At 34.4% G+C, this 72,089-nt stretch overlaps 2 protein-coding genes and 1 non-coding gene across 3 annotated transcripts; 1 reads left to right on the top strand and 2 right to left on the bottom strand.

Annotated features, from left to right (window-relative positions):
• Positions 1-11,587: 11,587 nt before the first annotated feature.
• Positions 11,588-11,694, bottom strand: LOC121204211 (small nucleolar RNA R71). The gene has a single exon (XR_005899140.1). It is a non-coding gene; the product is annotated as a small nucleolar RNA R71 (small nucleolar RNA).
• Positions 11,695-28,570: 16,876 nt separating this feature from the next.
• LOC107956847 (ethylene-response factor C3) lies at positions 28,571-29,611 on the bottom strand. Its single transcript, XM_016892345.2, has one exon. It carries the CDS (start codon positions 29,475-29,477, stop codon positions 28,791-28,793), a length of 687 nt encoding a protein of 228 aa, XP_016747834.1. The 5' UTR covers positions 29,478-29,611; the 3' UTR covers positions 28,571-28,790.
• Positions 29,612-36,595: 6,984 nt separating this feature from the next.
• Positions 36,596-56,451, top strand: LOC121203710 (uncharacterized). Its single transcript, XM_041074150.1, has 13 exons — positions 36,596-36,611; positions 36,694-36,824; positions 36,880-36,897; positions 38,173-38,270; positions 38,747-38,830; positions 38,943-39,014; positions 39,126-39,197; positions 39,310-39,381; positions 39,493-39,564; positions 39,676-39,747; positions 39,830-39,898; positions 56,036-56,176; positions 56,267-56,451. Exons 1-12 carry the CDS (start codon positions 36,596-36,598, stop codon positions 56,046-56,048), a joined length of 789 nt encoding a protein of 262 aa, XP_040930084.1. The 3' UTR covers positions 56,049-56,176; positions 56,267-56,451.
• The last annotated feature ends 15,638 nt before the right edge of the window (positions 56,452-72,089 follow it).

The raw sequence follows: 72,089 nt of genomic DNA, 5'->3' as shown, positions 1-72,089 counted from the left end.
TGATACAGATAGTATGTAGCTAGGTCACATGTATGGTGTTGAGTGCACATCATGTGTACAAGAGAGCTACAAGACATTATGATGTAGCTAGGTCGTATGGGTGATACTATGTGTACACCATGTAGACAAGAGAGCTACGGGATATATGTAGCTAGGTCGCATGCGTGGTTCCAGGTGAAAGACACCATATAGACAAGAGAGCTATGAGATAAATTGGCTAGGTCACATGGGTGGTACTAAGTGTTCACCATGTGTACAAGAGAGCCGAACTATATGATGGGTGGAGCTATGTGCTGAAACCACCAAGTATCGAGGATTGATCCGAAGTGTTCAACGGGAGACTCTATGTATTGCTTTCTGAGTTTTGTGATGAATAAGTGCAGGAACTTGATTATGTGAATGATGTGTTCATTAAGTGACCAGGATGTGGTGAGGTTATAAACAAGTAAGTTATACATGAGGATGATTTTATGGTGACCTTGTGATCATGGGCCTATACTTGTAATGTATGAAATGTGGTGAAAATGATTTGTGATATGTATGTTAAAATGAGGTTAATACAAAGAAAGTGTGAAAGAGTGAATTAGCAATAAAACTTTTTTGGGCAGTAGCAGTGACGTTACTTTTAAAAATCACCAAAAATAATAGAAATTGAATCAGAGACTAAATGAGATATAAAATTAAAGCTTTGTGAGTCTATTTTCATTTAAAAGAAACAGAGAAAGAAAAGGAGTTTATATTCTGAGATATTTATGTTTTTGTGATACTGGTTCAGAATGATTACGTGATCCCCTGTTCTGACTTTGGAAAATTACAAAATTTTGGATAAAAATAATTAGAGGCTTAAACTTATATTTTTAAAATCCCTAATGAGTATATTTTCAAGATAAATCAATAAGAACATTATCCGAGTTCTGTACTATGATATAATTAATTTTTAGTGAAGAGATGTCAGAACTGTCAGAAAGTGAAACGGGGGAAAGTTTAATAAATAAACTGTACTAATTGGCTAAACTAAAAATTATGAAAATTTTATGGTGGAAATATATGTGAGTTTAGTTTTAGCTAAAATTTACGGATCTTAATTTGGAGCTCTGTAGCTCAAATTATAAATAAGTAAGTGACTATGACTCATGTGGACAGTTTGATGTGAGCATTTATTAGTAAATTATGAAATTGTACTTACAAGAATGCTATATACATTAAGGATGTGCAATGGAGAGGAGGAGGAGGAAAATAAATATATGTGGAATACATGGAAACTATGGTATATGAAATATTGATATAATGAAATAAATGATATGTGTTTATAAGAAAACAGAAAGAGAATGATATGTATCATGACATGTATATATATATGACTAGTCTCAATGTAATGCTTGTTGGGTATGGAGTTGAATTGAAATGTTTCAGGCAAACATGTTATTTTGCGTATCTGAATTGTGGTATTTTATAAAGATATGACCTAGTTTTAAATATGAATGCTTGATGATTAAGCTGAAGATATTTTGTAAGATGATAATCTTGGTATAAATGTATAAATGGTACTATAATAAACAAGGCAAAATGAGTATGAGAGACACATGTATGATGACATACAAATGATATGTTTGCAGTTTAATTCACAATATTTAATTATTAAATGAATGCCATGTTATATGCTTTTGATTTTGTATAAGTGTGTAAAAGATTAAGGTTGACCAAAGCTTAGAAAATAGCCTAGGTATATTCCACACAGGTAGAGACACGACCATGTGTCTCAGCCGTGTTTGAACACGACTTTGGGACACGGGCGTGTAGAGCCTTAAAGCATGAAATTTCTAAGATTTTTGTAAGTTCTCGGTTTAGTCCTGAACCCTTTCTAAAGTATGTTTTGGGCTTCGTAGACTCAACTAAGGGACTATGTGTAAGTGAATGAACGTTTTGAAATATGAATGAAATTTTATGGCCCGTATTTTAGTTTAATGTTTGTATGTTTGTCAGGTAATGCCTCGTACCTTATCCCGGCCTCGAGTACGGGTAAGGGGTGTTACACGGACCAAGTCAACTTTGTGTAACTTTTTCTCACTGAGTTCTATCCAATACAATGGAGTTCTACATTTGCGACCATTCAAGGCTTCATACGGTGCCATTTTAATACTAAACTGATAACTGTTATTATAAGAAAAATTCAACCAAAGGCAAATACTTTTCCCAGTTACCTTCAAACTCAAGAATACAACATCGAAACATATCTTCCAAGATCTGTATTACCTGTTCAGATTGACCATTTGTCTGGGGATGAAATGCAATACTAAAGTGTAACTGAGTACCCAGAGCTTTTTGCAATTTGCTCCAGAATTGAGAAGTAAACTGAGGATCTCTATATGAAATAATGGAGACAGGCACTCCATGCAATCTGACAATCTCAAAAATGTATAATTCAGCCAATTTATCCAAGGAATAATCCATACATATCGGAATAAAGTGTGCAGACTTTGTCAACCGATCAATGATTACCCAAATGGCATTTTTCTTCTTTGGAGACAGGGGTAATCCTGTTACAAATTCCATGGTAATTCTTTCCCATGTCCATTCTGGTATCGTAACCGGCTGTAATAGTCCAAAAGGCAACTGATGATCAACTTTTACTTGTTGACATATCAAACACTTGGATACAAACTCAGAAATATGTCGTTTCATTCTCAGCCACCAGTACATCTTTTTCAGATCATTATACATTTTATTACTACTAGGATGTATAGACATGTTACCATTGTGAGCTTCATTCAAAATCTTCTGTACTAGTTCTAAACCTTTCGGTACACATACTCTGCCTCTAAATAACAAACAATCATCAGTCCCGATCTGAAATTCTGAGTTAGGAGTCGATTCACTTTGTACCGTTTTATTTGTAAGTTACTATCAATTTTTTGAGCTTCAGAGATCTGTTGCAAAAACGTTGGGCTAGCTTTTAACTCAGCTATGACAGAACCATCATCAGACAATAATAACCGAGTATTCATAGCTCACAAGGAAGATAGGGATTTTCTTCTCAAAGCATCCGCCACTACGTTGGCCTTTCCCAGATAGTAGTCAATAACAAGATCATAATCTTTCAATAATTCAAGCCATCTGCGCTATCTCAAATTCAAATCTTTTTGTGACATTAAGTATTTCAGACTTTTATGATCGGTGAATATGTGACATTTTTCACGAAATAAGTAATGCTGCCAAATTTTCAATGCAAACACTATGGCTGCCAATTCAACATCATGTGTCGGGTAGTTCTTTTCAAGTGGCTTCAACTGTCATAAAGCATAGGCTAATACTTTACCTTCTTGCAACAAGACACAGCCTAAACCATTCAATAATGCATCACTATAAACTATAAATTCCTTATCGGATTCTGGCTGAACTAACACTAGAGCTTCTGTCAATAAAGCTTTTAATATATCAAAACTCTGCTGGCATTTGTCAGTCCACTCAGGTTTTACATCTTTTTGCAGTAAACAAGTCATCGAAGAAGTTATCATTGAAAATTTTTTTACAAACCTCCAATAATAACCAGCAAGTCCCAGAAAACTTCGAACTTCAGACACATTCTTTGGTGGCTTCCAATTAACAATGGCTAAAATTTTATTTGGGTCTACTTTGAAACCTTCAGCAGATACTATATGCCTAAGAAAACTAACTTCCCGTAGCCAAAATTCACATTTACTGAATTTAGCGTACAGTTATTTTTCTTGCAGACTTTGTAACACTATTCTTAAATGCTCAACATGCTTATTTCAATCTCGAGAGTAAACCAAAATATCATCTACAAGTACCGCCACAAACCTGTCCAAATACAGGCTAAAAAATTTGTTTATCAAATCCATAAACACTGCAGGTGCATTAGTCAAGGCGAATGGCATCACAAGAAACTCATAGTGTCCATACCTGGTTCAAAAAGTTATCTTTGGAAAATCTGAATCTTTTGCCCATAGTTGATAATAACTAGAACAAAGATTGATCTTTGAAAATACAATAGCACACTTTAATTGGTTAAACAAGTCATCAATTTGAGGCAATGGGTACTAGTTCTTTATTGTAACTTTGTTGAGTTGTCTGTAATCAATACACAACCTCAACAATCCATGTAACAACCTGATTTTGGGCCTAGTTGGAATAGTGGTTTTGGGACCACAAATTTGGAGTGAGAGAAATCTTTTTATTATAATTTTGGTTATATAGCATGATTATATAAGTGCATGAAAATTTTGGTGAAATAATTTTAGTGATTGTGAGCTCAATTACGAAAAAGGACTAAATCGCATAAAGGGAAAAAGTTTTGTTTTACTAGCTAGGTGTGTTAAATAGCTAGAGAACCATAATTTGCAGTCTTTAAATTTCAATGAGAGCCTTTTAAAAAAGGTGGCCAGGCATAAAGGACAAAGAGAGTCATGTTGACTAGGTTAGGTGGACATTTGGTGACTTATTTGACTAAAATAAAAATAAAGAAAAGATAGGCTATAGTGTCATCTTCTCCACCAATTTTTCAAAAACTAAGGGGGTTTAGAGATCTAAAAATATCATCCATTTTTATCTCTTGCAAGTAAGTCATTTAGAAGGTTATTCTTGATGATTTTTGTATTTTTGAACCCCTTGTAGCATGAGCTTTCTAATAAGGGGACTATTTTGCAAAATGGATGAAAGTCTAGGGTTTTGCCATGAAAGAATTTATGTTGTTAGCTGAAATTTTATGGAAGAAAATGAATCTTGGTTGTTAAATAAACAACTTTTGTGAAACGGGTTTCATGAAAACACCTAAATGGGCTATTTTGTAAAGCCTGTAAAATAGGTGGTAATTTTGTGAAATGTTTGAAATTGTGAGTTGCTATAGGTATAAAAAGAGTTCGGCTAGGCTTGGTTAATGAGGAAACACTATAAAAATTAATTTATGAGCCTAGGGCCAAAATTGTAGTTTTTTTGTAAAATCTAAGGGCAAAACGCTCATTTTACTGAATTATGAATTGCAGTATGTTTTTGTTAATGTGATGATTAAATAAGTGAAATATTATTATTATAGATCAAGAAATACACAATCTGACCTAGATCGAGGAAAAGCCAAGCAAGCGAATTAAATACAATTAGTCGCCTACATTTTGTGTACTGAGGTAAGTTGTACGTAAATAATGTAACTTGTCTGTATTTATGTATTGTATAACTAATATGGAATAAATTGTGGACTATTGATGTGAATTTCCATGATGAGAATTGATGTAGTAGAGACTCCCAGTTGAACCTTAGGAATAATTTGGATATCCATGCCATGACATTTGGGTGATGTGTGTGCTAGTGTAAGACCTTTCTGAGACATGGCATCGGCACCGATAGATGAGAGCCAGTGTAAGACCTGTCTAGGACATGGCATCAGCCTCAAGATATGCAAGCTAGTGTAAGACCTATCTGGGACATGGCATCAGCTTGAGGTGTGTTAGAGTAAGACCTGTTTGGGACATGGCATCGACACAGATAAGTGAGGGCCAGTGTAAGACCTATCTGGGACATGGCATCAGCCTCGATATATGGAAGCTAGTGTAAAACCTGTCTGGGACATGGCATTGACTTAGATGTGAGAGCCAGTGTAAGACCATGTTTGGAACATGGCGTCGGCATCGTACCTTATGTTTGAGACTTAGTGATTATCCTGTAGTATTCCAAAATGGTTCAACGGGAAATTTACAATTTATGTCAAAATGATAGCGCTTATGACCATATTATGAGTGGTACAGGTACTTATATGAAATTGATGATATGTGAACTCTATTCTTGTTGTATGAATAACGAGGAATGAACATGAGTAAGTTATGATATGAACATTTACTCTTTGTGCGAGTTATGATATATTGAGGGTATGATCTCATGTGGTAACATGGTTTTTATTCGATATTTTACATGCAACTTACTAAGCTTTGTGCTTACCCTTTTCCTTTCGATTTTCTTGTAGTGTAGCCAAATTAGCCCATGGATCAAAGAACATCGGAGGCATCACTCAGACTATCACTTGAAATTTTTTGTATAGTTAGTTTTATTATCTTGAGTATGGCATGTATAGGGATTGAATCTTTTTGTTATGTGTCATATTGTTAAGTTAGCCAATTGTGTTGGCTGGGATGAAAACCTTCTCTTTTTTTAGGCCATGGTTGATGGCTAATATTCATTATTGATAATTGTAAATGATGATGCTTCCATGGATGAACAAAATGTATGAATGATCAAATACATGTTTGGTTTGTTAGAATGTCATGTTGTTGTTGTTTTAGTCTTATATTACTATGTGGATTGGAGATATTTGTTGTTGTGTAGGTTGATGCAAGTAAGGGCAGGAAAAAGGCTTGGTAGATAGCCTTTTATTTGTCCACATGGGTACACACAAGGGGGTATGTCTAGGTCGTGTACGACACACGGTCAGCCCCTTGGGCGTGTTGTCCGGACGTGTGTCCGTTGCACCTTAAAATTTTAAGTCAGTATGCATGGTAGTAAACACACGGGTAAAGACACGGTCATGTGTCTCAGCCATGTGGAGGACATGTCCACTGGGCATGGGCGTGTGCCCAAGCCGTGTGAAGTCTGCACCTTAAATGTGGAATTAAATTCACCACACGGCCTAGCACATGGGCGTGTGCCTTGGCCGTGTGCCCCTAAATGGTTACTGATGTCAGAAATAGAATGTCAAGGTTGTTGGACACTAGCTGAGATACGAGCGTGTCATGGCTGTGTGAGGGACACGGGCCATGGACATGGGCATGTGCCAAGTCATGTGAAAACCCCTATAGGTTCGAATTAGGAATTAATTCCACACGGGTTAGGGACCCGAGCGTGTCCCAATGTGTTTAGGCCGTGTGAGCTGCACGGGCCTTCAACATGGCCATATCTAGAAGGCCACACGGGCGTGTCACCCCTTCCACAGCGTGTGCCCTTGTTTCAAGAGTCATTTTCCAGAGTTCTTTAAAGGACCCGGTTTGGTTTCGAATCCTCTTTAAAGCTTGTTTTGGGCCTCGTAGGTCCATAATAAGGAATTCTAGCCAAGGTTTGAAAAGTTTTAAGTTTGATCAAGTTTTTATGATTTGTAAATGTTAGAATGCATGTGTTTAAGTTTACTAATGCCTCATACTCAGTCCCGGCCTCGGACTCGGGTAAAGGGTGTTACACTCCATCCTTCTTCTTTACAATTAGAACCAGCGCACCCCATGGTGAGAAACTAGGTCGAGCGAAACCTCTGTCAATCAACTCCTATAATTGTACTTTCAGCTCTTTCAATTCAGTAGGAGCCATTCTATAAGGTGCTATGGATATTGGTATTGTACTTGGAACAAGATCTATAGAGAATTCCACCACTCTTTTCGGTGGTAAACCAGGTAATTCTTCTAGGAATACATAAGGAAATTTACATACAATCGGCACTGACTGATTCTTTGACTCAGATACTTTAGTATCCAGCACATATACAAGGTAAGCATCATAACCCTTTCGGACATATTTCTGTGTTGATATTGCTGAAATAACATTAGGTAATCCATCCAATTTATCATATTCAACATGAAGCAATTCACCATTTTGACATTTCAATACAATATACATCTGTTTACAATTAACCACTGTATCATATCGGGTTAACCAATTCATTCCCAAAATCACATCAAATTTATCAAATGGCAATAACATCAAGTCAGCCGAAAAACAATAACCTTTTACCATCAATGGACAGTTCTTACAGACTTTATCCACCATAACTCACTGGCCCAGGGAGTTTGAAAGTTTAACCACAAATTCAGTGAATTCAATAGGTAAATTGTTAACAGAAGGTCGTGCATATGTATGAATGTGTGGCACCAGGATCAATCAATGCAGTAATATCAGTATAAAGTAGAGAAAATGTACTAGTAATGATGTCTAGTGCAAAGGCATCCTCTTTGGCACGAATATCATCTGTTCTTGCAGGTTCTCGTGCCTCAGATCTAACTGTTGTATCCTTGGTAGTACATTGACTACCACTAACATTTCCGGGGTGACGAGATGGTCTGCCTCTTGCAACAGGATTACTAGGCTTTGGAGATGGTTCTATTTCTTTTTCAACTCTTTCGGGACAATCCCTGAGAAAATAGCTCCACTTCTAGATCGACATTCCCCATGATGAAATTTTTTACAATGTTTACATTTCAGTTTGAGATTATCGACACTACCCGCACTGGTCACAGATGGAGAAGAAAACCTCAGGTTAGAAGGCTGAGAGCCCCGTTCTCTTCCAGAATATCCCGTAGAGGTGGTTACTCGATCATAATACTTCTTTAGTTTCTTAGAACCAAACCATTGTGATTTATTCATAGTTTTTTTCTAGAAAACCGAGCCTCTCTTTCAGCTTGCCTCTTTTCCTTACTTAATTCCTCAGCTTTGTGGGCTCGACCAGCTAACACTGCAAATTCCTTTATTTCAAGAGTTTCAATCAATAACTTTATATCCTCATTTAAACCCTCTTCAAAGTGTTTACACATCTCAGCCTCAGTCAGAACCCATTCTCTGGCATATTTACTCAGTCAAACAAATTCCCGTTCATTTTCAGATACAGCCATGTTTCCCTGTTTGAGTTATATAAATTCTTTCTTTTTCTTATCCATAAACCTTTGACTCACATACCTCTTTCTAAACTCAACCTGGAAGAATTCCTATGTAATATTCTCTCCCGGTACCATGGAAGTTATGGTATTCCACCAATGATAAGCTGTATCTTTCAATAGGGATACTGCACATTTCAGACATTCAGCAGATGTGCAGGATATTTCATTTAAAACCTGGATAGCATTTTCTAGCCAAAACTCAGCCCTTTTCGGATTATCATCCGCGGTAGCTCTAAATTTTTTCGCCCATGCTTGTGGATTTAATCTATCGGAGGTTTACCAATTCTAACAGGTTCAGCACCCTATGGTACCTCAGGAACTAGTTGAGGAGCAAGTGGGGGAGGTCTTTGTACAGCAAGATTTGTTCTCAGGTATTGTGTAAAACATTCATTCATCATTTGAAAGAAGTCTTGTTTTGCCTCCTCACTTTGACCCTCAGACACGGGCCTTTCACTACCAGACGCAGACGCAACCCTTTGAACTGAAGCTGAAGCATTGCACTCAACTTCCTCGGATTCAACTCTAACTCGGTTGGATGACATCACTATATGAAAAACACATTTAAAATGATTAGGAGTCATTACACTATCACAAGTTATATAATGGCATGTATAGCTAAACTCGTGTTTGCTACGTCAAATCTGAAAACCGGCTAAACAGTAGCTCTGGTACCACTAAATATAGCACCCCTAACCGTATCCGCCCTCGAAACAGGATTTTGGAGCATTACCGAAACTTTCAAAACATTTTACAGATAATTCTTATAATTTACTATTCATTTACCAAGATCATTAAAAATTTCCCATAATTAGACCCTCGAGGTCCAATACGAGCATTAGTGATAAACTTATTTGATAAACCGTAATTTATATATATATTTACCCAATGTTAAATACATTTTATGGATGATTTCCCATTAGAATTGGTGAATTCGGTGCTCCTAAATGCTTTAATTTCATGTTTTAAACTTAAGAGATATAGGAGAGCGAAAGCAACGAGAAACAGGCCAAAAATGGAGAAAATGGGCCAAAGTACGAAATCAACATGGCCTGGACTTCCTCACACAGGCAGCCCACACGGCCGTGTTAATTTGGCAGAATTGAAGCACGACTCACATGGGTAGAACACACGCCCGTGCCATTCTAACAGGCTCAAACACAGCCTAAAATAATCGCACACGGGCGTGTCCCTGCCGAGCCCAAGTTGAGTCCAATTCAGAAAAGGCTAATTTTGAGGGCTCTTAGGCATTCTAAAGCCTATAAATAAACCCTAGAGGAGGAAGAAAAGGGACACACAGAATAGGGAGTAAGGAATTACTCCAAGGAAGCAGATTGATCCATCTCAGAAGCCGGATTCATCATCAAGACTGAAGATCTCTCCTCAATTTCCCCTTCAAGAGTTTTGGGTTTTCTTTATGTTTTGTATTCTTTATTATTCTAAGATGTTTTCTTATTTATTTATGAACTAAATCCCCTAAATACCTAAGGGTAATGAAACCTAAGACGAATCTTGTTATTATTTTCTGAATTGTATGATAAATATTTAACTTGTTCTTAATTATCTGTTCTTAATTCTTATTTTGATATCCGAGGATACTAATTCAAGATAAGCTCTTATTTAGAGGAGGAATAGACCCTGTCTAAGAGTACGTTTTTCATAATTAAGTGGAGTTGTTTGCGCACCTAGACATAGGGTGACAAGATTTTACCGGATTATGGTGAAACCTAATAAGGGGATCCATAGATCGAGTTAATGCAACCCTAGGGTGTTAATTAGACAAAGGTCTCAATTATTCAATTTAGGGATTAGACGTTATTAGTCTTGAATAAGGATAATAACATAACTTAGGGATCTCTACGAAACAAGATAAATGAATAAATTGTCCGATTCGGAGCCAAGATAACAAGTGCAATCTAGGTGGATTTTTCCTTAGGTATTGTCTTCATTCAATCGATTTTCCCAAAAGCAATTCCCCAATTCTATTCTCTGTGAGTTCTTAGTTTAGATAATTAGTTAGTTAAAATAAAACCTATTTATTCCTAGGCTAGATAATAAAAAGACAGTCATTACTAGTACTTTTAGTTCTTTTGGATTCGACAATCCAGTCTTGCTAAAACTTTACCACTGTTCGATAGGTACACTTGCCTACATCGCGATAATAGTTAGTTTCAAGAACGATTAATTATAAATATTTAAAACCTATCACGAAATCACAAGATCAATTTTTTGGCCCCATTGCCAGGGAACTAAAATATTAGGAACACTCAATTTTTATTACTTTAGCCATTTATTTTTCTTGCAATCTAATTTTATTTTTAATTTTATTCTAATTTACTAATTTTCTTTTTCTTTCTTCTGGCAGGTTTTTTATAGTTTATGACTAGAAGAAACCCGTTAGGACCACTACTTTTTGACGAAGAAATCGATCGCACAGTTCGCAGAAACCAAAGAGAAATAAGACGAAGCCTAAGATACACAGAGAACGAGCAAGAAGATGATACTCAACCCCCAACCGAAGAGATGGCTGAAAACCAAGACAATCAGCTACCTCCTGCAATAACGGCTAATCAAAATCCTGCTCCACGCACTATGTATGATTATGCTAAACCTTCTTTAACAGGAACTAAATCAAGTATAGTTAGACCTGCTGTAGCTGCAAATACTTTTGAACTAAAACCTAACACAATTCAAATGAGACAACAGTTTGTTCAGTTTCATGGTTTGCAGGATGAAGATCCCAACGCTCACTTAGCAAACTTTTTGGAACTATGTGATACATTTAAAATTAATGGCGTTTCTAATGATGCCATTCATCTCCAGTTATTCACTTTCTCATTGAGGAACAAAGCTAAACAATGGTTGAACTCGTACCACGAGGGTCAATTACTACTTGGGAACAAATGACCGAAAAATTTTTACTAAAATATTTTCTGCCAGCTAAAACTGCTAAATTACGTAATGATATCTCTTCTTTTGTGCAGATGGATTTAGAAACACTCTACGATGCATGAGAGAGATACAAGGATCTTTTGATAAGGTGCCCTCACCATGGGTTACCGCTTTAGCTTCAAGTTCAAACATTCCACAATGGCCTAAACCCTTCGACTCGGAAAATGGTTGACGCAACTGCCGGCGGAACCATCAATAATAAAACACCTGAAGATGCTTATGAGTTCATAGAGGAGATGTCATTGAATAACTATCAGTGGCAAGTCATGAGGACAAAGCCAACGAAAATAGCCAGTGTTTATAACATCGATTCGGTCACCATGCTCTCAATCAGGTAGAACTCTTGAATAAGAAAATTGATGGTTTTCTTAGTTCTTCACAGGTTCACCCAGTAATGCAATGCGAAGCAAGTGGAGGTGGAACAAGCCATTCGGAATACCAACCTTATGGACACAACATGGATAATGAGCAATTAAATTACATGGGTAATAATCCTCGACCTCAAAACAATCTATATAGTAACACTTATAATGTAGGTTGGAGGAACCACCCAAATTTCTCATTGGCAGGCCAAGGAAATCAGCGACCACCTCCGGGCTACCAACAGCCACCCTATCAACAGGAAAAGAAACTGAACCTTAAAGAGATGCTCACAAAGTTTATCTCGGTATCAAAAACCCATTTTTAGAACACCAAAACGGAACTTAAAAATCAACAAGCGTCAATCCAAGGGCTCGAAACTCAGATAGGCTAGCTTTCTAAACTAATCTCCGAACGACCACAAGGTAGCTTGCCAAGTAATACTGAACCTAACCCAAGGGAACAACTCAACGTGATTAATGTTCAAAATAAAGAAGGATTTGTTAAGCCTGAGCTAGAACCGAGGCAAGAAACGATGGTAAGCAAAGGTAAAAGTGAGGTAGATTATAATAAAAACAAACCAGTGACTGTCGAATATAAATCTCGTGTGCCATACCCCAACACGACAAGAAAAGACCGCTCATATGAACAATTTGGTAAATTCTTTAAACTCTTAAAAAAATTACATATTAACTTACCGTTTATTGAAGCTCTATCGCAGATGCCAAATGCAATGAAATTTTAAAGGAGCTTTTAGCAAATAAGCGGAAGTTGGATGAGGCGTCGCATGTGGAGCTAACCGCAGTTTGCTTAACTATTCTACAGAATAAACTACCCAACAAACTAAAAGGTCGAGGGAGTTTTAAATTCCTTGCTTAATTGGTAGTTTAGATGTTAATAATGCATTAGCTGATTTAAGGGCTAGTATTAACGTCATCCCCTACAAAATGTTCAAACAATTAGGTCTTGGGAAACCCAAACAGACTAGGATGAGCATTCAATTAACTGATAAAACTATAAGATTTCCTAGGGGTATTATTGAAGATGTGCTAGTTAAAATCGATAAATTTATATTTCTCGTTGACTTCATTGTTCTAGACATAGAGGAGGATAGTAACACTCCTTTGATTTTAGGACGGCCCTTTTTAGCAACTGCTAAAATGATTATTGATGTTGGCACAGGTGAGCTCACACTCCGTGTGGACCATTCAAGCACGTAATTCTGGCAACACATCGAAAATTGAAGGTGATCATCTAAACCATTCCACTAAAACTGACAATATGGTTCAACCTACTTTGCAAGAAATGAGTCTGAAGGAAGTACATGAGTCATTCCCAAGCAGTAGTAGAGGACCTATACATGAAGATCGAAGGCTACAAATCGAGGAACTAGATGAATGGCGGACGTATAAGCCAAGAACACATGACAGACAAAAACTACGCCAGAACGAGCTCAACACCTTCTCATATCAGTTTAAGGTTGGAGATAGAGTCTTATTAGATGCCGCAGATCCCCACATTGTCACTACCATACCGGATGAAGAAATCCCTCTTACGGTACCCAGTATTTTTCCATCCGGTACAAAGTAAACAACACCCGTTTAAAACCTTATTTTGATAAGATTGATAGCAGGAATGAGGAGTATAAACTCCTCGAACCACCATGACCATTCAATGGAGAGGTAAGTCAAGCTTAGACTATAAATAAGTGCTTCTCGGGAGGCAACCCGAGCACTAACAATATTAATTTCTTTAAATTTTAGTATTTAACACCTAACTTACTAATAGAGATCTTGAATACAGGTTTTTCCACAAAGACACGGCCAAGAACATGGGCGTGCTTAGGGCCGTGTGAAAATAGGGCAAAAGATTTACCCAACACGGGCTACTATAAAACGCCACGGCCGTGCGACATGCCGTGGTCAAACCTGCCAAAACAACATGGGCGTGCGACACGCCTGTGTGGAAGAACTGTGGGTGAACTTGTTAAAACAACACAGGCGTGCGACACACTCGTGTCTAGTACCCGTGGTCAAACCTGTTAAATTAACACGGACGTGGACCTTGCATACACGGGCGTGGGAGAAGCGAACAAAGCTAGACACGGTCGTTCGACACGACCGTGTGCACCCACACACCCAAGGAACACGGTCGTGTACTAAATGTCAGACGCGCCCAAATTCAAAATTCGCGAATCACACGAGCTGAAATTGGGGAACACAGGCGTGTTACCTGGCCGTGTGCCCCAAAATCTATAAAAACTTTGCACTATTCATTGTCTTCCCCACCCAAAAACCCTAACCCTAGCCGCTGCAAGTCCACACGACCTCCCCGCCACGCCATGCACCGTATCCAACTCCATTTTTTCCGCTCATTCTCCCTTTTCTAGCGTTTGTTTATTTTTTCCCCTTTTAATTGCACTCATTTTTCATGTTAGTTATCATAGAACTATGCATTTTTCATGATTATTTTCATCTTTCTATCACTCACATTTTATTCATAGAACAAGCTATTATCTTTTTCATGTTCAAATTCTTAATCTTTATATGATTTGTCTACTTTATTTGATTAGTTAGAAGTAAATATTCATGATTAGAACAATATACATACTCATTCCTTTAGTGTTAACATTTTTCATCAGTCACACATGTTGCATTCCATGAAATTCATTGCCATTTTCACGCCATACAATTAATTGCTTTGATTAACTTGTTAGTCTTAGTAGTTGTTGAAATTATGATTGTTATTTACAATTTGTCTTCATTTTACTTTGATCATTCCTCAAGATGAATTAATGGTTTTGATTGCAGGTACCATGTCGTCTTCACGAGGAAAGAAAATCACCGTACCTGCTTCCAAGAAACGGAAGGGAGCGTCATCTTCCGCAGGTCCAACTACAAAAATTCGTCACCCTCTCCTACAGTTCCCCTGAGGGCCCCAAGAAGAACTTTTCCAAATCCTTCGGGCCCGACCTTTAATTGTGGGCCGCTATATCGACTGGGCTACTGTAGAACAAGTTCAGTTGGCTGATGCGATTTGAGCCCTCCTAACCACCGACCCTTGGGAGCTATTCTTTGGGATCATCGAGCCAACATACCTCGAGCTCACGATGGAACTATACTCAATGTTCATCATGCTCATCATCAGTCTTAAATTAAACCAAAATATCGTTGATGAAGACCATGACAAACTAATCCAGGTATTGCTGAAAGACTCAGTTTATCAGATCTATGAATGCAGCTAGAGCATTCGTCAGACCAAAAGGCATAACTAGGAACTCGTAATGTCCATAACGAGTCCTAAATGCAGTCTTATGAACATCCAGCTTATTAACTCTAAGCTGATGATACCCAGAATGGAGATCAATTTTCGAAAACACTTAAGCCCCTCGAAACTGATCAAACAGATCATTGATCCTCGAAAGTGGATACTTATTCTTCACAGTTAGTTTATTCAGTTACCGATAATCAATACACATTCTCATGGTCTCATCCTTTTTCTTAAGAAACAAAACCGGTGCACCCCACAAAGACACACTAGGATGGATAAAATCACGATCCAAAAGCTCTTGAAGTTGAGCCTTAAGCTCTGTAAGCTCCTTCGGTGCCATATGGTATAGAGCGATGGACACCAGATCTGTACCCAATAGAAGCTTAATGTCGAACTCAACTTCTCGATTCAAAGGCAAACCCAGTAACTCCTCAGGAAAGAGATCCAGAAAATCCCTTATTATTTTGATTTCCCCAATAGAAGAGTCCCCAGGAATAGAAACACTGATGTAAGCTAAATATGCCTCACACCCTTTCCGAAACAGTTTCTCAGCCACAAGAGCAAAGATCACATTGGATAAATAATCTCAAATTTTACCAATCACAACCACCTCCTTATCATCCTCAATCCTCAGAACAACCCTCTTAGATGCGCAATCAAAACTAACTCGGTGCTCAACCAACTAATCAATACCTAGAATCAATTTGAACTCCCTAAATGGTAACTCCATCAAATTTTCCAAAAGTATAGCCCCTTGCACCTCTAGTGGAACATCCCTATAGAGTTTACTAACCCCGACAGACTGCCCCAACAAACTCAGTACAGTGATCTCACTCAAAGTGATCTTAACAAAAATCTCAAGTTCTCAGAAACAGAACTAGCTGCATAGTAGTGTGTAGAACTTACGTCTATCAAAGCAGTATAAGGTACATCAAAAATAAAAAATATACCTGTGATAACGTCAGGAGCAACTCTATCCTCTCGACGTCGAGCAGCATAAACCAATGCAGACTATCTCGCCTCAGTCAAACTAGCACCTCTGTCTAGTGCTCTCTGTCCTTGGCCCATACCGTTACCACCCCTAGCCGGTCCACAATCTCTCGATGGCTGCTGAACTACCCTCTAATACTGTGCAGAACTAGGTCTCGAAGCTTGCATTTGATCAGTCTACTGTGGACATTCCCTAATACGATGCTTCAAAGACCCACACCTCAAACAAGCCCTTATCCTCCTCCAACACTCGTTCGGATGGCACCTACCACAATCACCACATGGCTGCATCCCAGTACGATCCATAAGAACCCCCACTCTAATCGGGCCATCAGGTTTGGCCTTTTTCTTAGGCCTCTGGATAAAACTAGAGAGCCCTGACTCCCTCTTATTCTTGCCTCTCTCATGATCCCTATTTTGGTGCTTCACATGCTTAACCTCTTCGACCATCTTTGCCTTATCCACCAGAACCACAAACTCTCGTTCCCTCTGTGGAGCAATTAGTACCCTCAAATTATCCATCAAACCATTCTCAAAGTGAACGCACTTCTCATACTCAGACACCACCATGCCTCGAGCGTAGCGAATCAACCTTAGAAACTCGACCTCATACTCAGCCACAAATCTATCACCTTGTGTGAGATTCATGACCTCATGCCTATGAGCATCTACATATCTCGCACCCATATACTTTTCCTAAAAGGCAGTCTTGAAGAAATCCCAATTCAGACGATTAGGTTGAGTACCCTCCTCAACCGATAACCACTACTGATATGCCTCGTCGCAAAGCAAAGAGACTGCACCCTTAAGTTTCTACTTAGGTGTACAGTCTATATCATTCATGATCCTTTCGGTGGCCTCCAACCAATACTCAGCCACAATAGGGGCTACTCTAATGACACTCCTAAATAGTTCAGCACCATTGGACCGAAGTTGTTCAGTTATCGACCCATGACCCCTAGATCTAAAATGGGGTCCAGCAACCCTCTCCAATACCCTCAACATAGCTTGGGATAGTGTGTCGTCCCCAGCCAAATGGCTCTGGGACCCAGTCTCAATAGCAAGTGAAATCGGTGTCTCACTCATGTCTAAACTTGGCATACTGCCTAAAGAGGAAGACTCAGCTCGAGCTCCCTACGGCCTTTACCACGACCACGAAAACCACGTCCATGAGTTCCTAGTGCGCTCATTGTATAATTAAAAATTTATCTATATTATAAAATTTTATGTATCAGTTCTTGTATTTATTAGCAGAAATTTTAAGCAAAAGTTATCAGAAATTCAAAAATGTTTTCAAAGGTTTCAGCCTTTAACTAGTTCAGTATAGTTTCCAGAAAGTACTAACTACAGTATTTTCAGAAAGTTCTATCTAAATTCATAAGTACTTACATGATCGATACCAAAGACTCGGTGTACCACATACATATTGTTTGAAAATCAATTTTTTTAAAACACCATTTTGGAACCCAAAATTCAATGCCTGATTTTGTAATCTAGCTCTGATACCACTAAATGTAACACCTCAGGCCCGACCTAGGTGTTATTGCCGAATCTGAAATGTCACAAGGAATGGGTTTTAAAAACTGAGTTATTTTGATAAACCGTTCAACTTTTATAACTCATTTTTATTCATGATTATTACTGAAAACATCATTTATTTAGTTCATTTGCTAAAACACATATTATAGTGAAGGTTTAATAAAATCAATACATTCTGGAAATTCAGTTTGTATTTTTAGAAAAACCATTATTTGCGTAAAATCATCGTTTTCATAAAACATTTTATCGAAGCATGCAAATTATCAAACAAACCAAAAATGAACAGTTAAAAACCATACAATCTAGAGAGTCCCAGACATTACAAACTCTAAAATGAATGCAGAATTTTAACTAAACCATAAATTACTAAGTTTAAACAGTTTACAGTCGAGTGGTCACCGCTGAGTCTTCGCCGCACCGACCCACCTAAGTTGTGGATTACCTTAACAGAACAAACAAATAGATGTGAGTTTTAATAAACTCAGTGTGTAACCCAATAGAAATAGACATACAATTAATGCAAAAATCACATAAACATTCAAATTTAGATTGGACCTAAGTCCTTTACAGAAATAGATATCAGAACCATATATGCAAAATCCTACCCCCATCCTCTACACACCACTTCTAACCATCCCAACACACCATGTGGGGTTAAAAACACTCACCCATGCCTACACACCATATTGTGTCACTACGACACGTATCAGATAATATGCAACCTAGCTGCCAAAATACAGAGGGCCGTATTTCAGAACACTTCCACCATATATACAATTCCACCCTAAAGACAGATACAAATATAGATATAACATGCTTATCATACTTATGTACTAATATCAGATATCCATATATCAGAATAGTCAGACATGTATAAAAGTGTCCTACTGATAGTATACTAACAGAATATCAAATCACACAATCTAGGGTTTGGTTAGCCCTTACCGGCCCAATGGTAGGCCCACAGTCGAACTGAACGACCCGTGCGACCCTAGAGAAAATTTCATAAATTTACGCTTACATGCTCATGTGGGCCCACATGCCTAGATTGGCCTTGCCCGTGTGGCCCACTCGACCTAACCCAATACCCACACGCTCATATAGCATGCCCGTCTGTACCCACACGCCCAACTTTGCCTAACCTGTGTATCATACACGGTTACATCACACCACTACACGGTGGTGTCTTGCGCAAGGCCATGCCTTCGTCAAACACACGATCGTGTCTCACACACGGCCAACCACACGGCCAAGCACACGCCCGTGTGGTGTCGACAGAATACCCTTTCGATTTTCACCAAAACTTGATTTTCACGTGTAAGAGGAATACACCTAGTATGGTTTTGATGCAAAAACACTCTCGCACCACACAACACCTAAAATTGTCCAACAAATCACCTAATTAGTCATTTAAAACGATACTCAACTGAACTGTATCAAGATAGACAACCCTATACTCTACCCTAAACCCTTACCTTCGAACGAACAACTATGATTTCGCACAACTAGAGTGCCGATTGGAAACTTCTAACCCATTGATATTCTTCTAAGAACAAAATGAGCCCCATTAATCAACGATTCACTAACCAAAACAATAACCACACTTACCAGAAACGCACAAAGAATACCGAAAAAATAAGACAAGATGATTTGGGCAAAAACGAAAGTGATAGAATTGAAGAAAAGATGAGGACAAAGAAAATTGGTAGAGAACCCAAAAAGGAAGAAAAGAAACATCAAAATTCTTTTGGAAGAGAGAGAAAATTTTGAAAAAAAGAAAAGAAAAAGAAAATAAAATATATTATCAAATCTCAACTCCCCACTAACCACTCAAACTCAACTACCTTAGAATCCTAGAACCACCACACTCTATCAGTCAATTGAGAAAAAATTAATACCCATGTTAACACAAGGATTCAAACACAGGACCTCTACCATACTAACTCCCTCACCACTCAAACTAGTAGGCTCATTTTGATAAGGATTAACGAACAATTTTATATAAGCCCACTCAATGAGGGTAAGGCTTGGATCTAAAAGAAGAAAGTTCTGCCAAAAGTGGGAATTGAACACAAGACCTCTCGTGCACACCCAGAACACATTACCACTGAAGCAGATACATAATTGTGTTAGAATTTAAAGAAAAAGAAATAAATTTATCAGGGCGTTACACAATTCATCCAACTATTTTTGTCCAATGACCTCGTCATGTGTGTGTTACTCTCATATGATATCATTGATTCCTTTGAGTTAAATCCATTCACTCAATACAATTCTATTTTATCTCATTTTCTTTATTGTGTGTTTTTAATGATTAATATGGTCACCTTCAACAAATGATTGTGATAATTTGTTCATTTGAGAACAAGCAACCTATGGCCACGTTCCATATTTATCAATCCACATAATGTCAAAGAGAGGATATCGTTAACTCTTTAATCGAACTATGAATTCTATTGTTGCTAGTAAAGCCATGTCATACAAAACTCATGTACCCAACATACCACCTACGTGTTCGATCATCTTTAGAGCATAAGCCTCCACTTATATCAAAGCACATAAGTTACATATGCATGATCAATAACTAACTCTGGATTTAGATAAATCACACCATGAATGCAACAAGTGAATTAATTCACAAATAGATTTAGAATTAATTCATATTGAGTCCAATCAAATGTATCATTCTTCTAATGAATACATCTATATCTCTACCCGTGGAGTCAACTGTTTCGATAGCCAAAACTAGTCATTTCCCTAATTGGAATTGTAAACGACATAATAATCCTTTTAAGTATTTGAAACAAATGATCATTTTGATTCTTTTACAGAATTATGAACTCGTTAGATGATGTATTGAAGTAAGTTTTCTTTCTCATAATGTAAACATTCTTATAATGCATCGGGGTATAAATGAGATTAAACTACTTGAAACTTTAAGTTCCAGTTTATTGTAATTATAAACATATCAGCCCATTAGGGCATAATAATTGTAAGTATTTTAAGAGTTGTATAATAAAGAAATTAAATTGAAGTTTGAAATTCTATGAAAGGTCACCATCTAATAAGTAAATATAAATTTGTATGGATTACATTGGGCGCGACAATTTTGGAGTTGTAACAGTTTGGTTTAGACCCTAATTGGAAGAGTGGTTTCGGAACCAAAAATTTGAGTTAAAAAAATATTTTAATATTATTTTTTCGTACTTATAATATGTGAATTAATATCTACAAAAGTTTCGTCTGAAAACTTTATTGTTTGTGTGCCGATCTGATAAAAAGGACTTAATCACAAAAAATGCAAAAGGTATGTTCTATTTATTAAAGTGTCAAATTGCTTTGTCTTTATATATGTGTGGTCCTTATGATGCAAATAGACCATGGTTATAATTAAATTACATTGATGGACATTAGTTAATGGAATTGTAATGAAATTAAAAAGGTTATATTAGTAATCTTTCAAGCCCATGCCTCAATTTCTAAATTTCATTATGATTTAAGATGTGCCATTATTGATAATGTGATTTTTGTAAAGTTAGATGATAGAAAATGAAAGATTTGTGTTAGATTACTATGTTTTGTATTGGGATTTTTAATGAATTTGAGTATTTTGGACTAAATTATGAAAATGAGATTTTGAGGGACTAAAATATGAAATAAATGAAATATATGGGCATATATGAACTACATGAATATTCAGCCTAACATGTGTATAAAGAAATTATGTGTATTTTGTGATTTTATGAATTAGGGACTAAAATGTTAAAATGTAAAAATGTGAGGGCTAATTTTTAAAATGCCCTAAATATGTGTATATGGAGTGATTTGAATGAATGTGAGATTGAATAAGTCAAATTTGAATTTATATAGATCAAGAACCAAAGAAAAAGGAATTAGATTAAAGAAAGTCGAAAGTCGTCGAGTAGTCGATTCCGTCTGTTCGAATTCGTACGAGGTAAGTCGATAATGTGACGACGTCTGAAAAGCCACGTAAAAACCATAGGAATAGTTAGGATACATATGTCATGACATAGGATTTTCAATATGTGATTTCGTGTAAGACCATGTCTGGGACGTTAGCATCGATTTGATATTTACGTGTTAGACCATGTCTGGGACATCAGCATTGTATTTGATTTCATGTAAGACCCTGTCTGGGTCAATGGCATCGATATTTGATTACATGTAAGACCACGTCTGGGACGCTCGTATTGTACTAGTTTTCCAAGCTATCCGAGTATCCTTAATGATTCTGAACTGTTCAATGGGCACTCCGAGAATGGATAAATATATGAATGTATATCTGCTTTAGGTACGTATGAACTGTATATGGAAATTGGTAATGAAAAGTGAGTATGAATATGATCCATTGATATGTGAGCTACATGGAAATGTGAAGTATTTAATAGCAAATGGTAATGAACATTAGAGCTAAATGAGAAATATGAATCTGCTATTGAGTTATGTCATGATTCATATGAATGAAATAGTTTATAATTATGATATGTGATAAGTTTATTTGTATATAGCTTACTAAGCTTTTGAAAGCTTACTTTGCGTGTGTTTTCAACTGTTTTATAGATTATCAAAGCTACTAGGAGCTCGGGGATCGTTGAGGATCATCACCACACTATCGAACTCTATTTTGGTACCTTTTGAAAATGTGAATATTGGAATATGGCATGTATAGGCTAGAGGAATTTGAATATGTTTTGTGAAGTGTATATTTAGGCATGTGATATGGCTTGATTATGGTTGAACTTATGGTTTGATTTTGGTATATGATTTATGATGAAAAAATGGTAAATTTGGTGTATATGTATGGCTTAGTGAAATGGTCTTTTTGGTAAGTTAGTTTTGTGTTGAGATGGTTATAAATTTGATGTGATTCATTTGATCATGGAATGAATTAGTTACAAGTATGAATGAATGAGTTTGGTAAGTGATTTTGATATGTTTTGGTATGAATTATAAGCATGAAATTGGTTGTTTATGATATGGCATGAATGAAGTATGTTTTGGTTATGAATTGGTTAAAAATTTGATATGAAATGTTTTGGTTTTGATGCTTGTAGGGAGGACCCTTAATGGGTGGCTTGTTGGCCTTGTAAATGGCCTATTTTTGCCCACACGGGTTGGGACACGGGTGTGTATCTCAGCCGTATTGCTTGAGGGCCATTTTAAATTGAGCCTGAGCAGACCATACGGTTGCACACACATTGGCATGTGTTAGGCCGTGCGGCCAAGTCAGTTTCGAGCACGGGCTAGATACACGGGCGTGTGACTGGCCGTGTGGCTAAGTTAGTAGCTTCCCTAATTTTTACACGGCCTAGCACACAAGCGTGTCATGTGGCTGTGTGGCTAAGTCAGTAGCCTCCCTAATTTTCACACGGTCTAGACATACGAGAGTGTCTAATGTCGTGTGAGCCACACGGTCTATTCACACGGGTGTGTGACCTTTGCAACTTAGAAAAACTTAGAAAAAAGTTTTGAAAAATTTTGTATCTGCTCGGTTTAGCCTCGACCTTTTTCTAAAGCATGTTTAAGGTTTCGTTGACCTAAGAAAGGGGCTTTATGTTGATGTTTGACTATGATGTTATGATGTTTGTGAAATGATTGCGAAATGTTTCGATATGTCTGGTAATGCCTTTTAACCCTAATCCAGTGACGGATACAGGTTAGGGTTGTTACAGGTGTAGTGTAAGTTGTAACTAAATAAAGTTAGGAAGTCTTTTAAGTAACCCGGTGTAATTGTGATATCTAGTATCCGAACCCAACGATCAAGTTGGGTATAAGGTGTTACATATTGTATTTACTATTCAAATGTTTTAGTACTCTAGGAAGAATAAAGACCATGGATAGGCAATGTCAATATGGAATAGGATCAGGATTCTAAAGGGTATGGGGTAGATTAGGTTTCCAAGATGTGAGATTTTTTAACATGACCGTGTTGGGAAAGCATATTTGGAGATTGGTTCACAAATGAGACACACTTGCTATCAAGTCTTTGAAAAAAATATAATTCCTTGAAGGTGATATTTTCAAATTGAATTTGCAACACCCCTTATCCATTCTGATGATCGAAATAGATATGAGATGCTACGGTGACACTTGCAAGCTTAAACCAAAAATTTCTTTTATAAAGGTATCAATTTATCAACATATGAATGTATTTCAAATCAAATTGGCAAAGTTTATAAAGATTCAAATATGATTAGAATAATTTTGAGTCATTGTGTACATATAGAGTCATGCCCAAATCATAAAACAAATGTTTGTAGTCCTTTAGCTCAAATCGAAGCCATTCATATTGAAAAAGAAAGTAGCTTTACAATAATTTAAAACTTAAAATAATTTAAATAAAATTATAGAAATAAGATAAAAAATCATTTTGAAGGCATTAAAATAAACTTAAATCCATTTAGAATCTTTTAGTAGGTGATTGGAAGTGCCCGAGGTTAGAAACGAGCCCTCGGAATCCAAAATTGATCAAAATAGTGCAATGGGGAAAAATGGTGCAAAATGTTAGAACAATGCTTGAGGTTGCTGACTGCACCATGACATGCAAACACCGAGCAGAGAATTAACACAAAATATATGGATTTAAAAGAGGCTTTTATTGCAAATTCGGCATGTCAGTTGTAATATTTATAGTGTTATAATGGAACACAGAAAGTATTCCAAGGATTGAGCCCAAGAGATTGTCAAATTTATAAGTGTGTTTATCAAGTTAATTACGAGTTAATCTATTACTAATTCTAAATTAACAAATAAAAATACTAAACCAACTTTCTTCCTTTTTATTAAAAACAATCCAAATAGATTGTTTGTCACTCTTAGCTAGTAATCTCCTCTTGGTCTCATCCTAAACTAAAATATATTGCCTAAGCTCTTCTCTTGGTCCCACTTAGGCATATAGGTCCCCTTTCGGTCTCACTATTTGGCACAAATGTATCAAAGTCTTACACGATAGAGTCTTCTCTTAGTCTCATCTATTTAGAGCTTCCACTAGAGGCCTTAATTCTAGTGTAATAACACTTAAACAAACAACTAATCAAGGCATAGATAATACCTCAGGTAAGTAACCCACTCATCAACCAACCAATAAAAACGATTCAACACATGATTAAACTCAAATTTCACACTAGCATTTTAACAAACACATGGTAGACATAAACTAAAAAAGAGAAGAGTTTGAGAAAATGCTTATTAATAGATTGAAATTCATTGAAGCTCAAGAGTTTAATCCCTCTCCATCCACAAGGTTCCAGCAAAAGTGAAGAAACAAAAATTTTACAACAAAAAAAACAAAAAAAAGGAAGAAAAACGAAAACCTAAACGAACCTTATTTTCTAACCTAAGCTAGTCTAGTCACATCGTTGATATAAGTTGACATCTATAGGCAAAAAGTAACATTGATTTTATTAATTTTTTTATTAAATTATTTTGAAATATTGAAATTATGATAGATCATTTTTTATATAATTTAATTTTTTAGTTGAGCATAAAAAAGAATAATATAAAAAATGGTAGCTCATAATTTTATCAATATTTTCAAGATAAATTATTTAAAAAAAAAGAAGAAGAAGAGATTTTGTTTATAAAAGCAAATGAGGCAAGCAGGTAAGTGAAAAGAGCACAGCTTATATCAAAAACATGAAGGGATGAGATAAATATCCAGTGTGAGCTTGATCTCTGCAACAGCTTCAACAAGAGAAACAACAAGAGGAGGAAGTAGAAGATGGGTTTATTAAAAGCCATTGAATAATCAATCTCTTGCCTAGAAAACTAATGTAAAAGTCTTATATAGTTTGTTTCAAATATTTTTATGATAAGTCCATAGTAGAATATATGAAAAGAATAGGATAATTCCTTTTAATTTTATTGATAAACCTCAAGAGTATACATAATACTTATACAACAGTAGTCACGCATGAATAAGAAATATATATAATATATTCCTAAATATATATAATAATATATGATATATTTAGGTATTCCTAAAAGATAATATCTCATAATAATATCCTAACACCCCCTTAAGTTAGAGCATGTAGATCATAAATGTCCAACTTGTTGAGAAGGAATTCAAATTGTGGTTTACCAAATGCCTTTGTAAAAATGTCAGCTAACTGAACGAAGGCCGGAACATAAAAAGGTGCAATTAACCCATTTCGAATTGCATCCCTAACAAAGTGACAATCCACTTCAATATGTTTAGTACACTCTTGAAATATAGAATTTCGTTCCTAAAAATTATGTGTTAAAAGGCAAACAATAGCCAATTCGGAGGCTGACACCACTGCACAACCGAGCAAAACAAAAGATAAGAAGTAAACGACTTGAAGAAAAAAGTAAATAAATAAAAGGAAAACCTAAGCTCTAGATACCATGAAAAGAATAAGGTAATCCCTTTTATCTTTTTCATAGATATTAAAAGTATACATAATATTTATACATTAATAGTCACCTAGGAATAAGAAAGATATATAATATATTCCTAAATATATGCCTAAATAAAATACAATAATATATAATATATTTATATATTTCTAAAAGATAATATCTCATAATAATATAATATCTCCTAATAATATATTTAGTTTTATATATGTTGCTGGAGAAAGAGGAAAAGTATTTTAAATTTTTAAAAGATAAAAAGAATTGAAACTAACTGAAATTGTTACGATGAAAGTCAGTTAGTTCAGGTTCAGTGGCGAATTTAGGGGGCTTGGAAGGGGGCCCGACCCCCTAAAATGAAAAAATTTTCATTTTAGACTTTTAAAATTTTTAAAATTTTAAATTAGTAAAAGCAAAATTGCACTTTACCCCCTAAAATGATAAAATTTTAATCTAATCATTTAAAATTTGTATTTTTACTATCGTAAAAATTATAATTTAATTTTAACCCCTTAAAAACTTTTTAGCTTCGCTCCTATTTAGGCTCCATATTTGAAGTCACCTATTTCAAGGTCCCACCTTTAACTATATTTTCCAAATAATTGACTTTCCAATATATTTTGGTAAATATTTTTTTTTTGTTTCATATGTATGAGAGAGAAAAAAAACTTATGATCATATTTAGTATTATTTTATTTTTACGTTATTTTCTTCATTAATTGCTAATTTTTTTTAATAATCAAGAGATTTAGACATTTTAATTTTTGAAGTTTGTGGTTTCTAATTCAACTTTAATCTTTCTTTTATATATATGTTTTTTATTTAATTACAAATATTCAAGTATGTTTAATATTAAATCAATTTAAGAATCATCAACTAAATTATTTAATTTAAAAAATTTTAACACATTGTTATCTACAAATTTATTTTTGGATAGAAATAGATATAATTACAATGATAGAGAAGAAAACGAGTTTTAGCTTAACAAATAAGAAAAAGGATAAAAGAGAGAGTCACTTGAAGGAAATTTATCTTCTAAACGGTGAGTTTGTATAAATAATATGTTTACATATAATTAATGAAAAAATAAGATAAAATAAATATTATACTATGAAATAAAAAATAAAATAAATGTACGAAATCATATCGTACCGCACCCAACATCACTTTCAAACCCACCCAAAATATCCTTAGTCCCAAGGATGGTTATAAGAAGAGATATTATTTTTTAAACCTGGCGAATATAAAATATAAAGTTAATTCTTATAAAAAATCCACAGTACTATTGAGATGGAAAGGAAATACAGATTAACAAGTTTTAGCTATGTATCTATGACAGTAAGCAGACGACGTGTCGAATTCCACGCCAGCTTCTCCTTTTGTATACACATCCCCAAATCCCATTGCTTTCTTTTCGGATGTCGTAATTTAACAAGCACACCTGGCATGAATATTTCTGCTCCATAACCAACTTAGTCAAGCTTACGAAAAGAAATGAATCAATGATTTGATAGTAACTTAAGAAAGATAAATTTATAGGGTACATCTTTTTATTGGGAATTCAAACGACTTGATTGATGCTTTATTATCTTTCCAGTTCTACAATATTCCTTCACTATTTTTTTTTCTTTTTACTGAAAAGATAGTAAGATGCAACTTTCTTATATTTTACAACTGTGGATCACTTAAACTCCGACCATATTATGAAAACTGTAACGAAATTAGAAATTTGGATTTTACGTGCATGATATTGTTCATAGTCAAAATTCCCATTCGATTTGGCTTCAATACATATCCCGTTTTCCCGACACGTTGGAAGTACTCTCAAATACGCCAACCCCTCCACCTTGAAAATGAAAAACTAGTTCAAGGTGCCACGTTTTGAACTTTGAATTCTACGATTACAAATTATGACCAAATCCAGACTCCAACTACAAAGCCTTATCTCTAGGCCTATGAAATTTTGTAAAATTAGAGAACAATTACAATGAGGTAATTTCAGAAAAAAGAAATACCTATTACAGTTGAATCAGAGAGCTCACCTAACAAAAATAATCAACGTCAACTGCTATAGGCATTAGCCGGAAATAGAACCTTTAAGGCCATTGCATCAGCTATAAACAAACCGAATATACTTTCACTTTAAAACCAAATCATACATACCAGCATCCAATTTGGATAAGTGAAAAAGATTATTACTGTTATGGTTTGAATTTTAGATATGTTGGGTGTCATATTTTTATGATAATCATGTAAACCAGTTAGGTATTGAATTTCTTGTCCTCCTTTCACAAATGATCTGTAACTTTAATATACCAAAAACAAAAGAACAGTAAAATGCAGTACATCGAGTGTGACGTTTTGCCTCTTTCAATTTACATTCCAAATCGAAGTTGCCTAATAAAATGCAGCAGAATATTGAATGCATTCAACTTTAACATTCCCTGGATTGCGGCTAAGCTTTAAACAATTTATTCAGGCAGCAATATTTGAACTGAAATAAAACAGAGCGCACCTGCCGGCGAAAGCCCGCATGAGATTACATCTACCTTGGCAATTATTTGATAATGGAGAAAAAAAAAGAAAAGAAAAGAAAAGGAAGAAACAAAATTTATGATGGCTGTTGTACTTTAGTTTAATTTTTTACCAAGAGCTAGCAGTTTCAGACGTGGTCAAAAGTTGCTCTAAGTAATCAGATCCTAAATCTTCCAACACCACCACATTATTCTTTGCCTGCAAGGACAGCTGCTTTTTGTTTTGCTTGGCCAACGATTTCCTTTGTAAATAATTCCTCTGCTTTAGTTCAATGGCTGGTGAGGCACCTTCCTGGCAGTGGTAATTCATGTTTCGAAGCGATTCTCGGACTGTTTCAATGGGAAAATTGAGCACTGCTTTGTGACCCTGTGTCGATAAAGCTGCTTGATCATAAGCTAAAGCAGCTGCCTCTGCACTGTCGAACGTTCCAAGCCAAACCCGCACGCCACGCCGAGTTGAATCCCTTATCTCCGCCGCGAATTTCCCCCACGGTCGCTTCCTTACACCTCTATATGATTTTTCCTTGTTTGGTTCTTCTTTTTCTTCTCGTTTCTTGGACCTGGAATGATACAATCCACAGGAAGCAGAGTCTGATGTTTCGGTTGACCAATCATTATAAGAACGAGAGGTGCTCTGTTGAGGAGGAGACAAGCTTTTGGGGTGTAGAATATCGTCGAATGAAAGGAAATCTTGGTCGAAGAAAAGCTTATTATTTGACGAGAAACATTCAAGCAAACTTCGTGGAGATTGAAGCAACATGTCCGAATTTAGAGCTTGAAGGAAGGAAGGATTCATAGTTTGGCTCAACTTTTTTATTCTCACTGACTTTATGAATTATGTTGTTCGGCTTTGTATTTGTATTGGGTTTTCTTGACAGAAAGCACAACCGAGAATCTCCCATGAAGCACGTTAATATTATAACAATGTGATGGGAGCCTCAACTATCAATTTTAGTTAGTTAGAATCCCTATTTTCCTAAGCAGTGCTACACATACTTTTCAATATAACTAGTTTATAAGTCATTGCATGCTATTAATTTTTAAATAATATACAAATTTAAAATTATATAAGAAAGTAAGTTATAATATTAATTTTGAAAAATAATAAAATTAAGTATTGCAATATAACATAATTATAATAATAAATACAAAAGATATTTATAAAAAAATTAATAAACATATTTAATAATTGTGACTAAAAAATAATTGTTAATAATTAATTTTTTTTCGAAATAAACCCACAAAATATTTTTTTCTTGAGTGCTTACTTCTCATAGTATAGACAACTTATTTCATCATCAATTAAGATAGATAAAAAAATTGATTGTTTTGAGAGTGCTTACTCCATACATTGTAAATAGCTTACCTCATCATCAATTAAAACAATTTTCGGTCACTCTCTATGTCATTATTGTTCAATTTTGATTTAATATTGTCTCTTCGAAGAACCTCTGATTTAATGTTTCATTCCTTTTTATATAATTCTAATATTTTAATGCTAACCATCTCTATTTTTATTGATAATTTTTTAAATGTTAATTGATTGAATATGACTAATCACTCCGTCCTATTTATAAAGTTAAACATAAATTTTAAGTGGCATATAACTTTAATATTAATTAAGTAATAATTAAACTGCTTGGAGTTTTATTTAAATAATAACTCTATTTACATTAATAACACAACTTTTATTTACGTCAAATTTTTCTAAATAATTTTGATAACTTTATTGTTAATAGTAGTTTTAATCTAAAATTTTGATAATTTTATTGTTTAAAAATTACCTAATTTACACCTAATTATTAAGCAAACTTCAATAAAAATCTTAAGATTTAAAACCGATGTAAAAACTGAAAGAAAATTTAATCAAAAATATTTTTAGGATTTTGAAATAAACCAAAATCAAGATAAAATGAAATAAAGTTCCAAAATTTTTAAAGATTATGAACTCGAATAAAATTAAATTCAAATATTTTTTTTGACATATTGCAAATTCTATGACAACAAACAATGGTGATTATAATTTAGAAGCTATAAATTAAAATAAATTTTAATTTTAGGTTATATGCATTATTATTTTTTAAAAAAATTATGCTTAATTTAAGTTTGTGTCACTTTAAGTTATTTATTTAAATCATTTTAGGTTGAATTTATTTTAGGTTTGGGCGTATTTGAATTCGAATTGGACAAGTTCGGGTTGTTGACCTTTTATAATCAAATCAAGTTAGATCAAGTTTAGATACAAGTTGATTGGGTCAACTTTAGGCTTGAGTAAGAATTGATAGGTCTAGGGTGACAAAATAATATACAAAATATATTTATAAAAAAATTAATGCTAAGAACTAATAAGACTTTGGTTGAAATAATAAAATTAAAAGTTTTGAAAATGGTAATGTCTTATGTTCAAATCTCACCATATACCTTTTTAAACTTCTTCTAATTTTATAGATTTTATATAAAATGATAAACATATCCTTATAATATATTGGTAGTGAAGCTTTTTAATTGATGCATAAAAAATAAAAATAAATAAATGATACACATGTTCATTTTTAACCCCATTTAATACATTAAATATTAATTCATATATAAATAAAGGGATTAGATTATGTCAATTATGGATGAAAAATATATTTATATAAAAATTGATGTAAAATAAGAATGTGGTTTTGATTGTGATAGTATGGTTGATTTGTTTGAAGTTAATGTGTTTAAAATTTACTGAGTTTAAATTATGCAACATGAACACCTTGCTCACTACATGAGTAAAAAATAAAATTATATAATAAATATATCTATAAAAAAATTGATATAAATACTAATTTAAGCTTTGATTGAATGAAAAAATTATATATAGAGACAGGAGATCAAATCATATTATGTGTATATTTTAAAATAATACAATTAACCTTATAAAACCTAACTCATTAAAAGATTCAATAGTAGAACCAATCTTGAATTAAGCTGTCTATTTTGGATGAACCTTCGAGGTGATAAATAATTACCAACATAAGCTCTTAGATATTTTTTTGGGCAGTTTGGGGGGAGGCTATCGATCTGCAATAGTAAGAGCTAGGGTTAGCATAGACTAATTCTAGCTTTTCCATAAAAAAAACCTAAGTAGCCAAAATCTATACGATATAAATAGGGTTTGCAAGCTAACTTTTGGATACAGAATACTCAACTTTAGGATGAATTCTCAAAGATTTTTGCTAAATTAGAAACTTCGTCAGTAGTTTATGCATTCACTATGTTATTATAATCCAAGTTGTTTTTCTGCATGTGCACCTCTATATAATTTCACAGACTGCAACTTTTTTTAACCCCACAAAAAAAACATGCATGCGTTCTGCGATGAAGACAAAATTATCATAAAATATGTACAAAATTATCACAATATATGGGAAGTGTTGTTAAAGAAAACACTCACTAAACAAGAAAATTCTATATATATTTTTAATGAATACACATCTTATTGAAAGATAAAAGCTATATTTATAAATACAAACAAAATTTAAAAAAAATTGAAACCAAATTTAAATTTTGAAAATAAATCTTGTTACAACTGTGCATATCTTTACTGATTCCTAGTAGATTCTTAGACATAACTTTCAACATTTCTCCTTAACTCAGAAGATGCAACACCTAGTCTTTTTCGTAGAAACTCAAATCTTGGTCTAGAAAGAGCTTTAGTTAAAATATCTACAATTTGACTTTTGGTATTGCAGTAGACAAGTTATAGTTCTCCTTCCTTCTAAGCCTCCCTCAGAAAGTATAATTTTATTTTCAAGTGCTTTGTTTTTCCATGAAAAAACAGATCATTTGCAATGGATATAGCAACTTGATTGTTTATGACCACCTTAGTACTCAGTTCTTCATATATAAATTTGTTAGCAACTTCTTAAGCCATAAAGCTTGATTTACGGTTGTGGCAGTAGCAACATACTCTGCCTAGCAGTGGATTGAGCTACTATGTCTTGCTTCATTGCACACCATGAGAAAACACCGTAATTGAAACTAAAATAGTAACCTAAAGTACTTCGCATATCATCAACACATCCAGCCCAATCATTATCAGAGAAACCATGAAAAAAGAAATCCTGAACTTGACTAAACTTAATGCCAAAGTCAATAGTGCCTTTTAACATATTTTATCACGCATTTTGTTGCCTGAAAATGAATTTCACTAACATAATGCATGTATCTTGAAAGTAGACTTACGACATATGTTTTATCTGGCTTTGTTGCAATTAAATACATCAAGCATCCAATCATACTTCTATAAAGTCTTTTATCTACCTTTTAAACACCATCATCTTTACAGATTTTCTCTTTCTAGTTCATAAGAGTGGATGTAGGCTTGCATTCTTCCATTCTGAATTTTTTCAATATTTCTTTGGCATAGTTTTATTGGTATAATAAAATATCATGTTACTTTGGGTGACTTCCATCCTAAGGAAGTAAGTCATCTCACCAAGATTGATCATCTTGAAAGCTTGCTTTACTTCATCTTTGAACTTATTCACCAACTCTACATTGCTCCCTAACACAAGCAAATCATCAACATATAAAGACCCAACTAATAAATCTCTTTCATCCTTTTTAACATAGAGTGTAAATTCACTCAAAATCTTCTAAAAGCCTAAGGTTAGCAAATGTCAATCCTGTTATACTAGGCTTTGGGAACCTGTTTTAAACCATACAAGGCCTTTTTAAGGAGATATAATTTATCTTCTTTCCCCTTGGCAACAAAACCGTCATATTGCTCAACAAAAATCTCTTCCTTCAAGTTGCCATTCAAAAAAGTTGACTTAATGTCTAGTTAATAAATCCTCCATCCTTTTTGAGCCAAAAGAGCTAGCAACATTTGTCTAATATCCAAAAAATCTACCAATGTGAATGTATATGAAAAATCTATGCCAAATATTTATGTATATCCTTTCATGACCATCTTCGCCTTACACTTGTTTACAAAACTGTCAGAGCTGAATTTGGTTTTGTAAGCCCATTTAACCCCAATAGGTTTATTGTGGGAAGATCTATCCACTAGCTCCTAAGTGCCATTTTTCTCGATCATATTTAGCTCCTCCTGCATCGTAACCCTCCATTTTTCATGTTAACAGCTTCAACAAAACTGACTGGTTCAAAAACAACTACATATCACCTCTAATAAATATCAGAAAGCACTACATGAAAATAGGGCTTTAGCGGCGTTTTATCAAAAAACGCCGTAAAAATTGTAAAACACAGAGCAATAGCGGCGTTTTACCAAAAACGCCACTAAAAACAAAGCAATACCGGCATTTTTGGTAAAACACCGCTAAAAACAGAGCATTAGCGGCGCTTTTGGTAAAACGCCGCTAAAGACCAGAGCATTAGCGGTGCTTTTGGTAAAACGATGCTAAAAGTCATATAACCCCTAAACCCCAAAAAAATCATGAACACTAATCTATAACCCCTAAAACAATAATTATTAAAATTTATGGTTATACAATATATTAAATATTTTTTTATATAATCGTAAAAGAGATAGTATTGAATTTAAAATATTAAATTAATTATCATTATAGTTTAAGGTTTATGGTTTAAGATATATGGGTTTAAGATTTATGAGTTAACTATGGTTTAAGATATATGGTTTAGGGTTTAAGGTTTAAGAGTTAACTAGTATTAGAAGGTTTATGACGAATTATGGATTTAGGGATTATGATTTAAGGTTTAGGGGTTAGGGGTAGAGTTTAAGGTGTAAGGGTTTGGGGTTAAGGTTTAGTTTTTATGGGATAGGGGTTAAAAGGTTTAGAGTTTAGATAAGCAATAAAATTCCTTTGTAATTATCTTTGTCCCTTGTAATATATATATATTTAGGGTTTAAGGTGATGTTGGTCTAAGCTCTAGGGTTTATGATTTGGGATTTAGGGTTTGGGGTGTGGGGTTTATGATTTAATTTTTAGGGTTTGGGGATAAATATGGTGAACTACATATCTTTTGTATCTTGGATTTTTTATAATATAAATCTAAATAAGATAAATATAAATTATTATTTTAAAAAATAAATATATCAAGTAGGTTAAATCCCAAAAGCATACATGAACAACGGTTTAGTGTGCAATTGTATACATGAACTTTAATTTGATCCAGTTATTGTAAATTATTAACACAATTATTGATATAACATCATTTTATATTTAGGGTTAAGGATTTAGGCTTTATAATTTAGAGCGCCTTAGAGTTTAGTGTTTATGGGATAGGGGTTAAAGGTTTAGGGTTATGATTAAGTAGTGTTTTTTAATTTATATATTAAACGATTTCTTATATAATTGTAAAAGAGATAAAATTAATTTGAATATTATATTAAAATTATAATTACAGTTTAAATTATTTAAGAGATAATAGATAAACTTTATATAAATGAAATGGTTTAAGATTTAATCTAAAAATATTTTGATATATTAAAAATAATTCAATTCAAATTAATTCCTCTACACTTAATTTATTTAAGTGAAATTTAAACTTAAAATTGTCATAGAATATAACAAATAAAAATGAAATATAAAAACTAAGAGATTAGTGGTGTTTATTTAAAAAACGCCACAAAAAACATAGCAGTTTAACGAAAACGGCGTCGTTTTAATTGGATTTTTAGGGGAGTACCGGCGTTTTTTTTAAAAATGCCACAAAAAGCAAAAAAAAAGTATAACGTAAACGGCGTCGTTTTATATGAAGATTTAGGGGATGCAAAAAAAATAGTACTTTAAAGTAAACGTCGTCGTTTTCATATGTACTCTACAGTAATATGGGTTTGAATCATAGTTGTATTAATTTTTTTTAAAAAAAGGCAAATTATGCTATTATCCCATGTACTATATGTAAAATGTGTATTTAGTCATTATATTTTAATTTGATTAGTTTTAGTCCCTGTATTTTTCAAATCGATCATTTTTTTCGTTTGTACTTTTCAAAATTTAAAATTTTAGTCATGGTGACTCAAATGATAGCAATTATATATGTTTGGTTAAATTATGCTATTAGTCTTGGTATTGTGCGTAAAGTTGTAGGTTGAGTTCATGTTATCCAATTAGATTATTATTGGTCCCTGTATATACTTTTCAAATTTTAAAATATTAATTTTGACACAAATGACAACCGTTAAATCCGTAACTGGCTTTTTGTGAGTAATATGTTTGTTACATTAGATTTTAGAAATAGCAAAACTTAATGAATTTAATAGCTACCATTTAATTAATACTACAATTTTAAAATTTGAAAATTAAAATGACTAAAAATAACAAAATGAAAGTAAAAGGACTAAATTCACAACTTACATATAATTCAACAACTAATAGAAAAAAGTATAATTAAAAATATTTAACTTGTTTATATTTAAAAAATTAATAAATATCAAATGAAAATAACATGTATATATTTATAAAAAAATTAAAACAATATCATTAGGTTTAAATAAATTTACTTTAAATATTTATAAAGATTTAAGGGATTTAAGTAAAATTAAAATAATATCGTTTTAAATGGATATTTAGTGGATTAGCAGCGTTTTTAAAAAAAATGCCGCAAAAAACATAATTGTTTACCTTGAACGGTGTCATTTTCCTTGAAATGTTTGCTTCTTTCTCATGCCCGACACCTATTCCCCCCAACCCAAAACAGATTTCCCCAATTCTCTAATTTCTTCTAATCCCTAAATTTCCCTCAAAAGAATCAGCAGACACGGTTAAGATTTATTGTCGAGCTAACATACATTTGACTTGAATCGCTTTTCTGTTTTGGAGGTTACTCGTTTGCTTCATCGGAGTGTAAAATATCAGGTAAGTTGTTCTTTTATTTGAGAACAATTTATTTCTTCTTTGTTTAACCTATGGGTTTTGGAGGAATTTCAATCATTTTCATATACTTTCAATGTTAGCAAGCAAGGGTATGCATATAAATCTCCTTTTTTGCAAACTCCATTAAAGTTTCTTATCCTCTTTTCTGGGGTAAATATTTATATATTCCAGTTAAATTGAAGTTTCCAATTCTTTTCAAAGGTGCGTACACCACTGAATTAGTTTGTTCAAAGCTAGCAAGGTTGCAATGGCTATACAATTTAAACTGTATTTCTGTTAATGGCGCTTGCGTGTTGAAAGCGGTCAGTTGTTCACTTTCATGTCTGGCTGTTGAAAGCATGAAGTAGATGAATCGAGAGATTTATCTTCATACTGGTACGTATAGGTTTTTCATATGCTATCATTTGTTGGTTTATAACTATCTAACTATTTTTCATTGAGATGTTTGACATAAATGAGAACCAAAACTATTAAGATATTCTCAGAGTAAAAATGGGGGTAAAGCAAGGGACGGGAAGGAACACTTGCTTCTTTTGATGTCTGGTTTTATTAAGATATTTTGCGGATGATACATTACAGTGTCAGTTTGAGATGCAGATTGACTAATTCGAGTATCTGTTTTGAAAATCCAAGTTAGGTTATTAGGATTTTATTAATATGTTCGGTGATTAAATGTAAACTAAATGTAGTAACCATATGACAAAGTATGTAAATCAAATGAAACTGAGCCTTAGGGGCTGAAGTGGATTCAAACAAGTCGAAGGACCCTAGAATGAATGAATTAATTGACATTATAAATGGTAACTTGGAAATTTGATTGATAATAGAATGTTTTGATATCGATATGTTTGAAATGTTATGTTAAAGGAATTGAAAACAAGCCTTAGGGGCCAATTGTGGATTAACGAGTCTAGGACTCGGAAATGTTATGCAATAAATTGTAAAAAAGAGATTTATATGCACTCAAGGGTAAAATATTAGTATCTAATTGCAGCTTTTTGGCATATCCTTTTAAGTCGATAACAACTAGTTGCTGCTATGTTTGGAATAAGCTACTTTAAACTTCCACAAGCTTTATGCAATAAATTGTAAAAAAAAAGATTTATATGCACTCAAGGGTAAAATATTAGTATCTAATTGTAGCTTTTTGGCATATCCTTTTAAGTCAATAACAGCTGGTTGCTGCTATGTTTGGAATAAGCTACTTTAAACTTCCACAAGCTTATGATTAAGGGTATGTCTTTTGAGTTTTGATTTTTCATTTTTTTATCATTCCTAGTGATGATATACTGTAGATTTTGTTATTACAATGCCTTCAAAGGGGATGATTTGATTGATAGAAATCTCATTACTTGTTATTATTGGTTTCCCACTCCAACTAAAAGCACTCTCTCAAGTATATGCATATATTATGGATTACTACATATATAGTTTTTGCTTTCCCACAAGATTGAAATTAAAAAAAAAAATTTACTTTGAAAAGTTATAAAAGAAAGTTTTTTTTAAGTCTTCCTAAAATCATTGTTATATGGCCTCCTTCATTTTCATTGTTAGTGTTTGCACCATCGAAAGCTTTCCTTTTATTTCCTTCTCAATACCTCAAAATATTGATGGCTTAAGCTAATGTATTTAACTTCAAACACTTACCAGATTGCTAGAGTTCAAGATGCTTTGTTGACTGCTTGCAAGCTTGCTAATGTTTTCCCATCTGTGTCAGCTTATGTCATTTTGTTGCTTCACAAGCTAAAGTTAGTTATTATTGATTCTTACAGTTTTTAACTACTTATGAATTTTACTATCTGATTTTGATGGAAGTAGACTTGGCAACTTTGTACCCATCTGTGTTCATTCGTTTTTCTCATGATGCGGTCATGTTTAAATTATTTTATATTCTTATAAAATTTGATACATAAATAATTTGTATTATATACAATATGCAATATTTCTATTTTCATGTTATAATTATGTTATTTGCTTGTATCATGGCATAATATAGCAAGTAGCTGTATTATGGCAGATAACATTCATTTTTCAGCTTGATTCATTTCTCTCTATAATCAAATTAGCTTATTTGGGAAAATTAGAATCCATTATCTGGTTTTAATGCTTTTAGGAATTCAGATGAGGTTAACCCAAAATATCTATGGCATATATACAAAGGCATATCATATTTTTCTTTTGATTGCTGCTTCACTAAAAAAAAAACACTTTCTGTTTGGACCAGATTCAGCATCAGTTACTACTTCCTGCTCCTCCTGCAACTATTGGTTCAACTGAAGCTGCCATTTAATGTTCGAATTAATATTTGGTACTGATATAGATAAAGTTTTTATATTTGCTTAAACTAAAAAAATATTTGGAGCTACTCTTATAATCTTACATGTGTCTGTATTAGTGAATTAATGTTGTATGTATTTCAGTTACTGCTTCCTGCTCCTCCTGCAACTATTGGTTCAACTGAAGCTGCCATTTAATCTTCGAATTAATATTTGGTACTGATATTGATAAAGTTTTTATATTTGCTTAAACTGAAATATATTTGGTGCTACTCTTATAATCTTACATGTGTCTGTATTAGTGAATTAATGTTGTATGTATTTCAGTTACTGCTTCCTGCTCCTCCTGCAACTATTGGTTCAACTGAAGCTGCCATTTAATCTTCGAATTAATATTTGGTACTAATATAGATAAAGTTTTTATATTTGCTTAAACTGAAATATATTTGGTGCTACTCTTATAATCTTACATGTGTCTGTATTAGTGAAATAATGTTGTTATGTATTTCAGTTACTGCTTCCTGCTCCTCTTGCAACTATTGGTTCAACTGAAGCTACCATTTAATCTTCGAATTAATATTTGGTACTGATATAGATAAAGTTTTTATATTTGCTTAAACTGAAATATATTTGGTGCTACTCTTATAATCTTACATGTGTCTATATTAGTGAATTAATGTTGTATGTATTTTAGTTACTGCTTCCTGCTCCTCCTACAACTATTGGTTCAACTAAAGCTGCCATTTAATCTTCGAATTAATATTTGGTACTGATATAGATAAAGTTTTTATATTTGCTTAAACTGAAATATATTTGGTGCTACTCTTATAATCTTACATGTGTCTGTATTAGTGAATTAATGTTGTATGTATTTCAGTTACTGCTTCCTGCTCCTCCTGCAACTATTGGTTCAACTGAAGCTGCCATTTAATCTTCGAATTAATATTTGGTACTGATATAGATAAAGTTTTTATATTTGCTTAAACTGAAATATATTTGGTGCTACTCTTATAATCTTACATCTGTTCTAGGTACTATCGAGCACCTGAATTAATATTTGGTGCAACTAAATACACCACAGCCATTGACATCTGTTCTAGGTACAGGTTTCGTTGCTAAATTTTTTTCCTTTATTTCTATGCATTTTCACTTTAAATTACTTAACAAATATTACTTTTTTTACTCCAGCCTCTGTTTGCTAGTGAGAGTGGAGTATGAATAAGTATGAATAAGTATGAATTAATTTTATTACTATGTAGCTTGCTTGTCCATTAAAATTACAACAATAGCTGACCTTTTCTCCAACCTTATTTTAAATATTTTAAAGATTCAAAGTATATAGGCTGGAAACCTGACGGGTTGCATTATATCGAGCTGTAAGATATAATGGATCCTCCCTAAGTGTAACAACGCCACGTATGATGAATCTTAAAAAATTCAAAAAGACTTGAAAAAAGTTCTATCGAGCTCATTTACTATTGAATATTTATATAACCTTAATTTATTTTCAATTTACTTATAAAAATTAAACTACGATTCTTTTTTGATATTATTATATTCAAATTACTATTTTTTTATATTAATAATGTTTGATTTTAATATTTAATAATTTTAAATGTATTTGTACAAAAAAAAAAGATTTCAAAAAAAGTTCTATGGAGCTTATAAATAATTCTATCGACCTTAAAAAAGATTTAAAAATTTCAACGACTGAAGGGCCACTTATAAATAATTTTATCAATATAATAATATTGATCATTGTTTAAATATATTATAATATAAAAATTAAACTACGATTCTTTTTGATATTATTATATTCAAATTACAATTGTTTTATATAAATAATGTTTGATTTTAATATTTAATAATTTTAAATGTCTTTAAAAGTTATAACTAATTTTTATCAAAATAGTATTAATATTGATCATTACTTAAATAAATTACATAACTTACATAACTCATATAACTTACATAATTTGTGACAGCCCAAAATTGACCCTAGTCGGGAAGTGGTTTCGGGACCACAAAACCGAGTCATAAAAATAATTGATTTCCATATTCTATGCTTATTATGTGAGTACATGAGTATGTGGAAGTTTCATTCTCCAATTTTGCCAATTGCATGAGAAATTATTAAATAGGGATTGATATGAGACATGGTGAAAATATGATAGGCTAATTTAAAATGGTCTATTAATGCATGTTGTGAAAATGATGGGTTTGCATGTCAAATTACCCAAAATTTGAGCTAGTGGTTGGCCATGCTATGGGTGGAAACATGTTGGGAACATGTTGGCCTAGTGAGGTATGTAGGAAAAAAATAAAATAAGGGGCATGGGCATAAAATAATGAAAAGGAGTATGATGAATACAAAAAAAAAATGTGTGTAGTTGTTTTCCCCCCATTACCGTGAGCTAAAGAAAAGAAAGGAGAAAATTTTTGTTCATCCTTTCTCATCTTCATTTAGCCGAAACTAGAAAGAAAAAAACAAAGAAAAAAAATGCTCATCTTTTGGTTCATCCTTGGCCAAAAATTTTAAGGAGGAAGGAAGAAGAAAGGTTGAAGAGGTTCGGCCATGCATGTAGCTAGGCTAAGGTATGTTTGATGATGTTCCATGAGATGCATGCATGTTTTAGTTGTTAGCTTGAGTTCTACTTAGCCCATGGTCTAAATCTTGCTATGTGATGGAAATGACACTTGGCCATGGATGCATCATTCCTGGTTGATGTTTGATGTTGTGGTGATGAGGCATGAGGATGAGTTAAGATTCGGCCTAGGTGGAGTTTGTGTTAATGCCATTGCATGCTAAATATGAAGGTTGTTAATGATGCATGTGATGGTGGCTTGATGATTCTTGAACCTCCTTTTTAGCATTTTTGAGTGAGCACATATGTGCATTGGTTGCTAAATGGAGAATGGCAAATAAATTTGGCATGAATAAATGAGCTAAATGTTTAGGATATGTTATTGAAGTTTAACTTGAAACAAAAGGTGTTTAGTCAATACAAGTGACCATACTTGTAGAATGTATTAAGTGTTGAAATCGGCCCAAAATAGACATGTATATTCGGCCAAGGGGAAAAATTAGCTAAAATGTTGAGTTTGATTCATGATTCCGTACATATGTGACTTTAATGTCTAATGTATAAATATGGGCTAAGTGCCTTGTGTTCCTTTTTTCGATGCTCAAATGATTAAATCAATTTATTTGTTTAATTGAGCTCAAGAGCAAAGGGGAACTAAATCCGATAAAGGGAAGGAAAAAGTGGTCGAATAGTTATCGGAATCGTTCGACAACACGTAAGTTCTTGAGTAAGAGAGCTTAAATTATGATGTGATTAGATCATGTTTTAATCAAATTAAAATCATGCTCTTTGTGTGGCTATTGAGCCGAATTTGCAAGAATGATAAATGTCTTGTGTTTGAGTTTTGCTAACGAAAATGAAATACGAATGGGCCATGATTTATTGTTAAATGTGCATGGTTATTTGAATGATGTCCGGGCTAAGTCCCGAAGGCTTGTGCTAAGTGACAATATCCGGACTAAGATCCGAAGGCATTTGTGCGAGATACTAATTTCGGGCTAAGCCCGAAGGCATTTCCGGGCTAAGCCCGAAGGCATTTGTGCGAGATACTAATTCCGGGCTAAGCCCGAAGGCATTTGTGCGAGTTACTAAATCCGGGTTAAGTCCCGAAGGCATTTGTACGAATTACTATAACCGGGCTATGTCCCGAAGGCATTTGAACGAGGAGCTATATCCGGTTAAATTCCGAATGTACGTGATTTGGGAATGAATGAACTTGCTGTAAAATTCCAGTTAATACTCTCGAAACATCCCAACATTAAGGTATGTTTCGTATGTGCTTGAATTTAGTTGAGCCCTTACAAATAAGTATTCGCTCAGTTGATAAACGAGCTACCGGCCTTTGGCTGAGTTGATCTTTTGTGTATGTACATAAGGGTTGATAATGTGAAGCAAGTATGATATGGTAAATTTGTGCATATGAAATTATCCGTTTAGCTATATGAATGCTATACTTTTGTTGTGCTGGAATTCCTTGCTCAAAACTTACTAAGCATAAATTGCTTACTCCGTTTCATTGCTCCTCTGTTTTATAGATTTGGTTCTCCAGCTATCGGACTCGGGATCTTGAAGTCAAAGTCACCCACACTATCAAAGCCCCCCCTTTTGGTACAATTTTGGTTGAACTTCGAAATGGCATGTATAGGACTACCCGTTTGTTGTGGGTCGTAGACCCTTTGGACTTGTATAAATTTTGGATAGCCATGCGAAAATGGCTTATATGTGTTTGAGTATATTGTTATAATCATTTGGTGTGGATATGCTTGACAAGGATTGGCCATGGGGATGGTTAATCACTTTCATAAATTGTGCTATTTATGCAAAAAGAGCTAGTTGAATCATGGAAACCATGAAATAGGTAAAGTCTACCTTAAAGGCAGATGCTGACAGCAGCAGTGATGTAGATTTGGAAAATCACTAAAAATAGTAGGAAGGGAATTAAATAGTGAATAAATTATGTAAACAAACCTTGATGAATCTACTTTCATAGGAAAGTAACGAAACAATCATACGGACAGTATGTTAAGAGATATTCAGGTTCTCGTGAGACAGGGCCAAAACGGTTTCTGGATTTCCTGTTCCGACTTTGAAAATTCATTATAAATTAACCAGAGATAATTAGGAGTCATACCATATATATGGATAGATTCCTCTCTGAGTCTAGTTTCTATAGAAACAAACGGCATCAGTATTGAAGCCCTGTACAAGGAGATATCCAAGTCGTAATGCGCAAATGTCAGGGTAGTCGATCCCTGTAACATGGGAGACTTTGACTAATAAACTGTATTAATTGGCCCAACTAAAAATTCTAGAAAAAAATATGTAGATGGGCATATGAGTCTAGTTTCAAGGAAAATTTACGGAACTGGATTCCGAGTTTCTGAACTCAAGATATGATTTTAAAGCGGCTATTACGCAGATTGGCAGTGTCTGGAAAATTTTTATAAGGGGTTTAAAGTCTGTTAACACCTCGTGTTCAACTCCGGTGTCGGTCTCGGGTTCGGGGTGTTACATTTGATTGGTATCAGAGCTACGGTTTAGTCGATTCTAGGACTACCGTAATGCGTTGGGTCTAGCTATACATGCCATTTTATGTGATTACTTGATAGTGTGGTGATTTCTGACAATTGTAAATGTGTTTATTTATAGTAATGGATCCCGATCCCAACCGAGAGGTAGCTGATGATCTTGAGAGTGTAGCGCCTGCTCCCGCACAAGGGACAGCGCCGGTGGACTCTCAACCTAATGCTAGTAACCCGAATGATGAAGCTAGACAAGCTTTCTATAGCGTGATGAATGATTGGTTCAACCAATACATTCGAACTAATACGGCTGTTCCACAACCTCATTCCCGACTAATACAACCCCCACACCTACAATACCTTTGGTAACTGACCAAATAAGGTCAAATAAGCCCCCAGTTGACAGAATCCGAAAACATGGGGCTACTGAATTTAAGGCTACGGATAGCGACGATGCCGAGCAAGCTGAATTTTGGTTGGACAACACTATCTGGGTACTCGATGAGCTATCTTGTACACCCGATGAATGCCTAAAGTGTACTATCTCCTTGCTACGTGATTCTGCCTACTATTGGTGGAGTACTCTGACTTCTGTTGTGCCCCGAGAGCAAGTAACTTGGGAGTTTTTCCAAACTGAGTTTCGGAAAAAGTATATCAGTCAGAGATTTGTTGATCAAAAACGGAAGGAATTTCTTGAGCTTAAGCAAGGTTCCATGTCGGTTACTGATTACGAGCGAAAATTTGTTAGACTTAGTAGATACGCTCGGGAATGTGTTTCGTCTGAGGCTATTATGTGTAAACGCTTCGAGGATGGGCTGAATGAAGATATAAAAATGTTCGTTGGCGTTCTTGAAATACGAGAGTTCGTAGTACTTGTCGAGCGAGCTTGTAAAGCCGAAGAGCTTAGAAAAGAAAAACAAAAAGTTGATGAGGGAACTGGAGAGTTTCGTAAAAGATCTTCGGGAAAGTCTCTTCAACAGGCATCGAAGAAATTTCGAGATGATGTGGGCTGGTCGAGAGGCACTTCGGGCCTTTTTAGACGAGATCGTGATCGACCCCCCTGTGGGTACACGAGGCACTTCGGTCGCCAGTGTTGGGAATGAACGTCGAGACAGAACGAAATGTCGATATTGCGGTAAATGACATTCGGGGAGTTGTAGATTCCCTGACCGCTCCTGTTACAAGTGCGGATCGGTTGACCACTTCATTAAAGATTGCCCGAGGTTGTCTGAACAGAATGTAAATCAGAGTGGGAAACCGGGTGCTACCACTGCTCGAGGTAGACCATCTGGAAATACGGGCAATGCTGGTGGTGGTCAGAGAGGATCTAGAGATGCTATGACCAGATCTGAGGCTCGTGCGCCTGCTAGAGCTTATGATATACGTGCCCGCGAGGATGCTTCTTCGCCTGATGTTATTACCGGTACTTTTACTCTCTTGGATACTAATGTAATTGCTTTGATTGACCCCGGTTCTACTCATTCTTACATATGTGAAACCTTAGCATCCAGTAAGACTTTACCTATTGAGTCTACTGAGTTCGTAATTCGGGTGTCAAATCCCTTGGGTCGTTACGTGCTTGTCGACAAAGTGTGTAAGAAATGTCCCCTAGAAATTCGAGGTTCCTGTTTTCCGGCGGACTTGATGCTTTTGCCGTTTGATGAATTTGATGTTATTCTTGGTTTGGATTGGTTGATCGCGCATGATGCGGTTGTGAATTGCAAAAGCAAGACTATTGATTTGAGGTGCACAAATAACGAAGTAATCCGAGTTGAGTCTACGGACTTGGAGGGGATGCCAGCTGTAATATCAGCAATGTTGGCCCAGAAATATGTAAGAAAAGGGTGCGAAGCATACCTTGCGTATGTACTGGATGACAAAGAATTAGACAAGAAACCCGAATCTGTGCCGGTGGTTTGTGAATACCCGGATGTTTTTCCTTAAGGATTACCGGGTTTACCACCTGTTCAGGAGGTAGAGTTTGGTATTGAGCTTGTACCTGGGACTACGCCGATTTCGATAGCTCCGTATCGTATGGCACCAACCGAGTTAAAAGAGTTGAAAGCTCAGTTGCAAGAATTGACGGATAGAGGTTTTGCTCAACCAAGTTTCTCACCTTGGGGTGCACCAGTATTGTTCGTGAAAAAGAAGGACGGAACCATGAGGTTGTGCATTGACTATCGTCAACTGAATGAAGTGACGATAAAGAACAAATATCCGTTACCACGTATCGATGATTTGTTCGACCAACTGAAGGGAGCCTCAGTGTTCTCAAAAATAGATTTGAGATCGGGCTATTATCAGTTGCGAATTCGAGATTCGGACATACCCAAAACTGCCTTCAGAACGAGATATGGTCACTACGAGTTCTTAGTGATGCCGTTTGGGCTCACTAATGCCCTTGCGGTATTTATGGATTTAATGAATCGGATCTTCAGACCATATTTGGATCGGTTCGTAGTTGTGTTCATTGATGACATCTTGGTCTATTCAAGAGATGAGACCGAACATGCTGAACATCTGAGGCTAGTGTTGCAAATTTTGCGGGATAAGCAGTTATATGCTAAGTTCAGTAAGTGTGAGTTCTGGTTAAGAGATGCTAGCTTCTTGGGTCATGTAGTATCCGCATCGGGTATTCGAGTTGACCCGAACAAAATTTCAGCCATACTTAATTAGAAGCCTCCAAGAAATATTACCGAAGTTCGGAGCTTTTTGGGGCTCGCCGATTATTACCGACGATTTGTCAAAGGTTTCTCGATGATAGCCACACCAATGACGAAGCTACTTCAAAAGGATGTTAAGTTCGAATGGACGGAGAAATGTCAGAAAAGTTTTGATCAACTAAAAACTTATTTGACTGAAGCTCCAATTTTAGTGCAACCCGAATCAGGCAAAGAGTTTGTCATTTATAGTGATGCATCCCTACTTGGGTTGGGTTGCGGATTGATGCAAGAAGGTCGAGTTGTGGCCTATGCGTCGAGACAATTAAAGCCACATGAGAAAAATTATCCGACCCATGATCTTGAACTAGCTGCCATCGTATTTGCTTTAAAAATATGGCGACATTACTTATTTGGTGAGAAGTGCCATGTATTTTCGGATCACAAAAGTATCAAATATTTGATGACTCAAAGAGACTTAAATCTGCGACAAAGACGTTGGCTTGAGTTGTTGAAAGATTACGAGCTTGTCATTGATTACCACCCGGGAAAGGCTAATGTGGTTGCGGACGCCTTAAGCCGGAAGTCATTGGTTGCTTTACGAGCAATGAATGTGCATTTGTCTGTTCTACCTGACAATATGTTAGTTGCTGAATTAAAAGCCAAACCATTATTGATTCATCAAATTCGTGAAGCCCAGAAAGTTGATGATGAATTGGTTGCAAAACGGGCTGAGTGTGCTCCGAACAAGGAATCGGAGTTTCAAATTGATGATGATGATTGTTTGAGGTTCAGAAGTCGTTTGTGTATTCCAAGGAGTTCGGAACTCATTTCGATGATTCTGAACGAAGCCCATTGTAGCCGAATGTCAAGTCACCCGGGGAGTACGAAAATGTACAACGATTTGAAACGTTGGTTTTGGTGGCATGGTATGAAACGAGACATCTCCGACTTTGTTTCGAGATGTTTAATATGTCAACAAGTGAAAGCGGAACATCAAGTGCCTTCTGGATTACTTCAGCCGATCATGATACCCGAGTGGAAATGGGATCGAGTCACAATGGACTTTGTGTCCGGACTGCCATTGTTAACAAGTAAAAAGGATGCAATTTGGGTTGTTGTTGATAGACTGACTAAGTCGGCTCACTTTATCCCCGTGCGTACGGATTTTTCATTGGATAAACTAGCTGAATTGTATGTTTCTCCGATTGTGAGATTACACGGGGTATCTATTTCTATCGTGTCGGATAGAGATCCGAGATTCACCTCGCGATTTTGGAGGAAATTGCAAGAAGCTTTGGGTACCAAGCTGCATTTTAGCACTGCTTTTCATCCCCAAACCGATGGTCAATCTGAGCGGATAATTCAGATACTTGAGGATATGTTGAGATGTTGCATCCTCGAGTTCAGTGGTTCATGGGAACGGTATTTACCTTTGATTGAATTCGCTTACAATAATAGTTTTCAATCAAGTATTAAGATGGCACCTTACGAGGCTTTGTACGGTCGTAAATGTCGTACACCGTTGTTTTGGACCGAGCTCGGTGAAAGTAAAATTTTCGGAGTTTATTTGATTAAGGATGCTGAACAGAAAGTAAAGGTAATCCGTGAAAGTCTGAAAGCAGCCACAGATCGTCAAAAATCGTATGCGGATTTGAAACGAAAGGACATTGAATATCAGGTGGGAGATAAAGTGTTCCTTAAAGTTTCGCCTTGGAAAAGGGTACTCAGGTTTGGCCGTAAGGGCAAGTTGAGCCCGAGATTCATTGGGCCGTACGAAATCTCCGAACGAGTTGGTCCGGTTGCGTATAGATTGATTTTGCCCACTGAGCTTGAAAAGATTCACGACGTCTTTCATGTTTCGATGCTTCGACGCTATCGATCTGATCCATCGCACATAATTAGCCCATCAGAGGTTGAAATTCAAGCCGATATGAGTTATGAAGAAGAGCCGATGCATATCCTAACTCGTGAAGTGAAGGAGTTGCGAAACAAAATGGTTTCGTTAGTGAAGGTGTTATGGCTCAAACACGGGATCGAGGAAGCTACTTGGGAAACCGAGAGCTCGATGAAAGAACGATACCCAAACCTATTTACCGGTAAGATTTTCGGGGACAAAAATTTCTTAAGTGGGGGAGAGTTGTGACAGCCCAAAATTGACCCTAGTCGGGAAGTGGTTTCGGGACCACAAAATCGAGTCATAAAAATAATTGATTTCCATATTCTATGCTTATTATGCGTGTACATGAGTATGTGGAAGTTTCATTCTCCAATTTTGCCAATTGCATGAGAAATTATTAAATAGGGATTGATATGAGACATGGTGAAAATATGATAGGCTAATTTAAAATGGTCTATTAATGCATGTTGTGAAAATGATGGGTTTGCATGTCAAATTACCCAAAATTTGAGCTAGTGGTTGGCCATGCTATGGGTGGAAACATGTTGGGAACATGTTGGCCTAGTGAGGTATGTAGGAAAAAAATAAAATAAAGGGCATCGGCATAAAATAATGAAAAGGAGTATGATGAATACAAAAAAAAATGTGTGTAGTTGTTTTCCCCCCATTACCGTGAGCTAAAGAAAAGAAAGGAGAAAATTTTTGTTCATCCTTTCTCATCTTCATTTAGCCGAAACTAGAAAGAAAAAAACAAAGAAAAAAAAATGCTCATCCTTTGGTTCATCCTTGGCCAAAAATTTTAAGGAGGAAGGAAGAAGAAAGGTTGAAGAGGTTCAGCCATGCATGTAGCTAGGCTAAGGTATGTTTGATGATGTTCCATGAGATGCATGCATGTTTTAGTTGTTAGCTTGAGTTCTACCTAGCCCATGGTCTAAATCTTGCTATGTGATGGAAATGACACTCAGCCATGGATGCATCATTCCTGGTTGATGTTTGATGTTGTGGTGATGAGGCATGAGGATGAGTTAAGATTCGGCCTAGGTGGAGTTTGTGTTAATGCCATTGCATGCTAAATATGAAGCTTGTTAATGATGCATGTGATGGTGGCTTGATGATTCTTGAACCTCCTTTTTAGCATTTTTGAGTGAGCACATATGTGCATTGGTTGCTAAATGGAGAAGAATCGGCTAGCAAGTTGTGTGCTAAGGCCGAATATAACTTTTGCATGTTAATGAGCAATGCATGTGTTAAATTGATGGAAAGGGAGAGGATGCTTTACTAGTGTGTATATGTGTGTATTAGCCAAGTTTTGAACTTGAAATAAAAGGGTGTTTAGTCAATACAAGTGACCATACTTGTAGAATGTATTAAGTGTTGAAATCGGCCCCAAAATAGACATGCATATTCGGCCAAGGGGGAAAAATTAGCTAAAATGTTGAGTTTGATTCATGATTTCGTACATATGTGACTTTAATGTCTAATGTATAAATATGGGCTAAGTGCCTTGTGTTCCTCTTTTCGATGCTCAAATAATTAAATCAATTTATTTGTTTAATTGAGCTCAAGAGCAAAGGGGAACTAAATCCGATAAAGGGAAGGAAAAAGTGGTCGAATAGCTATCGGAATCGTTCGACAACACCCGAGGTAAGTTCTTGAGTAAGAGAGCTTAAATTATGATGTGATTAGATCATGTTTTAAGCAAATTAAAATCATGCTCTTTGTGTGGCTATTGAGCCGAATTTGCAAGAATGATAAATGTCTTGTGTTTGAGTTTTGCTAACGAAAATGAAATACGAATGGGCCATGATTTATTGTTAAATGTGCATGGTTATTTGAATGATGTCCGGGCTAAGTCCCGAAGGCTTGTGCTAAGTGACAATATCCGGACTAAGATCCGAAGGCATTTGTGCGAGATACTAATTTCGGGCTAAGCCCGAAGGCATTTGTGCGAGATACTAATTTTGGGCTAAGCCCGAAGGCATTTGTGCGAGATACTAATTCCGGGCTAAGCCCGAAGGCATTTGTGCGAGTTACTAAATTCGGGTTAAGTCCCGAAGGTATTTGTGCGAATTACTATAACCGGGCTATGTCCCGAAGGCATTTAAACGAGGAGCTATATCCGGTTAAATTCCGAAGGTACGTGATTTGGGAATGAATGAACTTGCTGTAAAATTCCAGTTAATACTCTCGAAACATCCCAACATTGAGGTATGTTTCGTATGTGCTTGAATTTAGTTGAGCCCTTACAAATAAGTATTCGCTCAGTTGATAAACGAGCTACCGGCCTTTGGCTGAGTTGATCTTTTGTGTATGTACATAAGGGTTGATAATGTGAAGCAAGTACGATATGGTAAATTTGGGCATATGAAATTATCCGTTTAGCTATATGAATGCTATACTTTTGTTGTGCTGGAATTCCTTGCTCAAAACTTACTAAACATAAATTGCTTACTCCGTTTCATTGCTCCTCTGTTTTATAGATTTGGTTCTCCAGCTATCGGACTCGGGATCTTGAAGTCAAAGTCACCCACACTATCAAAGCCCCCCCTTTTGGTACAATTTTGGTTGAACTTCGAAATGGCATGTATAGAACTACCCATTTGTTGTGGGTCGTGGACCCTTTGGACTTGTATAAATTTTGGATAGCCATGCGAAAATGGCTTATATGTGTTTGAGTATATTGTTATAATCATTTGGTGTGGATATGCTTGACAAGGATTGGCCATGGGGATGGTTAATCACTTTCATAAATTGTGCTATTTATGCAAAAAGGGCTAGTTGAATCATGGAAACCATGAAATAGGTAAAGTCTACCTTAAAGGCAGATGCTGACAGCAGCAGTGATGTAGATTTGGAAAATCACTAAAAATAGTAGGAAGGGAATTAAATAGTGAATAAATTATGTAAACAAACCTTGATGAATCTACTTTCATAGGAAAGTAACGAAACAATCATACGGACAGTATGTTAAGAGATATTCAGGTTCTCATGAGACAGGGCCAGAACGGTTTCTGGATTTCCTGTTCCGACTTTGGAAATTCATTATAAATTAACCAGAGATAATTAGGAGTCATACTATATATGGATAGATTCCTCTCTGAGTCTAGTTTCTATAGAAACAAACGGCATCAGTATTGAAGCCCTGTACAAGGAGATATCCAAGTCGGAATGTGCAAAGGTCAGGGTAGTCGATCCCTGTAACATGGGAGACTTTGACTAATAAACTGTACTAATTGGCCCGACCAAAAATTCTAGAAAAAAATATGTAGATGGGCATATGAGTCTAGTTTCAAGAAAAATTTACGGAACTGGATTCCGAGTTTTTGACCTCAAGATATGATTTTTAAAGCGGCTATTACGCAGATTGGCAGTGTCTGGAAAATTTTTATAAGGGGTTTAAAGTCTGTTAACACCTTGTGTTCGACTCCGGTGTCGGTCTCGGGTTCGGGGTGTTACATAATTTACATAACAACTTACATAACTCACATAACTTACATAATTTACATAACTCACATAATGTACATAACAACTTACATAACTTAACTAATACATGTAGTTTAATCTAATAATTTTCGTAAAAGCATACAGTTTAAAGTTCAAATTTCATAACTTACATAATCTACATAACTTACATAAAACATAAATATATATCATATCAAGACTTACATAATAAACAACTTACCCGTGTAACTTATTGCCAACTTTAGGCTTCAACAACTACGAAATGGATAGGACTTGGATGAATTTCTCAAGGGCAAGCAACGAGTATCAAAATGGAGTGCAATCTTTTTTAGATTTTGCATTTCACAATTCAAGCCAAGAGAATATGATTCTTTGCCCGTGTAAGAAGTGTGGCAATATCTATTGGCATTATCGTGAAGTTGTCTACGAACATCTAATTGTTGATGGCTTCATTCGGGGGTATAAAAACTGGATTTTCCATGGAGAGTGTACACCTAGTGGAGCCTCTTCGACGATTAATCCGGGTTATCCTTATACTGGTTACCGTCAGTATATTAGAGAAGATGACATGGAAGGTATGATACCGTCAGTATGTTAAAGAAGATGACATGGAAGGTATGATGCGGGATGCATTTAATATGCGGAGTGAAGGTTTTCAATCATTTCCACCAAACTATGTTGCATCCGATGATTATAATATCGGTTGGAATACTTTTATGGAAACGATAAGAAGTGTACCGGATGAACAACAGAATGAAGAAGCGGAGAAGTTCTACACGTTACTTGGCGAAATGAATGAAGAACTTTATGAGGGATCAAAATTTTCGAAAATGTCATTCTGTATTCGCCTTTTCCACTTAAAATGTTTGGGAGGGTGGACCAGAAACTCTTTGACAATACTGTTAGAGCTTTTGAGAGAAATGTTCCCATTTGCAAAAATCCCTCAATCATGTAAAGACATGAAGAAAGTGATAAAAGATTTGGGCCTTTGGTACAACAAAATTCATAGTTGCCCAAATGATTGCATGTTGTATTGGGGTGATCAGAGAAATCAACAGTCTTGTCATGTTTGCGGTAAATCTCGTTGGATGAATAGAGATGCAGAAGATGTTAATGAGGATGAATATGGGCCACAGTCAATAAGGAAGCCGAACAAGAGTTTGCGGTATTTCCCGCTAATCCCAAGGCTTCAAAGGCTATTCATGTCGTTAAAGACAGCCGAGTTTATGACGTGACATCATGATCAACGAACGGATGATGGATTATTAAGGCATCCTGCAGATTCTTTAGTATGGAAATCTTTTGACAATAAATTTCCAAGCTTTACAAGTGATCCTCGGAGTGTAAGGCTAGGGTTAGCATCTGACAGATTTAATCCTTTTAAAATCATGAGCACCTCGTACAGTACTTGGCCTGTGGTCCTTGTTCCTTATAATTTACCTCCATGGACCTGCATGAAGCAATCTTCTTTGATATTATCTATGATTATCCCCGGAGAGAAATGCCTCGAAAATGATATTGACATATATCTGCAGCCACTTATTGAAGAGTTAAAACAATTATGGGCGGGTGTTGAGACGTATGATGTATTGAGAAAGGAGAACTTTTACCTACGTGCTGCTTTGCTGTGGACAATTAATGATTTCCCGGCATATGCAAATTTATTTAGTTGGAGTACCAGAGGATGTTATGCTTGTCCTCGTTGTGCTACTCAAACGTGTTCACAGTGGTTATATAATGGGAAGAAGTTCTGCTATATGGGGCATCGTCGGTGGTTAGATGAAAATCATAGCTATAGATTTCAGAGGGCTTTATTTGATGGTACTAAAGAGTTGAAAAAAGCTCCTGAGCAGACCATTGGATCTGAAATCTTATTCATGTTAAAAGATATGGATTTCAGTTACGGGAAGCTGAATCAACCATCTAACAGGCAAACAAATAGACGATCGAGGGATGAATCTGATGATGAATCTGATGAGGAGGATGACTTTAATGAGGCGGACTTGTGGAAGAAAGAAGTATTTTTTTTAGTTGCCTTATTGGGAGCATCATATATTACGCCACAATCTTGATGTGATGCATATTGAGAAGAATGTCTGCGAGAACATCATCTAGACAATTTTGAACGTCGATGGTAAATCAAAAGATAATCTTCAGAGTCGACTTGATTTAGTTCACATGGGAATTAGGCGTGATCTTCATCCGCAAGTACTTCCTAATGGAAAATATTGGTTGCCGCCTACAATTTTTGCAATGTCAAAGGAAGAGAAAGAAATGTTCTGCACGGTGTTGAAGGATATAAAGGTTCCGGGTGCGTCTGCATCAAATATATCTCGATGTGTAAGTCTTAAAGATCGAAGACTATATTCATTAAAATCACATGACTATCACATCTTGATGCAAGATCTACTTCCAGTTGCTTTACGGTGCTGTATGTCAAAGAAGGTAACATCCTGTATAATTGAACTGTCCAATATAATGAAAGCAATTTGTGGCAAAGTTCTGCATGTTGAAGAACTTGAAAAAGTACAAGATCGAGCCGCTTTGACATTATGCAATTTGGAGAAGATCTTTCCACCTTCCTTCTTCACTATTATGGTGCACTTTGTCATTCATCTCCCTCGTGAAGCAATAATTGGTGGGCTAGTTTTCTATCGTTGGATGTATCCAATTGAAAGGTGCTAATTTATTTCAAAGGTATTCACCTTTATACCTATAGTTACCAGTTTTGATAATGTTGTATATGGTGTTTAGGTTCCTAAGCAAATTGAAGTCACAAGCGTTATCCGGAAGGATCAATTGCTGAAGGCTACTTGGCAGAGGAGTGTATGACATTCTGTTCTAGATATTTAGAAGATGTTGAAACAAGATTGAATAGACCAAGTAGAAATGCCGGACTCAATGATCCTAACTTGGCCGAAACTTATTTATTTTAAAGTTATGGAGAACCAATCGGAAAAGTTGAAATTGCAGAATTAGATGACCGATCTTGGATACAAGCACATAGATATGTTCTTTTCCACCACGATGCACTTGAACAATTACGCAAGTAAGTTCTAGAATATGATAAGTATTCATTTTTTTTTGATTTGTTTATTATTTAACGAATTAAACATGTTTTTAACATAGTGAGTACAAACAAATCTTAAGATCTCGTTCACGCTCACGAAGATTACAACATCGCGAGATTAATAGGTTATTCGCAGAATCTTTTCATGAATGGTTAAGCCAAACGGTATGCAACTCAACATTTTATTGACAAATAATAATGTTTTCTCATAACATTTACAATTACTTAAATTACTTTTGATTCAATAGGTTTGGAGTGGGAATGTCGTTAATGACAAAGTTAAATGGCTTTCCCAAGGTCCGAATCGAGTAGTAAAAAGATATAGTGGCTTCATCATGAATGGATTCAGATTTCATACCAAATATCGCGAGAGATTGAGGAGACTCAATATTGTGGAGTAGTTGTTAATTCTTTAATTACAAGTTACTCTAGTGCTAGGGACAGTAATCATGTCGAGGGAAATGTGGAGTATTACGGACTTCTAACCGACATTATTGAGTTGGATTACTATGGAAAATGGAAAGTTGTCTTATTTCGATATGATTGGGCTGATGCTAATACTGCTCGCGGAATTAAAAATGATCAGTTTGGTTTTATAATGGTGAATTTCTCTCGATTAATTCACACTGGAGAACATTTGATAGACGAGCCGTATGTATTTTCTTCTCAAGTTAAACAAGTTTTTTACTCGAAAGATCCAATTGATGAGGGTTGGTACGTTGTACTCCGAAACACCCCTAGAGACTTGTTTGACATGGGGAATGGAAGTAGATATGGCATCGTTGAAAGATCAGAAACTTTGCCTTTTCCAGAACAAAACTTAAATGAAAATATCCCAAGTACTAGTACACAATTTCAATGGGTTCGTCAGGATGTGGACGAAGATATTTATGATTTATGATGTAGTAAGATTTTATGATTTTTTATTTATATCTAATGTTATAATTTTAACATTGGTCATGTTATATAATTTAACTATTTTATATTTACTATTGTTGTTATTTCTTACTAAAATTTTAACTATTTTATGTGTTGCAGGAAAAATGCCTAGAAGAAGATTAAGAGATCTTAGTATTGTACAGAATACTACAAATTCGGAAGAAGTAAGTACTAAACAGCAGATAGTTGTTGGATCTTCAAGCGTGCCAGAGACACTTGACGAGTCTGTAGAATTTCAAAGTAATGTTAAGTTTATTTTACAAATTGTATTAAATTTTATTACTGATTTATTTTTAAATTTCAATATAGTAAAAATATATTATTTTTCAGCTGAAAATGGTGGGACGCGCAGAGGTCGAGGACGTACGCTCCTAACAGATTTATATAACTTAAATTCTATCGAGCGTGTGAAAGTAACTAGAAACAGCCATGGTCAGCCTGTTGGACAAGAAGCTCGACTTTTAGCAGGCTATTTGGGCATTATAGCACGAAATGCCAATATGTTGCCCATCAACTACGAATCATGGCATAACATGCCTGATAGCAATAAAAATCAAGCTCTCTCTAATATTAAGGTAACAAAACGTTAATGTAATTTATAATACTTTGATTTAAGTTTCATTTATATTTACTTCCTAAACTTGTGTTTTTTAGGAGAGGTTTGCTTTAGAGGTCTCTGATGCCTATATCAAGAAGGCATTGGGTAAAAAATGGAGAGACCATAAAAGCATTTTGAAAAAAGAATATTTTAAAAAACCCATAAGCCTCGAAGAAAAATTGCAAAATGTCCCACGGGGAATGCCGAGGTACCAATGGGAAGATGCGGTTCGATTTTGGAATTCGAAGAAAGGAGAGGTATTATGTACTTGCAAACTCTTATAAATTTTTCGGTTTATAGTATTTACTATATACGTAATAATAATTTCATTATGTAGGACCGTGAGTGAGTTGGAACAAGCAGCAGGCAAAAACAGAAATTTACGCAGACGGCAGGGTCGAGGAGTTTTACTTGTGTAGCTCAGGCCGCGATACTATGGATTTATTAATTCTATCAAGTATTAATGACTTTTTACTATTAAATAATATTTTTACTACTATATTGTAGGAAGCTTCGTCTGGTCAAAAAGTTGGACACCTTCAACTTTTTGACATTACGCACAGGAAAAAAGATGAAACTCCGATGACATCTGAGGCTGCAGAAATTATGGTATATTTACTTAATAAAATTTGATTCATTATAAATATTTATAATATTTAATTATAATGTTTTAATTCGTCGTTTTTATTAGTTTAATTTAAATAATGTTATGTTGTATTCCTTTTTATTGTATATTTCGTTTCTAACTCTTTGACTGATTTATTAGGAGAAACTAAAAGATAAGAAGGCAGAGTATGAAGCGACTACTTCGACTGATAGTTCTGTTAATTTTGAGGATATTGATAACAGAATTATTAATGAAGTTTTGGGTCCTAAAAGGTATGGTCGGGTTAGATTTCAAGGATCTGGTGTTAACCCGACCCAATATTTTGGATCCACCTTGCACCAATACATGCCTTCGGGGAGTCAAAGTCAAGCTAAAGTTCAGAGGCTAAAAGATCAGATAGTTCAGATACAAGCTAGCACAGATGAGCAAATTTCTCAACTTAGAGCGGAGGCAGCAGCGCGGGAGGCGGAGGCAGCAGCGAGGGAGGCGGAGCAGAACAGAAAATACAATGAACTCCAGCTACAGCTTCAGTCTATGATGACTATGTTCCAACAATTTCAAAATCCTTCATCTTAGACATTTGTTTTCTTGTAACTTTTAACATTATTGTAAGAATATTTTGAATATTCATTTACAATTTATATAATATATTTTTCGTATAATTTTGTATTATTTAAATTTGCGGGTTTTGGTTGGATTTCATGGTATATTTGCTGTTTTTGGTTGAATTTCTTGCAGGAGGGTTGGATATAGGTGCAAAAATACATATTGCAAAACTGGGCAAATTAGCGGCGTTTTTTATAAAAGCGCCGCTAAAGGTCCCGATCTTTAGCGACGTTTTTTAAAAAAGCGCCCTAAAAGTCATGATCTTTAGCGGCGTTTTTTTCAAACAAACGCCGCTAATTTTAGCGACGTTACATATAGCGACATTTTTTGCGGCGCTTTCCCAGTATTAGCGGCGCTTAAAAACGCCGCTAAAAGAAAAAAAAACGCCGCTAAAGCCCTATTTTCATGTAGTGAAGTGTCCTTATGCCGCTAACTGGGAAATCATCAATGTCTTCATCAAAATACTTTTGACACAACTCATCCTAACCCACTTCTTTTTTTCTAAAAACTTTACATGTATGTTTACAACAATTTTATTAGTATGTGGCAAGTAGATCCTATAAGTTTTCAAAGTGTGCTATATCTAATAAAGACCTCTGGTTCTGACTTTTTATCCAACATGTATCTTTTCATCTGAGGTACATAAGAAAAACACAAACAACCAAAAGTCTTTAAACTCATTAGCAACAATTTATAATCAAATCAAACTTCAAATGGTGTTTGCTTCTTTAATGCTTTTGTTGGCAATCTATTTAGCAGATATATTGTTGTATTTGCCGCTTTAGCCTAGAAATTCTTTAGCAACCCCTTCTTATGTAAAATGCATCTTGTCATTTCCAATATCGTTTTTTTTTCTCTATGACCCTATTATTTGTGGAGTGTACGGTGCAGTGAGGTGATGGCCAATGCCTACATCTTCACAGAATTTGTTAAATTCTTCAAATGTGTATTCTATTCTGTTGTATCTTGCATTCACTTTGGTTTTCAACTAAAGCCTTATATCTTCAGAATACATCAGCAACTTTATATTTGTAAGCAATGATATAAATCCAACAAAATCTTGTAAAATCATTAATAAAGGCGATGTAGTACTTACTCCCTTTCAAGGATGATGTCTTTTTAGGTCCACTAACATCTATATGGACCAACTGTAATCTTTTTGTTGCTTTACAAGTTGATTCTTTTGGGAAAGGGAGTCTTGTTTGCTTCTTATATTAGCATACCATACATAGAATAAACTCTTCTTCTAAGTCAAGAAGCCCAAAAACAATCTGGGTTTTTTTTTTGTACATAGAGCAAAAAATTATGATGGAAATGCTTAAGTTGTTTGTGTCAAAGCATTGTATCGCTCTCTTGTTGTGAAAAGACAACTTGCTCATCTTCTATTATATTCAAGGCAAAAATTTTGCCTTTCAGTTTTATGTTGAACACCTCTTTGCCTTCAACATCTCTAATTAAGCAATATTTGGTTTCAAAAAAAGACTTTGAACCCCTTCTCAATTAGTTGTCCAACACTTAACAAATTTTATCTATTTTAGGCATAAATAAAACATTAGAAATGAGCTTTAAACATGTTTGGCTTTCTATGGCTATTGTTCATTTTCCTTCTATTGGCATATACTGACCATTTCCAATTCTGACTTTGGACATAGTTGTTTTATCAAGTTTCTTGAAAAGATCTTGATCATTTGTCACGTGGTTTGTACAACCACCATCCACCAGCCAAACTCCTAAAAGTGCTTCTACTTGTAAAACATGTTGCAACAAACAAATTCTCCTCTTGGTATTGGTTAGCCACTATGCTAGTTTCCTCCTCCTTCTACTGATTCTACAAATCCTTTCCATGTGCTTGCCCACCACATTTGTTACATTTCACATTTGGTCTCCATCGACATTTTTCTTGAGGATTTTTTTTTGTAGTTAAGAAAAGGCTGATGGAATCCAACAACCAATCAAGGAATGATTCAGTCACATACATATCAAATTCATTACTTTGATGTATTATTCATACTTAATTCAACTTTTATCCATTTGTACATCAAGTTTGCTTCATTCCATATCAATTTCTCGTTTTATATAATTTTTTCACCCGATCAACTCTAGTAAATGGCCTCAGAAATATAGGTATTTACACCACACTAGTTGCTTGTCCAAGTTGAATATAAACATGTCAAGATACCTGTCTGGGCTAAACCTTTAAAACGACATCAGGTTACTCGTCTGAGCTAAACTTGTGTCACATGTACATGTGAGTCTGCAACAAATGTTGGAACTCGGTAATATCTATAATCAATCCCGTACAAGTGCACATAGAACCCTATTGGCATGTCAATCATATCCTAACCTTTACTAAGTTCATATGGGCATCTTCTGTATGTATAAACATTTCTTTACAATTCAGTCCAATTCTAGCCTTTTTAAACCAATTCACATCCAAAAACATATATAATTGTAAACCAAATACACAACAACCTATATAAATAAATACCACATGAACTTCCTAATCAAAATAGAAAACAAGTTGAGTATTCAAGGACTAATCGGTAATTTTAGCTTTTCTTCGATTATCTCTGATTTGATCTAATTCTTGATTTATACAATTATTCCATTCAATTCATCAATACCAAACATTTATTCGATATTCCCTGACATTAAATGAAGCTATACAATCTTATTTTTTGATAACCCTAAATTTTTATATTTTATTCAATCTAGTCCCTAAAATTGAAATAACTATATCTTTCAATTTTGACCCTTGATTTGAAAACTGAATTCAGTTACATCCCTTAGGAACCCTTTAATTTCTATTTATATCTAAATTTTACAATAATTTTACATTTTATTCATTTTAGTCCCAATATGCAAAACTAACAATTAAACTTTACAATGTCATTTTTCATAATCAAAGCTTAAAATCTATCAATTTAACACCAAAATCTTCAAGAAAACAACAATGAAAACTTAAACAACAATGAAAACTTTCAAAAACTTTAGCAGTTTTGTAAATTGGTATATGAGATAGCTAAATCAAGCTCTCATGACCTCAAAAACATAAAAATTACAAGAAAATGGCTAAAAATACTTACCAATTAGGGACTAAATAGCTTGAGCTTCAAAATTGATTTTTCTTAGGTTTTCAAAGCATGGTCGGTTAGGTAAAATGAAGAAGATGGGAAAAGCCCATTAAAATTTATCTTATATACGTTAATTAAATCTTTAATTACTTAATTAAACTTTAATTAATTAAAACTTAATCATAATTAATCAAAATTAGTGGAATTTAACATCATCATCTACTATTTGATGTAACAAAATGGTTTATTTACCATTTTGAACCTTTAGCTAATTAAAAATCTATCGCGATTAGACTTTTAGAATTTAGTCCTTACACCTAAATTAAAAATTAATTCAACAAAATTACTGGACCAAACTTTACTATACTTTTATACTAACTTTCTAAATATTAAATATGAATATGTACGAACCTGATTTACAAAAATGGAGTTCTGAAACTGCCTTTTTCGGCATAATTGAAAATCGGGTTGTTATAAACCCCACTCTGCATGATGACATCTCTTATATTGTGATTCTTGGAGGTTCATTTGCCATATTGGCCTCCAATTAATACACCAAAATGAAAAAATGTTTCATTCTCCTTAAAGACACAAAAGACCCAAAGGAATCTTAAGAATTCATGGAGTTTACAGAATCCCTTCAAAAGAAATACATGTGAACTTAGCAATGAGGAGTTCACACTCTCACATAGTCACGTACCAAGATCTACAAAGATAAAATGAAGGTAGAGGAGATGATGGAAAACAATGGAAAGAAATGTTGTAACCAAGGATATAACACCTCTAACCCGTATTCGTCATCGGAATAGGGTTTCAGAGTATTATTGAGTAATCATAATTTAAATCATTCATTTTCAAACATTTCCAAAAAAATCATAATATCATTTATCATTAACATGCATAGAATCCCTTATTAAATCTTTTGAGGGCTTAAAATCATTTAGAAATGATTTGGGACAAAATCGAGAGCATTTGAAAATTTTAGGAGAAGTTAGAAAAAATTTTAACTGTAGGGTTCACACGGCCGTACCATACTATGGATTCAAACACAAGCACATGTTTATATATATATATCAAACCAACATTACACTTATAACCTCATTTACAATCCATCCACAAAATAACTATCATCTAGACATCCTAGGTACATGCCGACATAAAAGATAAACATCACCACATTTGAGTTCGGGATTGTTGCTAGATGCTAAATCGGCGATCAAAAGAGAAGTACCTGACCTGCGCACGAAAAATAATACTGTACATTGAGTAAAACTTAGTGATATTTCTATAATCCGAACATTTAAAGATAAGAGAATACAAAATGCACAATTGAAATATAAACACATATTAATGACTAAGATCACAACTATCATATGTCAACATTTTGAATCCATACATATTAGTACATCATTTCAAAATCATTTCGTACTACACTCAAATTGCAAATGCTAACATCTTTTATTTGATTAACAATGTCCCAATTCCCACAATTGCTAAATAAATAGCTATTCACATATCAAACCACAATTGTTTATACATTGGCATTAGCCATTCAATACTCAATTCATGAGTACATAACTCATGTATCTCATTTAGTCACAACATATCTCATTTTAATGTTTCAAATCTCTATCCCATTTTCAATTCACATACAATATCATCCAATATAAATTATATAATTGTTTTATTTAATTACCCCTATTAACATAACTCAGACTCGGACGGATACAAGGATCCAACCAACATATCAATTTGGCACCCAGTGCCTTATCGGATAAATCCGGAGTAATAACTGCGCCCAGCGCTATATACATTGACATCTAGTGTTTCATCGGTTAAACCGAAGCAAATTGGCACCCAGTGCCTCATCGACTCGAAATCGAAGAAATCCATGAACTACTCTTCCTATCTTATGGCATGCCATCTATATCCGACTCAGCCCAATACAGTTAATAGGGTTTAATTTCACATTTCAAAAACAACCAATATCCAATATAAAATTTTCATTTAATCACATATACATATGAATTCAATTCAATCTATAATAATAAATATCCAACTTTCATATTAGCACATATATTCTTTTCAATTCAATAATCAATACATTCATAATTTATATACCAATTCAATCCATTTCAATCAACTATCAAAATGTCAAATACTCACCTCAAACACTTACCATATGCATTAAATCGAATTACAATAATTAACAACTAGGTTCAGATTATAGAAATACAAAACATGAATTCTGAGCTATTTGACATCGATTTATCCTTCCCCTTTTTAGTCGAGGATTCCGGTACGACATTAGCTACGAAATTAAAACAATTAAAATTTATCAATACAACACAATACAATTTCATATTGAATACTTCAATTTTTACTCAATATTTTCCTAAATTCCAATTTAGTCCTTAAACTGAGACTAATTTTTATTCTTTACATTTAATTCTATATTTTCATACAAATTTCACTTTAAATAAATGAACTCCCTATTTTTACTTAAACCCCTAAATTTCAAAATTTTCACAATTTAGTCCTTATTACTCAAAATTTATAATTTATTCTACAATTTAATCCTTTTTCAATTCTAGCTTAAAAATCTATAATTTAATCTTTAATACTAAAACTATTCAACATTAACAACATTTAAAATCTTAATAACTACTAAATTTTTGACATGGGTCTGGTAGTACTTAACACCAGGATTTCAAATATATAAAAATTACAAGAAAAGGAATTAAATTGACTACCAATTGAAATTTGAAAGTTTGAAGCCCTTAGGTCGTGTGTCTCTCTTTTCTTCTTTCTTCCTCTTTTTCTTTCTTAATTTTGCATGTCTTTCTATTTCTTTTTCTTTATTCTTTATTTTAATACCTATTTTGTTTTATTATACTAATTATTATATAATATATATACATTTAACTTAATAATTAAAATTTCTTAATATTATAACATATTTTTATAACATATATTGTCCACTATACCTATATATAGGGATAATTACTACATTGGCCCTTTAATTAATTTTTAATCTATAATTCAACTTTTAATTCAAATGTGATTTAGTCCTTATACCTAATTACTTTTAATTCAAATAAATTCGCTTAACCGAAACCTAATTAACTACACAACTAACTTTCTAAATATCTATTTAAAATATTTACGAGAAATGGAGTCTCGAGAATATACTTTCCGACATCCTTGTCTATCGAGTCGTTACAAAGGAACCTTTATTGGCATTTCGAGGAAGCTACGAAGGCATCATGACCTCATACTAGGAAACTTAGGAAGACATATAAGAAGTAATTCATGAATGATACGAAAAATCATCACACTATGTTTTCCTTTAAGGAGAACCTATGTCAAAAGTATCCATTTTGTAGTTTTGTGCCAAAAGAAACGTTAAGACAACTGACAAAATGATCACACAAAAAGGACATTAAGGACAATGAGTCCCTTACATGACAATAATCACCTTTTTTAGAAAGCAACGTACATTGATTCAATGGAGTCCAAAGATAGACAAATTAACATAACAAGGGACCTCGTGACAAGTAAAAATTCAATAAGAATAGTTGTTTCCCTTAGTGAAAGAAACAAGCTAGTCTCTTACATTACCTTCAAAGGAAAAACACGCTACCTTACCTTAGGAAATAAAGAGAAATACCATAATATTCAGGAATATTTACACATTTCTAAACTAAAAAGGGAGTCAATATTAAGGAATAAAATATTAATAGCCCAAAAGATGGTCGAAAGATCAATAGGAGAAGTCTATTGTGGTGAAGAAGACCCATGTTAGGGGTAAAGATCCTTTAATTTAAGACTTAAAGAGCATCTTTTGCACCAATGCCATGCCTTCTAAATCTCCAATGAGAGCATGGCATGTAACACCCCTCACCCGTATTCAACGCCAGAATAGGGCTACGGAGCATTGCCTAACTTATAAAACAATTAAACAGCCATTTAGTAAACATTTTCTCAATTCAAACATTCATCATTCAATCTCAATCAATTTGTCCCTAATACGAGCCTACAAGGCCCTAAACATGCCTTGGGAATGGTTCGGGACTAAACCGATAACTTAAGAAACTTTCACGAAATTTTAAAATTTTTTCTCAAAACAGGGGACACACTCCCGTGTACCCAGTCTATGTGTCTCACACAACCACTAAACATGCCCATGTCACAGGCTGTGTAGACATTTGAAATGGAGCACATGGCTGTGTCCCAGCCCGTGTAACTCTCTGACTTGGGTCACACGGCCAACACACACGCCCGTGTGGCTAGTCTGTGTGCCCTAAAAAGTGCCACACACACCCGTGTGGCTAGTTTGTGTGCTCTAAAAAATGCCACACACACCCGTGTGTTAGGCTGTGTGCTAGGCCGTGCCAAACTTGTAGGGTATACTGACTTATGCCATACAGCCAAATCACGCGTCAGTGTGTGAGGCCATGTGGAGCATACTGACTTGTTTTCAAATTCAACACCAGGGGACACACGGCCGTGTACTTAACCGTATGTCACACACGGCTGAGACACACGCCTGTGTCTCTGCCCATGTGGACAAAAATAGGCTATTTACCAAGCCATTTTGTCACCCCAATCTTGAATGTACCCACACAAGCCAAATGGTACAAATTCATAGCATATATGGGCATCCAAATCAACCACAACTAAGACTAAAATATACCATTTCCAATACTAACAACCAACATGCTTATAAACTCATGTTTTACTCATTCAAAACATACCAAATACCAATTACTTTAACATCAATGTAACTAAACTCAAATATGCATTATTTAGTCTAATTTCAAAAGCATACCAATTCACAAATCATCATCTATTGACATTCAATTTACCTATTCACAACAAGCATCATAAATCCAACTTCAATCACACAATATAGGTCATTTACCAACTCAAAAAAAAAAGTCATTTGCACACACATTATCAAATTCACCATCCTAAGCCAATTCATATGATTATATATACAGACCAAAACATGTACATTTACAAGCCAATTCATTTGGCCAAAGTCATTACCAAAACATAACCAAAATGACCAAAGTCCCTATATATGCCATATACTTAAAATACCAAGTTCATAGGTACCGAGAGATAGGTGGATAATGTGATGATGTCTCCAACGATCCTCGAATCTGAGCTAGCTTTGAATTCACTATAAAACATAGAAAAATAAACGAAGTAAGCTATAAAGCTTAGTAAGCTCGTATGACATAAATTCGATATAATCCTAACACATAATTCAACCATTGATCATAAATATAGGAATTCACATCAACTAACAAACCTTTCAATAACTCATTCACTAAACTATATACTTTCTTCACCATTTCTTTGATTCAAAGCTAATATGGTTTATGCACATACTTGTACAATCTCGTACTAATCTCATGCACATTCCCGTTTTTCATTTACCTATTGAACCATTCAGAATAGAAGTCGGATACTCAAGGGTTTCACATGATTAGTACCTATATCATGGCCCGTAGCCAAATCAAGGTAACTTATCTTCGAAATACTAATATCATGGCCCGAAGCCAAATCAGTTAATATGCATGGCCCGAAGCCAAACCGGTTTATCTCACAACCAAAATGCTATATCATGGCCCGAAGTCAACTTAAACTTATTGTATCCCCTAATGACATGTCACTAGTATCCTAAACTATTCCTAAGGTTCAATTGGGGTTCCAACTGTCGAATTATAATCGAATCATTTCCAAACTTATTCGTAGTCACATAATCACAATTTATGTTCTATCAAAGCATAAAGAATACATTTGAAATGAAATTATAACATACGAACTTACCTCAAATGTATAAACAATGAAATTATCGATTAATCAAGTACTTTATCTTTTCTCCGATCCAAGTCTATATTTCTCCTTTCTTGATATAAATATATTCAAAATTAACTCATTTAATCATCTATTCATTCAATTTAGTCCAAAACACACTTTAAAACACATTTACACTTTTTCCCCTAATATTTCACATTTTAACAATTTAGTCCTTATTTCATAAAATCACAAATTAATGAAATTCCAAATATACCCATGTTAGCCAAATTACTATTATTCCCCTAGAAGCCCATATTTTTCATTTATTTCACATTTTAACCACTAACTTTACACATTTCTCAGTTTAATCCCTCTTTTTCATTTTCACTAAAAATCACTTAACTAAACTTGTATATCTATCATCAAACATTTACAATTCATCATAAATCATCATACAACACATATATACATCAATGAAAACTCTCAAAAATGTTAACAATTTTGAAATCGAAGGTACGGGCTAGATAGATTGAGCTATAATGAACTCAAAAACATAAAAATCACTAAAAACTGAGTCAAAAATCACTTACAATTGAAGCATGCATTAGCCGAACCTTCAAAGCTCATCCATGACTTCTTTTCTTTCTTAATTTCGGTTGAAAGAAAGATGAATGAAAAATTTTGTCTTTTGTTTTAATTATTTGACCTTTATTTAATGAATTACTATATTAACCTTATATAAAATCATTTAAAATACCTTAATATATGTCCATATATGTCCACTCATTCTATTAATGGTATAATTGCAACATAAGGACCTTAAATTTAAGGTTTATAGCTATTAAACACTTTTAGCTAATAGAACTCCACTTTTACACTTTACACGATTTAGTCCTTTTTATTGAATTAAGCATTCAAACGATAAAATTTCTAAACGAAACTTTCAAACAATCATATATTCATGATAGATACCTTAAAATTAATAATAAAATAAATATTTTTACCTTAAATTTGTGGTCCCAAAACTACTGTTTCGATTTGACTAAAAACGGGTTGTTACATGGTACCTAACACTCAAGTTTCCATTTGTAATCATCCTATAAGTCACCTAATCACAAGGTTTCTCTTTTTTATTATCTTTCTATAATATTTTTTAATTTTTTCAAGTATATGCCTTGAGTGTTGGAGTGTGTCTTCAAGGTAAAACTTTCAACACACACTAACCATAGTTTCCTTATCAAACATCAAAGAAAGGGGCTGAAGAGCCCGTAAGCCCTTATAACCACACAGAAACCATAAATCAAGCCTTTTATTTCTTCAAAATTGCATGCCTAGGTAACCTCAAAACCATAGCCACAAGTTCCTCGCACCCTAAGAGGAATTTTGTAACATCCTGATTTTGGGCTTAGTCGGAACAGTGGTTTCGGGACCACAAATTCGACGAGGAAATTTTCATTTTTATTATTTTTTATGGTATACGATTTCACGGAATGATTTCGTGAAAATTTCGTTCAAAAATTTCGACGTTTGGGCACTCAATTTTGTCAAAAGGACTAAATTGTAAAAACTGCAAAAGTTGAGTTTTACATGTTAGAAGTGTTTAATTGTTATGAGTTTTTAAATCAAAGGTCCTTAAATGGTAATTAGACCATTTTGAAGTTGTGGACAAAAATTGGACATGGATGGAATTTTTTAAAAGTTTAGTAGTAAGGGCATTTTGGTCATTTGTATATTAAATGAAATAAAATGGGAAAAATAACACAAAATGGTCATCTTCTCCATATGGAGGCCAAAATTAGCATGGGGGAAGCCATGGCTAGGGTTTTCAAGCTTTCCAAGCTCAATAGTAAGTCCATTCTAGCCCCGTTTTTCAAGTTCTTTACATTTTTGGAATCCTGGTAACTTGATTAAGCTTATGCTAGCAATAATTCAACCTAGGGTTCGTATTTGGAAAAATACCCATAGGTGAAATTTGTGTATTTTTGTGTTTTATGATAGAATATGAGGTTTTAAATTATGTTAGACAACTTGTGCTACTCGATTTTAAGTGAAAACGAGTAAAAGGGCTTAATCGGTAAAAATACCTAATAGTCATAAGTGCATGTTAGAGTGAGAATTTGATGTTGTCATAGAAGGGAAAAATGATCAGCATGTCATAAAACATAAGAATAAGGGATGAAGTTTAATTCCCGAGCCTAGGGGCAAAAGTGTAATTATGCAAAAGTTTAGGGGCAAAATGGTAATTTTTCCAAAGTTCGTATTAAAGGCTGTTTTGATGAATGTATGTATTAAATAAATTAATTTGGTATTATAGATCAAGAGAAACGAGATTTAAGTCGTGATCGAGGGAAAAACAAAGTTTACAAGGAATAGGCTCGATTGCTAATACTTTGTATCGAGGTAAGTTCGTATGATAATAATAATGCAATGTTATGTTTGAATTATATTTCTTACTATTATTGCATATATTGTATGATTTAATATATTGGAAAAGTTGATGGAGTGGTGTTTATGATGTGGAAATATGACATGAAAGAATGTTACATTGAATGCAAGAAAATGATGATACATGACAAGTGATATATGAAATATGTGACACATGTTATGTAAATTCTTAAAAGCTGATTTGCTATTTGAGTTGTATCTTATTATACTATGAATGGACAATTGGTACTATGGATAGTGAGATCGACACTTCAAGTAAGTTCGTATATAAATAATCTATCGATTCTTTTTATGTTAATATATTTTGATATCATATGAAATGTGGCTGCCTATCAAACGGTTATTTGATGTAAATTATGAATTTAAATTGATTACGGACAATTTAATAAAATGTTGAAAAGTGAGGAATTTCCCGATTGAACCTTCCGAATAGAAACGATACAAATGAGCTATTGTGAGGTCACGTATGTAGTACTAAGTGAAGGCTACTACGTGTACTAGATTGTTGGTCGCATGTGTAGTACTAAGTGCAGGCTACTATTCGTACCTGATAACTTCGATCACGTGTGTAGTACTAAGTGCAGGCTACTACGTGTATCAGATGGTTAGGTCACGTGTGTAGTACTAAGTGCAGGCTACTACGTGTACCGGATAATTGGTCGCATGTGTAGTACTAAGTGCAGGCTACTATGCGTACCAGATAGCTTCGGCTACAAGTGTGGAAATGAGAAAATGTGCAGGCAATTGTGTATTTGTTATTATTTCAATGAGTTCAACGGGAAATCGATTAAGTGAAAATAAATGTGAAAGTGATTATGTGATGAACAAGTGCAAGTATATGTTTATTTAAATTTATGAGCAATATGCTCGATATTTGAGCGAACCTCGGTAAAATAGAATGGATTAAGTGAAATTGTGCAAAAGTGAACTTTAGTAGTAAAACAGTGTTGGACAGCAGCAGTGCATGAATTTGAGAATTTACCAAAAATTGTGGAAGTTGAATTAAATTTCAAATAAAATATGTAATTAAATTTTATTGAGTCTATTTTCACATAAAAGAAACATGGGAAGCAAAAGAGTTCCATATTATGTGATATTTGAATTCTTGTGAGACAGTGTCTGAATGAATTCGAGATCCCCTGTTCTGACTTGGAAAAATTGTTAAAAATTATATAAAAATAATTTTGGGGTATAATTTATATACCTAGAATCTTGGATGAGTCTAATTTTAATAAAAACAAACGAGAACATCATCCAAGTTTTGTACTATGAGATAAATAAATTTTAGTGAAGAAAGGTCGAAGCTGTTAAACAGCGAAACAGGGGAGATTTTGAATAATAAACTATACTTATTGGATGGACCAAAAATTATGAAAATTTTATGGTGAAAATATATATGAGTCTAGTTTTTGGAAAAATTTACGGATCTTAATTTGGAGTTCCGTATCTCTAAATATAAATAATTTAGTGACTGTTACTCAAGAAAACAACTTAACCAGAACATGTGTAAATGTACAAATGAGTTAGTTTTATTGTGGGAAGCATGTTAGTAAATTGCTTATTATTATTTCATGTGAGCTTACTAAGCATAAAGCTTACCCCCTCCTTTCTATTTCTTTTAGTGTTGTCAGGTTAGCTTAGGGTTGGAGACCGTCGAGGCAGCATCATACTATCAAGCCAACACCTTGACAGTATAAACACATATGCTAGAATTATCAAGTGAGTGGCATGTATAGGGACCTAATTTTATAACATGTGTTATTATAATTTGGCCAAATATATTGGTCTTTAGTGAGCTAATGATTCTGACTTATAAATCTAGTTATTTATGTTATGTTTGATATTGGTGATGTGATATGCTTGGTTGTCATGCATGGTTGGTAATAAGTTGTTTAAGTTGTTTAATTGATGAATTAAGTTTAGTAACACTTCGTGCTCGACTTCGGCGATGGTCTTGGGTACGGGGGCATTACAAATTTAATGAGTCATTGACAATAGTAAGTTGTTCATAACCCAAAGACAAGGCCTTTCCATGCCCCAAGGCCTTTCAACACCTAACCCTAGACCCATCATCCACTGGGAGTTTGTGTAGGATGCCCTACTCATCTCTTTTACACCTTCAAGGTTTCTCTCCCTCAAATACTACAAGATTAGTCAATACTTCCATTAAGAAGTTAGAGGAGCCAACGAAGCATGCCTTACTCATCTCTCATGTAGTTTCAGCACCTAGCTCCTTTAAATACTGCAAGATTCGTTGATCCTCCCAGTAAGGAGTTGAAGGGGTTTGAAGAGTTTGTAAAGTCCTCTCTCTGCCCCCTTGGAACCTAAACATTGATCCTTAAGTCTCTACCTCTTCTTTTTCTTCTTCAACTCACTTAGGAGTTTCTTTCCCCTGAGGAGTTAGAAGAGTTTGAGAAGTCCACAAAGCAATTCCTAGCTCTAAGCCCTTAGGTCACATCCCACACATAGGTAACATCAACCCTTTTTTCTTCTTCATTACTAACTTCACTTGTCATCTAATCTAACCAAGATCCCGATGTTACATGTTATTGAGTAAATGACACTCTCCCCATTGCAGTCCATGAACTTTTCCATCCACAACATGGTATTTATGGATTTTTGGTATTTTGATTTTCAATTATGCTCTCCTTTATTTTTGGTGTTTTGTTTAGGCCTTGTAATGATTTTGAATTTCAACAAAAGATCATATTTATGATAAAAATTCAATTTAAATGTTGTATTTATGATAAAAATTTGTTGAAAAATACGTATATTTAATGCCTTAGAATTGATATTCAATTTAAATGTTGTATTTATAATAATACTTATATAGTTCTTGTTTGAGTTGGTGTCATAAGTTAATTAAACATCAAGTCAATTGCAAAATGATTGAAATTTTATTTTAAAATACAAGAAGTTTTATTATAAGGCTTTTTATGCCCATAAATAATTTCATAATTTGTTTTCAAAATAAATAGCTTAAATGGCAATCTTAATGTTGCAAAATAGATA

Source organism: Gossypium hirsutum, chromosome A07 (genome assembly GCF_007990345.1).
Source record: "Gossypium hirsutum isolate 1008001.06 chromosome A07, Gossypium_hirsutum_v2.1, whole genome shotgun sequence".
NCBI lineage: Eukaryota > Viridiplantae > Streptophyta > Magnoliopsida > Malvales > Malvaceae > Gossypium > Gossypium hirsutum.
This window is presented reverse-complemented; position numbering and strand designations above follow the sequence as displayed.

Bases quoted from the DNA above. Each gene is read 5' to 3' on its own strand.
- LOC107956847 (XM_016892345.2), bottom strand. From the start codon at position 29,477: ATGAATCCTTCCTTCCTTCAAGCTCTAAATTCGGACATGTTGCTTCAA.
- LOC121203710 (XM_041074150.1), top strand. The intron at 38,271-38,746 runs GTTAGTTATTAT...TGTTTGGACCAG, and splicing joins TTGTTGCTTCACAAGCTAAA to ATTCAGCATCAGTTACTACT. The intron at 39,198-39,309 runs GTACTAATATAG...TATGTATTTCAG, and splicing joins AATCTTCGAATTAATATTTG to TTACTGCTTCCTGCTCCTCT.